The sequence below is a fragment of the Aquila chrysaetos genome, chromosome 9 (genome assembly GCF_900496995.4).
Source record: "Aquila chrysaetos chrysaetos chromosome 9, bAquChr1.4, whole genome shotgun sequence".
In the NCBI taxonomy this organism is placed as follows: domain Eukaryota; kingdom Metazoa; phylum Chordata; class Aves; order Accipitriformes; family Accipitridae; genus Aquila; species Aquila chrysaetos.
This window is the reverse complement of record NC_044012.1, coordinates 30,520,210-30,589,568: the sequence shown is the minus strand read 5'-3', so window position 1 is coordinate 30,589,568 and position 69,359 is coordinate 30,520,210. Positions and strand designations below refer to the sequence as shown.

The 69,359-nt window shown below is 52.4% G+C and overlaps 1 protein-coding gene across 4 annotated transcripts; it reads left to right on the top strand.

Annotated features, from left to right (window-relative positions):
- The first annotated feature begins 21,212 nt into the window (after nt 1–21,212).
- Nucleotides 21,213–68,887, top strand: RPH3A (rabphilin 3A). 4 transcript variants are annotated; one of them, XM_030025711.2, is made up of 21 exons: nt 21,213–21,337; nt 41,468–41,713; nt 42,253–42,267; nt 43,093–43,236; nt 51,373–51,502; nt 51,813–51,899; nt 52,408–52,573; nt 53,021–53,062; nt 55,550–55,702; nt 57,167–57,259; nt 57,424–57,483; nt 57,554–57,775; nt 58,847–58,926; nt 59,301–59,375; nt 60,564–60,673; nt 61,290–61,416; nt 62,025–62,081; nt 62,284–62,435; nt 64,184–64,265; nt 64,826–64,922; nt 65,734–68,887. In XM_030025711.2, exons 2-21 carry the CDS (start codon nt 41,637–41,639, stop codon nt 65,862–65,864), a joined length of 2,100 nt encoding a protein of 699 aa, XP_029881571.1. In that variant the 5' UTR covers nt 21,213–21,337; nt 41,468–41,636; the 3' UTR covers nt 65,865–68,887. The 4 variants fall into 4 exon arrangements, with proteins under 4 accessions (XP_029881571.1, XP_029881573.1, XP_029881574.1 ...); XM_030025713.2 differs by lacking the exon at nt 21,213–21,337 and adding an exon at nt 31,948–32,158 and having other exon boundaries at nt 42,256–42,267; XM_030025712.2 differs by lacking the exon at nt 21,213–21,337 and adding an exon at nt 31,950–32,158.
- The last annotated feature ends 472 nt before the right edge of the window (nt 68,888–69,359 follow it).

The window sequence follows — 69,359 nt, the reverse complement described above, 5'->3', positions numbered from 1 at the left end:
CCGGTGTGTTGTGTCCGTGTGCGATCTGCTCCCCTTCCTTCAGTCTCCTGGAGTCCTCTTGTTAATCACAGATGTTTGCAGTGACTTGCATTATTGTAATGAACGGCCTTTGTCAATTCACATTCCTCATGGTTCATGAGCTCCGGGAAATGCAGTGCTTCCAGAGCATCTACTCTGGATTGCTCTAGGTGTCCTGCACTAACCTCTGTGTAGCCTTCAGCCTTCTTGTTTCTGTGATTCGGCAACTGCTGTTGTCCCCTAATAAAGAGATTTGACTAAATACTGTATGAAATTTGAAATCAATCTCTAAGGGTTCTCCCACAAGGATCTGTCTGAAAGTTAACCTTTTGATTCATAGCAGCTCATAATTGTACAAATCATCAGTGGCTATGCTGAATTTCTATTAGCTTTGGTCCATTTCCCAGGCCTAGATCTGCATAGTAATATCAGCGTCTGGACAATCTGCTCCTAAAATTCAGTTGAATCAATCAAAAGGCTTTGAGCGGTGACTTCCATTGCAGAGATGCATTTCTGCATAATGTGGAAAAGCAGTAGACTCTCTTACTCAAATTGCTCTTCCCAGGCACAGGTCACTGGCTGGACTCAGTCTAGATCATGATGCTTTTATCAGAGGCACGAGAAAAATAAGAAGCTGCTCTCCCCAAAACTTGGTGCCTGCCATTGATGAAAACCAAAGGATGGAACCAGCATGTTGCTGTCACCCTGCAGAACAAGTAAGTGTGTCCTCAGGGTGGTTAGCTGTGGCAGGCTGTGCCTCCATCCTTCCCAAAGGAATGGTTGGGGTCCTGCTTCCCGTAGCTATGTCTTGCCCCTTCGATCATGAAGCTCTTTAGGATTAATTACACGGTCTTAATGGTAACATAGCCTGGGAAATGAAATCGGGGATGGAGCCCTTGTCTTGCCCACAAACCTGGACTTGCGTCACTTTTGCTGTCCTTCCTCCCGGTCAGCATCACTGTCCCTTAAGCTGTAGGACAGGAGGGTCACAGGAGGACTGACATTGGGAAGGATCTCCCTCCCAGGGGCTTGGAGCCTTTTTTTTCCCCTCTGTTTCATGAAGGGTGTAGGAAGAAGGGCTGTGGTGGTGGTGGGATTCCTTCCGCAAGGCTTGTTCTCCTTTCTTCAGCCAGTCGCTGAGCGTTTCTGACACGCAGCGTGCTCGGCTTTCTGGCACGGGATCAGGAACGCAGGGGAGAGGCTTTGTTCCAGTCTCTGCTGCAAACGGGCTGATTGCTGGTGCGTAAGAGCCCGGAGGCTCTTGCATGTGAGTGCTTGTAGCTCGACTGCAGGAGTGTCTTTGTGCTTAACACGTTCGGCTCTTGTGTGCTTTGGGGCAATAGGTTGAGTTAAAACAATTCACCGGCAGGCTCTGGCTCTGCTGAGTTTGACCCTCAGAGATGCGGGGAATAATAGACTGTGCTGACCTGTCAGGTATATTGTGAAAGTAAACACCACAGAGATCTTGGGCCTCGCGAATATTACCCTGGCGGCTACCATAAGTACCTAGCGTGAGACATTTATGTATGGTTCACCTGGCTGGATTGCCGGCTCCGCTCCCCTGGAAGCCCCTTCGCTGGAGTGAGAAGGTCATTTCATACTCTGGTGCTACCAGACCCAGCGAGGACTTGCTGCAAGCCCTGAGCATCGCCTGCCAGCTTTCCAGGAGGCTGTGAGCAGCGTTTGCTACAGCATCCTTGTGCCACCGCAGCAGCGTGGTTACCCCGGTCCCTTTGCATCACAAAGTCTCGCTCTTACAGGCTCTTGTTTTAATTATTTGCGTGTTAAACGTGCAAAAAAAAAAAAAAAATTGAGTGTGTTTGTGTTTTCCATTACTGAGCCTTACTGACCCTGCCTGCCTTCCCTTTTGCTGGAGGGTGTGTTTTGCTCGTGTTGTCCTCAGTGTTTAGCAGTGATGTGCAGGCACAAAACGTGCCCCGTGTGCCATCGGTCTGGGGCTAATACGTGCTGTAGCTGTTTTATCTCTATTAATAGTTATTTCCTCACGGAGGATTTTTATGCTTCCGTGCACTTAGGGAAGGTTGCTTTCAGATTCTCTTCCTATCACTCACGATAAATGGTGTGTCAGTTCCAGGATAAATAGGCAGGATGGGAAAGGTGTTGCCATAGTAACAGAGGGATTTCAGTGATTGGTATCCATGGCAATTGTTGCTAAATTCTGAGAGATTTTAAAAATGCTTTATTTAAAACATAATGAGTGCGCTGCTGCCTATGGTGCCGGCGCAGTGGGGAGCGAGCGTGTGTGTGTACGCACACGTGCATGCAGAGGCACACGCGCTTTCGGGAGGAAGCTTACCCATGCATAAGAAAGGAGGGGAAGTTTATTTTAAGGCCATTCGGATGCTGTGTCATGTGGCAGAGGGACAGCAGTCAACAGCCCTATTCAACCTGCCTGCACAGGGTCCTCTGGGGCTCCTTTGCTGCCCGGCCCAGCTGCAGCCGGGGGATGCTGGGGCTCCTGCGTGGTGGCTGTGGGTGACCCTCGGGGCCAGCCGGCCTTTGGGATGGGGGGGGATGCATGTTTGGGAGGAGGGTGCGAAGGATAACCAGGTCCATCTCACTAGGGTTGTGATGATGGGAGCACTTCTGGAGGTCTGTAGATGGCCAAAAGGCTTGGGGTATGGTGGTAAAACCTGCTGAGAAAACTGGCTTATGCCATGGGGGTGCCTGTCCCCGTGTGGAACGGGGCTTTGAAAGCACAACTACCTTGCCCCTGTTTTGTCAGAGAGGTGATAACTCTCTTACCTCTCCGTACCTTGCTGCGGTGTCTTTGCTTTTACTTCTCCTAGAGGAACAGTCTGGGTGGAAGTCACTCTGCGAAGCAGGAGGGATGCTCCTGGCCCTGTCAGGCGGAGCAGCGGTGGGAAGGGCACCCTGTGCCATCTGGGCTCTGCTTCTGCTCCAGCGAGCCCCGAGCCGGGAGCAGACAGCGTGGGCTCCCGGGGATGCGGCTTTACCATCCTGCATGGCCTTCGCGAGGGAAGCACAGCCATGTTTTGGCATGGGCTGGGAACAAACGGGAAAAAAAATGCCTTCGCTGGAAGCCCTGTGACTGCCTGGGAGCAGCGGGCGAGCTGGGTGGGTGTCCGCGTGTGCAGGCGGCGATGGCCGATGAGCTGGTGGCTTGGTGCTGCCTCCTACAACCCTGTTGTTATTGCAAGCGGAGCAGGAGCAGCTGCTGCCTGCTTCATTAACTGGCCCATCCTGGCAGGGGGCTGGAGCGCTACCACAATAAGCGCCAATTAAACACCTCTCCAAAATGATCCTGGACCAGCCAGGAATTATATTTTATTAGCAGGCATGGAAAGTGTCAGAAACCTCTTCCTTGGGGACCCGGCCGGTGGAGGCTTGGTTTTTCTTTTGCATCTCCGGGATGCAAATATTTAACCTCACTTGGGAAAGGTCCACGTAAGGCAAACAAGAGCCAGGCAAAGGTCCACCTGTCTCCGTCTGCCCGTGCATCTCCAACCTGGCCGGGAAGGGCTCCTGGGTGCAGGCAGAGCTCCGAGCCCCCGTGGCGGTCACTGGTTCCCTGCCCTGGCACAGAGGGGGGTCCTGAGCACACCTCTGGGGTTTTTTTTCGGGGGAGGGAGGGAAGCCCCCACATTTTGGGAAGAGCAGCTGGTGAGAGTGCCAGAGTCCTAGTGGTTTGGTTTAATATGTGGAATTTGTCTTTCCTCCTCTTGGTCCAAAGACCCTTTTTCTGAGCCAGAAAAATTCTGCTGTTTTTCACCTCAGGCTTTTCCTTCTGTTGGACAGAGGTAGCACTGGGCTGCAGGGCTGGGTGTTTTGTTAATCTGCCTTAGTTTATGTAGCGATTGTTCATCCATCTTTACTGGCAGAGATGTCACTGCCTCCTTCCTTTCTGCGCTTCAGGACATTGAAGTATGAAGTGCTTTGTAGGTCCTACAAAATAACAAGTTCATGTGGTTACACTTCGAGCAGTGATCTTGCAAACACTTCTATGCAAGACAAATACTTCCAGTGCAGGAAGCTTTTTCCTTCCTGAGGTTTTTCCTTTGCTTTTCAGTGTGGTTGTGCCAGGGATTAAAAATTATGCTGACATTTTTGTTGGGTTTTAATGGCTTGACTCCCTGCATGCTGTTTTGCACTGAATGCTGTATTTTGTACATCAAACCTTGGTATCTAGAGGGTTTTTTGAGGGCGTCCTGCATTGCAGCCTGACCTGGAGGCTGCATGCGTTTTATGCTGCGATCTCCTGCGTTGGTCTCAGTGCGGTGGTTTCCCATCAGGCTGACACCTCCTGCCACCACCTGATGAGACACCAGGGGTAAATGTTGGGTATAAACAAAACACATTCGGCCTCGATAGACTGTATTAGTGCTGCTTTGCCTGCTGCTGCTTCTGGCCGTAGTGCCTGGCTGATCCCCCACTGCATCACATCAGCTGATGTAATTTTGGGGGGCAGTCACCACCAAGGGCAATGTTTCGTACCTGGTTGAGATGTTCAATTACTTCGTATTTCTAATGGAGATGTAACCTCGGTTTTACGTCTCGGTGCCCACAGCAAGTAGCGCTGAAGCACGTCAGCAGTTGAAAATGAAAAGATCCATAGTGTTTTTAGGATGGATGGCTGAGCCCTGCCCATGCTGGTGGGAGAAGGGAGAGATCTCAAGCACCGGAGCGGATGGGGCAGAGGGGAGAGCAAAGCACCTGGAGCTTTTACCCGGCAGAGGTGCTTTTTCTTGGGAATACATCAGCTCTGGCACACGCTGAGAGCTGGGGTTTCTTTTTTTTGTCATTTGGGGCTGAAAAATGAAGTGTGTGTTAGTGATCATTACAACGTCCACCGAGTTTGTTAAAGGATCTTTTTATGAGCCGATTTGCACAACTCCCTTTCCAGGCTGCTGGGCTTGATAAAATACTGCCGTTCGGCCTGTCACGGGGATAATTGGTTGGCATTATGAATCATAAAAGTATGTTCCCCCCTGGAATTTTATCCTGACATTTGATTTAATTTTTCTTGACATCATATCCATTATATTGCATCGCCTTGCCCTCGATAGCTGAATTTGCATGCTGGGAGTAAGGACCAACAGGTTACTTAAAGAGCAAAGCGGCTGTTAGTGGGAGCGTTTGCTCTGTCTGGAGGAACTTCTTTCTGAATGAGCTAAAACGTTATAAAAGTGCCAGTGAGGAAGCAGGATCCTCCCTCCTGCTTAAACCTGCCGGCAAGAGGAGAGGCGGCTCTGCTTTCTGATGGGGATGTGATGGGGCTGTGTCTGAAATGGGCTCGTAGGGTGGGAAGGAAAAGGCACTGGGTTTTTGTTTTACCCAGCCTTACTCAATATTTCTGTGCTTTCAACATTCCTAAAACAAGGAGTTGGGGTAACTTCCACGCTGGCCACCGGAGATGTGGAGTAGATGCGGTGTCCTCCATGCACCACGCTTTCCCCAGGATCCTCCTGGCATACAGTGACACCCTTGGCATGGTCGTGGTGTGGTCTGCAGCCCACCATAACTGGGGAGGATCATGCCGGGGGGGAGCCTGGGTACAGGATCAACTCTTTTCCCAGTTTAAAGCCTGTGCGATTGCAGGTGTGGGGACACGCAGTATGCCACTGCGAGCGGGTTTGGCTTGCTGGCGGTTTAACGAGCTTTGTGCAAGGCCCTGAGCGCCCTGGCGTAGCTTTGAAGGCAGTCACCTCCTCGAGGACCCTCGAGCCCTCCAGTCACCCCCTGCCACTTCCATTTTGGCACGACTCTAGATGGGGACCCCCCCCCGTAATCATCCCCAGTTGGGGCTGGGATCAGCCGCTCCGGCGGGTCTGCAGGCACCCTCCCTCCCTCCTGGCACAGCCGCTTCTCGTGCAGACTGGTAATTAGCGCAAATGTAGGATCCTATTAATTGCAGCAATTGTGATGTTTAGATTTCTGGGTTAATTGGTAATATCTGGTGTAACATTTTTTCCCTCTGGATATTTTTGATCACAGTAATTAACCTCCCCCGTTCGGAGGAGCAGACATTTATCACTGTGCTCTCCGGCAGCCCGCAGCCAGGGTCCTGGTGGGATCCTTCTCCACGGGTGCCGTGGTGGGCTCTGTGCTTCAGGGTAGAGACTCACTGCAATGCGTCCCCTCCACACATTTATCTGACGTATCCTCGGGAAGCTTGGGAAAGCAGAGGCCCTGCTGGCTTGCCTTTAAACCAGCAGCAATAAAGCCGCTGTTAATGATGCGTATTTTTAGGAAGAGGCTGGATCGTTACAGCTGGCTTTGCTTTCTTATTATTTCTGCAATGACAAATGGGAAGCGGAGATGGGACTATGAGTGCCAAACATGGCTGCCTAATCACGGTGCCCTTTCGATGCCCGCCCCCGCCCCCGTCCCCCCATCCCCTCCTGCAGTCCTGATGGTAAACGATGATGAATGTCCCGCTCCGGCTGCAGCTGCTGGGACCAGAGAGCGGGAGGTTGGGGGGGAAAAATCAAGTTTGTAAAGGTCGGAGTGGTGTTCCAGCATGGCTTTCTGCCTGCCCTATGGCACTATGATGAGATCTGTAAAAGCAGATTTGCTCTCAGATTTTATGTTTAGTTCACAAACTTCTCCCTGCCAGCTGGGGAGCTCTGGATAAGCAGAGCTGTGTTGAGTTGTGTCTCTTGCTCTCCTCCAGCTCACGGCGTGGAGATACTGCTGACAACAGCCTTGAGCTTTACCCATCAGTCATATAGTGAAACGCTTGGCTCTTCTGAAACCCATCTCAAACAGCAGCTTGCAGGCAGTGCAGGTGTCAGGTTAGGACTAGCTGGGAGTAGGGCAGGTTCCCCAGTTGTGTTTGTCGAGAGCTCTGTGCTGCTCAAGTCCACCTCTTCAAAAAAGATCATCTGCTCTTGGAAACATGCTGACTCGGATCGGGTTTTACTTTAAGGGAACAGCTCTCCTGGGCGAGGTGCAGGGTACGTACCTGCCCTGAGCAGCCCGTCAAGCCAACGCTCCTCCATCACACGCATAGTCATTGCCAAGATAACAGCCCTGGAGGGAAGAGCGAGGGTCCTTCTTGCACATAGCATGGGTCAAACTCATCAGAAACTTGATGGCTTCTGGAATATTGTCTTTATGAGCTCCTCTGTTGAGAATGGTCTTTATTTAGAAAGATGGAAAGATGCTGTCAGCACTGCGCTGTGGTTGTCGCCTACGGTCGCGTGTGTGTACAGCAGCACATCTGGAGGGCTTTCACAGAGAACCACTGCTGGCAGCGAGACATCCAAAATAATAACGCTCTTTTTTTTTCAGGAATACCCACTTTCTAATCCCATTTCTAGACCTTATCTCTAAACCCCACCCCTCTCTCCCAAGCATGGGGTACATCTCTGAGCAGGGCAGGCTCAGCAGCTGGAGAGCTGACTCTTTGGCCAGCAGGTCTACCCAGGTGATTTTTCTATCCTGCTGATGGGCATTTGGATCTTAATAAATTTTCTCCTACTGGGCACAACCCGGGAGCTGTAAGTACGGCAGGGGGACGGAGAAGCTGGGATGCTGCCCTGCCAGCATGTGTGGCCCTGTTTGAGCAGGCAGCATGACAGTGGGGGCATTCCTCATGCTTTCAGCTCAAACCTGGATGAAAGGCTGCGATTTTCAAAGGCATTGAATAGAGACTGCTGCAGAGTTTCATTGCTCTTGATTTCCAACAGACTGGGGCAACATCCTTTGAAAACCCCAGCTTAACCCAAGACAAACCCCAGCTTGCTTTATTTTTTTAATTGGTGCTTTATCCATTTCCTATTTTAAATTGGAGGAAAAGTGAAAAATCTAAGGAGCAGCTGTGATGGCGTGGGCTGGGCGGGGGGGAGGGGAGGCCAGCACCCCACTGACCTGGGCGGCTGGAGGGATGCACGCCTTCCCCATGGCATCGGACCGACAGGGACCCTTGAACAGGTGAATGAAGAACAGGTTTAATGGAAATCCACCAACTAATTTTTCAGAGGATTATCCTTCATAATCACCTCTTAAAATAATTTGGGTGAAAGCAATGCTGCTTTGTGGTTGTTTTAATTTTTTTTTTTTTTTTTTTTTAACCTTCCCTGCTCTTGGAAAATAACAAAAGGTGCCGATCTTCTCTACGAAGGCGAATCTAATTAATTGCCTTTAGCAGGGCCTGGAGAGCTTTTGATGAAAGACGAAGCGTGAATACGAGGGACATGGGTTTGATCTGTGGCTGCTGCTGGGTTGTCTTTAGATACTCACCTGGATTTCAAATCAGCTTTATCCTCTGTAGCAGGTTCAGTTTTCCATCATGGCAGCAGCCCATCCCTGCATCATATCTGTGCAGTATATATGAAAATTGCTCCTTTGCAGAGATTTAGCAGCTCATGATGACGAGAAAAGGGAAGACAGCACCATCCTGGCACCCTGCATCCTCGGGTGCCGCTGGTGATGAAATGGGATAATTTCCGTGCTCCCACAGGGCTCTCGGGGCCAGGGTTTGTCCATGAAGAGCCAGAAGGTTTGTACCTCACTGAGCAAGACGCACTTCACCCAGTGATGAAAGCTCTCACTGGTCACAGTTACCCGTGAACTCATCTGGTTGGGAAAACAATTGCTCTACGGTCTGCTGCTGCCACGTCAAGTTCTTCCCCCAAAGGAAAGATGAGGACAAAATACTTTTTTTTTTCTACCCAGAGAATACTCTCAGCTTGCTTTCAGCAGGGATAAGTGGTGACGAAGCAAGTGGAAGTAATTCTCAACTGTCTTAAAGTTATTGACTTTGCAATGATGCTGTGATGATGATTATTTTTTAGTTAGAGATGAGAGGTGTGATCTGAGCTGACTGCAGATCTGTGCCTTCTAAGGACCTGTTCGCCAGCCTGTCTTTAATCATTTCCATCATTAGGGCTTTACTTGCCTTTTTTTTTTTTTTTTTTTTTTTTTTACAGGAAATCTTCCCCCCACCTACAACTAAACTGAAATGTTTAAAATTTAATTTGCAAATGCCTAATTAATTGCACAGATTAATACAGCAAGCTGGAGGAGTCTTTATGTATAGAAGACAACTTGGAATAATTTACATTGAAGGAAACTGTTGGTGTGAGTTTATTGTTCAGGGTCTGTGATAAATCTCCAGGAGGAGAGAAGGGGGTGTGAGAGGTCACTGGGAAGCACTGGAGGTTTCCAAAAGGGATTGGTGGACAGAGATGTGGCTCATCTGGTCTCTGCCTTGTGTCCCACCGGGTCTAAACCCAGTGGGATGAGGGCTAATGGGAAGGATGCTCCTGCTTTGGGGAATTGAGACAGTCCACTTCACGGGGTGGTCGGGCACTGGGCGCATCCCATGTGCTGCTGCCTCTCTGTTCCCAAGAGCAGCCTGTTTCTGGCCAGTCTCACGTGGCTTTCTGCTCCAGTGCCACATCCTTTGCTTGGACTTGCTGTATTGCAGCGTTCCGGTCAGCTTCTCCTCAGGAGCATCCCTCCGGTGAAAGCAGAGCACGTAAGTGCAGCAGTGAGCTGGGGGCAGAGCTAACAGCATATTCATGGGTCACTGCAGCGAGAGCGCTTGGATGGAGACCCATAATATGCCTCCTTCAGTGTCCTCCCTTGGGTTTGAGTCATCTCTGGAGGCTTCATCTAACCAGGTCCTTCTCACACCTTTGCTCTGGACCCTCAGTGTCTCTGAGCATCAGACCAGGCACCTGATGTGACACGTGTCCTTCATGTTCCTCTCTCCTGGTTTTGCCTGGAGAAGGAGGAGGGGGAAGCAGGGGAGGACCACCGACAGCTGTAGCCCAGAGATGAACCAGAAGATCATGTCTGAGTATAAAACTCTCCAGGGAGGAGTGATGAGAGCGTTTTTGGGCTTCGTGAGCTGGCTGGCCATGGCCATAGCGGTTCGGGAGCACGGTGGGGAGGAGATGTGCTCCTGAGCCATCAGGAGGTACTGGCCTCAGGCTGTCACTAATAGACTTGTTGATGTGCAGAAATCAATCCCAGTTTGTGACAGGTCTCTGGGACAGGAATCGGCATCTTGGCAGACCTGTGGAGGGACGATGCGAGAACGGGGGTGCATTGCCATAGGGGTGCTCATGGGTCCCTGCTGCTCCCCGGCCCTTGCACAGCGCAGGGGGCGGCGGATGCTCCGGGGCCCCAAAATCAAAGGTACCAGCTGAGCTTTCAGGATTAATTCCTCCTTCTCTCACAACTCCTTCCAGACAAGAACACTGATGAGCTGCGGCACGGCGGCCACCCACCGTCCTCCTCTCCAAAGAGGTGACATTTGCAGCAGCCGCCTGGCTCAGGCTGTCCTATTATCCCTGCCCAAAGGTAAAGGAGCGCGCAGGCTGGGTACAAAAGGGCTCATCAGCGTCGGGAGGAGTGTTTGCTTCTCTGCCTGTGCCTGTTCAGAGACGTGAAGGTTTTGCAGAGGAGGGGAGGCTGGGGAGGAAGGTGCCTCCGCATGCCCAGAAGCGCAGACCTGCTTTTTTTCTTTTCGCTCCCTGCGATGCTGCTTGCAGGCTTGCAGAGGCAAACGTGGAGCAGGAGCTGGTTGCCCAGCTATGCTGGTGCCTTTGGGAGAAAACCTTCTCCCTGGGTGGTATAAAGGCACCAGATTTCGAACGGATGCTGGGGCTCAGCCGGGTGCTCACCCCTCTGTGCTAACACCTGACTGCTGCCTGGCTGCTTCCTTGCAGCTCCCTGCTCCCGTCCTTCCTTCCACCATCCCCAGATGTCCCTGTCACCTTCACCCACCATAAGGCCAGGCAGGACAGTGGCCTTTCTGTCCACCCCCTGCCACCCGGGTCCTCTCGGCAGCCCCTGCACATGGCTTGTGTGGCTGTTACCCTGGGGCTGATGTGAAATGCCCCTGCATCTCCCCCCCCAGCTCTGGGGCTCTGGCTGTGCTTTTTTCCCTATCCTGCTGTTTTTCACCCCAAAGATGTACTCAAGCCAGCCCTAGAGCCACCGTTCTCCTCCTCCCCGCTCCGTGGCTGAGGTCAGCAGCTGGAGCTTTTTGTGCATCGGCTGCGCTGAGCAGAGCGGTGACTTCCCCTACCCCCAGGCCCGGTGAAGGTTGTAAAGTGTCAAAGGGACTTTGCAAGGAGATGTGGGTGGCAGCCGGCCAGTACGGTGGCTCTAGGCTTTGGCATGTCCTTCCCTTGGAGATGCTGTTGGAGGGGAACGTGTGTGCGTGCAGAAGGCTCCCTGCAGTAATTAGCAATGACGGAGAGTGACCTAAGGCAGGGTATCTTCTACGTAGGGCAGCGCGACCGCTTTGGGCTGTGGTGGGTCTGTAGCTTGGGCTGGGACATGGTCATTGTATCTCCAGGGAGTGGTGTCCCCACGCCTGGAGCCTGGTGGCCCTGAGGAACCTCCACGCACAGGAAGGAGGCTTCCTAACCCCTGTAATTTAGGTAAAAAAGAAGAGCGAGCTGGCCCCGGTGGGGCTTGGTGAGCCCTGTGCCCTCTCCAGGAGGGGAAATGTGTCGGGACCAAAATGTCTGGAACCAAACCCAGCAGCGCCCAGACACAGGCAGCACAGCTCTGCCACGTCCTGCCTTGCTCCCGCTGCTGCAGGGCGAGAAATACCCCGTTCCAGTGCAGGTTTTATATGTAACCCGTGTGTTGTCCAACCAGCGTGTGTCAACTACCAAAAAACCACCCCCAAAAGCCCAGGTCTGTTGATGGCCTCTTGCTTTGCTGCAGTTTAACCTCTATTTCCCACACTGGGTGGCATTAGGAGCGTCTCTGCCACCCCATGTCTGTGCTGCCCTAGCTCAAAGCCTCATGTGCATTTAGCTTTTGGATGAGGTGGGCAGCCCAATTTCCAGCACTTTCCTTTTCTGATTGTCCTAATAAGTGATTTTTTTTTTTATTTTATTTTTTTGTTGTTGCCTGTTGCAGAGCTTGCTACTGATTTCCCGGGAGAGGAATAAAAGCTGGAGCACAAATACAGCATGGAAAATAACCGTCAGTGGGCATATTCCTTGCGCTGAGGATGGAGCCCTGTTTGAAGCCGCAGCAACACAATGATGTGTGTGTGCGCATCCAGATAGGGTGGGAGGAGAGAGAAACCCCTGTGCTATTTTCACCAGATGTTTCCCCTTTCCCCAGCACTCTGTATTAATGGCTTTTAAGGCCAGAAGGAATCTTTTAGCCTGAGCTTTGGTATTGCCCCAGCTGTACAACTGCTTTCCCAGCATTCATTATTAGCCCTCGTTATTTAGTGACTTGTCAGCCGACAGAGCATCCCTGTCAGTGGTGATTCCTTCCTTCGCCTGACATTTGGGCAGCTGTGTGTTAACCAACTGCTTAGAGATTTAACAGGTTGTGGTGTTTATTTTTATATTGTTCCACCTTCTTCATCAAAATGTCACCCGCAGCTGAATCAAATGCCCTGTTGTGTTGGTAAACTCATTTTGGAATCTCATAAAAAAGCTCAGGTTGGTTTAATGAAATCTGCTTTTCATAAATGTGTGCTTCCTGGCACTAATTAAATTTCACTTCTTCATTAAGTGAGTCCTGTTTCAGATCTTCCTTTTGTTTGCCCGGCTTCAATGTCAGCCCAACAATTTGGAAGACGACATGGATTGTTTTAACATACAAGGAAATAAATAACACGGCTGTGATTTAATGTAGCCTTTTAAAAAGGACTTAAAAACAAAACCCAAAATAAATCTAGAGAGAAGTCCTTGGCCAGCTCTTTAAAACCTCTTGGATTCCATTGCTCCATATCTGGCTGATTTTTAACAAAGTTTGGCATTAATAATCCCTATTTATTGGTTTATTTTAGTTCGTGTTACAATACAAAATGTCTTGGCATACTATGGCATGAAAACATCATCTCATTCTTCCTCTTCCATATTAAATACGCTCAGTTTCTCTGCATTATCGTCAGCACTTCCACCCCATCTGTTGATTACAGGGCTGACACCCCTGCTTGGATTTCTCCATACCTAACCTGATCGGGCTCGAGGAGGGAGACCATGGATTTCTTCCAAGCGCTGCATGCTCTCGTTGCTTTTGCTCACTTTCTAATTTAGCTGCTAGCAACTATCTAGTTCTATATATTGTATTTTTTAAAAAAAGCTTTTAAAGCCTGATTATGCTTGCCTTCTGAGTGAGGCTTTTATGAATTTCTTTCTCTGCAGCTTTTTAAATAATTAAGTAAACATCCCTAGCAGTGTCCAGTTCTCTCTTTTTTTCATTAAGTTCTTTCTCCTAGCTGACTGGGCCCACCAGTGTCTCCAGCTTTTGTTTTACTAGCCCTTTTAGAGCAGAGAGAGGATGCGTGTGTGTGAGACTTTGCCAGTTCAGACTTTATTGTGCCTGAGTACAACTTGAAAAGCTGATGCACCAACCAGCACCCTTACAGACAGCTGCGGGGAGAGGCCTCGGCTACCCGTCTGCTGCTTTATTTGCCTTGAGAGAGATGAGAAAGCCGAGCGATCGTTAGCTTAACTTGCTCTTAAAACCTAAACGATGCCTCTTTGCAGCTCCTTGATTCTCTCTTTGCTTTCCTCGGTTTAAATCTGCTTTTTGGATCTATTTTATTTTTCAGGGGCTGCTGAGAGCAGCCCTGGGGGCTCGCGGTGCTGGACCGAGGGCTGGACCCCGTGGTCCCTTTGGACTTTTCGGAAAGCTGATGGCTGTGCAGATTTTGGGAGGGGGAACAGCACAAGAATCTGACCTCATGTCCAGAGGTTTTGGGGGGGCAGCTGGATCCCCAGCCCTGAGCCCCCCCCCCCCGTGGGCAACTTCCAGGGTGCAAGCATGCAAATGGGTGCGAGCACCCAGGTGTGTGGGCACAGCAGGGGAGCTGTTGACAAACACATCCTACAGAATCTGCCTCTGGCAAGTGTTTTTATGCCTTTAGATTATTCTCAGGCAGTGCATTTGGAAAGCCGTTAGTGGATCATTTTATGGGGGGGGAAAACCCATCTCCTTTGAGAGGACACGTTACATTTCTTAAACTGCGCCGAGAGAGTTTTAAGTGTGCTTTTAAAGTGATTTGCTCTGAAATATGCACTTGGTTTGTTCCCCTCTTATTTTTCTTTTCTCTTGGGGTGGAAGAAGGAAGAAGAGGAGGAAGAAATGCTTCAGCCTCGTGGGGCAGTTTAGCTGGGAGAAAGGTGCATAGTCCGTGTGAAATGTGTTCATCTGATTCGTGTCAATATAAACAATGTTAGGGCTGCATAATAAAATGTGACCCTCACTGTAACCATTTTGTCGGTCCTTGTATAACCGCAGGCCGGGAGGAAACAGATGATATGTATATAGTTCTTTTTTGCCAGCCCAAAACCGGTTTTGTTGTTAACTGCGCAGTGTTAAACAAGAGATCCTAGGGGAGAACTGAGGCATTTATCATAGTATTAAGCGAGGTTACGAACGGGGTGATCTTTAGTACGTACGAATAGAGGGTGTATTGAAGTGGCAGCGTGTAAGCAATTTGTTACGTGCATTTGTCGGGGGGGAGGTGTCTGTTGCGAACTTGCTCGGGTTTTGATGGCCACAGCTGGTGCTGTGCAGGGTGTCGCCTGTTGCACAGGATGTCTGCTGGCATGCCCGAGCAGTGAGGAGCTTGGTCGGAGATACATTGTACAGAAGAAACCCTCAGCCAATGAGGAGAGTTCGAGAAGTCTCTAGGAGAACTACTGCACCTGCACAACCAGGAGGTGGAGAGTCTTTTGGAAGGACACGATGTAACTAATGTTAGACTATAAAAGAAGCTGGGTTGTTTTTCACAGTGTGCACCTTGGTAGAGCAGAGACTCCTGACGCGCCCAGAGCTGTTTGCTTGCCTTTATTCATTTAATAAATTGTAAACTTTGATTGGAATCCTGTTTGAGACTAAATTCATTTATCACAGTCAGTGACAGTCCTTCAGGCTTTTAACATCCTTTTAATTTCTTTTTCTGTCCTCTCACCCACCTCTGCTACAACCTTTAAGCCCCCGTTTGATGGCTGTATGGCATGAGAGGTGTCCTGGCTCACTGGGAGATGAGACTTCTGCTCCCTGCGGGCTGGGGACAGGCTGCCCCATTAGTTTGCAAAGCGCCGGTGCCTGACGCCTGTCCCCAAAATAACACCGACACAGCGCGGTGGCGAAGGAGAGCCATCCCCCGTGACGTCCCGTTCAAAGGGAGCCGACTCTATCCGGCATTAATAGTTGAGGAATATTTTTCCTTGTCCTCAGGTTGATGAGGCAATAAATAACTGCATCTGCTGTGTTCAGCTTCTTTACGGGAGCTGCTAGTCGCTGAGTACTGGGAGGCAAGGTGGGTGGTAGCATAGGCTAGGAAAAAAGAAAGGGGAAAAAAGAAAAATCAAACAGTGGAAGAACCCAGTTTGCTTTCCCCTCTTGCTTGTTGTTTTGTCTTTCTTGATTCTGGAATATTTAGCAGCTTCTGGAACGTGTTTTTGGACTCAGTGGGAATTAGGGGAGAAAAAGAGAGGAAAATCCCCAGGATCTCTCCTTCCACCACATGTTTTAACTGGATAATGTGCAGCTCCAGTGGGTGCCTATTCTGTATTGATCAGCAAGTCAAGAATGAGCACTTTGCTGATCTCACCACCCGCCTGCGATGAATCCTATGGAGAGCAGGACAGGAAGGGTTTTGTTGCAATGAGGTATCCGAAAGGATAGATGCTGAAAGCAATAGTGCCGAAAGAAAACACGGCCAGATGCTTTGCTGCACCGGGACTTATTTCTCTCTCTCCCACCTCCGAGCAGGCCCAGCTAGGTGAGGGCATGGGGCGGCCGGTTCCAATCGTGGCATGAGAAGTGTGTCCTTGCTGCCATGTCCCTCTCCCCATCCCAGCAGTGCAGGACCCGGGGAGCAGCTGGTTGAGCTCAGCTCCATGCACAGCGGCTTGGCCAGCTGTAGCTTCTGGCTGGGTGATGGGGAAGGTCCATCCCACCCAGCGGAGCAGTCCCTGCTCTGACAGCTTCATCTCAAAGCGCAGCCCTGCCCAAGGGATGCTCTAGCAGACAAGTGGCTGCTTGTTCTCTCCATCTCCCTGCCTTTAATCGGGGCAGTGTCCACCCCTGCCAGCCTGGAGCTGCGGCTCTCCGCCTTTGGGGGACACCGGGAAGAAGCGCAGGGCTTTCTTCCAGCTCATGGGGGGATTTCTCCCACCCCAGGTCCACCGTCTGCGCTGGCAGGAGAGGAGCACCAGTGGCTGCCAAAGCCACTGGCGGGAGGGATCGCTGCGTCACCCCGTCTTGATTTACTACAGCCCTGTTCCCACTGCACTGAGGAACAGATGGAGACATTCGGTCCTTCTGACTTTGGGGCTTTGCAGAATTCCACAAACATGCTGCTTTTTTTTTTTTTTTTTTTTTGGGGTCTTAAATCCTTTTGAGCAGGGAAGCTTCAATGAATTTTAAATAAGCTCTCGAAGCTGTGCATTAAAACCTAACGAGCCAGAATATCAATTATGCTGATGTAAATGAGGAGTAGCTCCAGGGAAGTAAGCAGTGGCTTTGGGTTGATGCTGGTGTCGAGAGATCAGGACCTGGCTGAGCAAGGTGGGCAGAATTAAACCTGCTTTCTTCTTCCACCCATCAGGGTCATGGCTGTGCAGAGGGAGGCTGAACAGTTAAACCCTGAAGGTGAAGAGAGTGAGGAGCTGGCCCTTCAGAGGAGACTTTAAAATCTAGGGTAGCTGGAGATGCAGGAGACCTCTGGTCTCCTGGGCTGGGGAAGCCAAGGATATCACACACTGAGCATCGTCCTGCTCCGGGGCACAGGCAAAGCCGTCGTCTGGTCGGACCTTCATTGCTCAGTCTTTGCTGGCACCTTTGTGCTCTCTAGCTTGTCTCGCTGCTTCGGCTTTGGACACCTCAGTCTGCGCCAGTCCCTCTAGCTAAGAGGAGTGGATCTGGCTGGGTGTCCGTCCTGCAGGCTAATGCACCAAAATCCTGATCTTTCCTGCAAAGTCCCCGTCTCCTCTGGCTCATCCCCATCAACTCTGATTAGAAAAAAGGAGCCACCAATTTTCCTTGCAAGAATCCTGCCTCTTGCCAACTCAATGGGGATTATTGATGTTATATTTGTCCTGGCCATTTAGGAATTGAAGAGCATTTAGCCCTTCTAAATTTCATCTTTACCATTTGCATTTGAGCTCGATTTTCTCTCTATTAAGTTTAATAGTGCTTGCTGTTTTCTTTCATGTAGCAATTAAACCCCCTAAATGCAAATGTAAGTGCAGTTTGGTCAAAAGCTACATCCAGCACTGTTGGCTCCAGCGTTTGCAGGCTCTGCCCCAGGCACTGTAGCAGACCTCAGGTTTGGGGGTTACTGGTCACCGCTTTAATGAATTTTTGACAGTTCTTGAAAGGTAACCTCTTTCTTTTATAAGCCAGCTTTGATAGTGCAGAACTAAATCACTGGAAGAGATTGAATCTGGGTGGCTGATGAGTTTGTGTTTAACTTCTTGGCCTGGCTCAGCCGCCAGGAGGGAGGGCTGTGCTCTCCCAGCCTCGGTGGTGGGTCCAGTGGCAGCCCCAGGGCTGCTGAACATCGTGGGATGGTGCAAAGATAGTCCCTGGTTCAGCTGTGCTTCTCGGTCCTCCTTCAGTGCTGGATCCCTCTTGGGGAACGGGAGTCATCACCTGGGCATGATGCCGATGCAAACTCCCTGTGTCCAGGGGAAGGAGTCAAGTCTCCAAAACCATCTTTGCTTTTTGCTGGTTTGATTTATGGTGCAGAGCATCTTTGTCATGGGAAGAGCCTTCGGGAACAGCTCTGGCACTTCACAGCAGCACCCACCCCAGGTGTCATCGTGCTTTTGGCTTTCTGTGAGCGTCCTTCAGAGCTGTCCTCTAGGGATATGTCCTGGCACAGTCCTGCCACCCTCTCCAGGGGACTCCCAGGGATGGGGACCGCATGTGCGAACACCTTAAAGCCTTTCTCCCCAGGATCTTGCTGCACCCTGGCTGGCTGTGGAGTCTGCTGTGACGTGGGCTACATCTCGCCCTGTCCGTGGTGACATTTCTCCAAAAATCTGAATGCTGCGAGGAAGCCACCAAGACTCGTGGTGTGCATCCTACAGAGCACTGTGGGAATGAGCAGAGAGATCAAATTCCACAGAGAAAGCCTGGGAGGAGGGGAGAAGATCTAAATAACTGGCATTAATCCCGAGGCTGACACATGACGTGCATCCATGTTATAGAGGAACACACCGTATGCAGGGAGGAGACGGGAGCTTTTATCTTCTCCATTTAAACCTTCTTCCTTCGCTTTCAAAGCATGCAAGAATTTTCCCTGGGTGCCCAATTTGGCGAGCACAGGGCTGGGTTTTGACTTCACAATGAGACTCTGAGGAGCCCAGAAAATCCTCTTTTTTAGTTGAAATCACTGCTTATTGGCATTGGGTGGATGGTAACTTTGCATCACCATTGTCTGCTCCTTGGCACGTGGGTTTGGAATGCTCTTGGGGAAGGATGGCCAAAATTTTTTGGTGATGAGCTGGGCTCCAGGGAGAGAGCTGGGTCGTGGTGGTGATGAAAAGCATTGCTAGGAGTCCCCAGGATGCTCCTGGGACAGTGGGATGTGGGGCGAGCTAGAACTGCTTGCCACAGCCTCGCTGGGTGCAAAGTCTCCAGCTCCAGCTTCGCTCCTGCAAGCCAAACCGAGCAGGGATTAGCTGATACCTGACAACGGACAAAGTGTGCCCGTCTGGGATTCACTGTGGTCTGGCAGGGCTGGGGTTGGTTAATTAAACCATCAGTGTCTGCAGCGCTGGTGTGGCATCGCTACAGGAATGGCCGCCGGGATGCTTAACCCTCCTGAGTGTCAGCCCCAGGCATCTGCAGAGCATCTTTCCTGAGCCTGCTTTCCCCAAAAACGCAGGCTCACGTGACTGCACTGCTGCCTTGTCCCCATCCTCCAGCACGACATGAACTGTCGAGCCACTTGATAAAGCATTAAAGGTTTCAAAGGTAATTAAGTTCTTACAAGTTGGTGTGCTTAAACAGCAAGGCAGAGGAAAAAAACACGTCTGCCGGAGAGCTGTTGAAGCAGGTGCTCAGCCTTTATTAGACATCAGAGAATCTACTCGGGACCCCACAGAAGTGGCCTGTGGCAGGGGGGCGAGTCTGCGGTGCCACGTGGTCTCTGGGGGAACCCCAAGATTAGGAGAGCTCTGGGGGCCCTGACCCACAGGGAAATGCTCCTGGAGCTGTTGCATGGGGTCTGCACGGGGCAAACCCAGCTGGGAGGGAGGAAAGAAAAGCAAAACGTGTATTTAATCCATTTTGGGGGAAACTGAAGCCGACTGATGCTGTAAGGAGGAATGAATCAAGGCAGGAGAAGCGGGATGTGGGTGGGAGAGGGCCGGTGCGCATCTTGGGTGTTATAGAATTGCCATTTCCAAAACATCCCGAACTTTTGTATTCATTAATTTAGTGGCCGATGCTGCAGCAGATAAATCCAGGGCAGGTTTGTAAATGCTGCATTGCTGGCAGCCAAAACACAAATACAACCTGAACGGCTGCCAAACAGTAAAAAGCAGGAAAAAAAAGCTCTGTGTCAGGATTTACAGCCCTAGAAAAGAAAAGGCTACAGCAGCCTGCTCAGGTGGGCTGGGAAGGGGCTGGCCTGGCCCCAGACTTCCCTCCCTGGGGGCAGATATTGGGAGGACAGAAAGAAAAGCCATTTTCAGGCTATCCACAGCACTGGGGGGCGTCCTGGAAAGGGATTTGGGTGTTTCTCAGGGCTCTGTGATGCTGTAGGCTGAGAGAAAGCCACATTTCAGCAAGTGGATGGATGCAAAAATGTGTAAAAAATCTGTTTGTGGTTGCAGGTTTGGTGGGTCCCGTCCTGGCCAGAGCAACGCTGCCGCTCGCCTGGCCGTGGGCATCCCGTTCAGCCATCACCACCGCTTCTGCCCAACTTGAAACACACTCAGAGCCCAATTTTTCTTGCAGTCAGGGCTGGTTGTGCTGCTCATCGCTTGAGGTGCCTGGCGTTTCCTATGATAGGACTTTGGTTTTCAGCTGCTTGTCGCTTTTTTGCCAAAAATATTGAGGCTGAAATCGTAGAGCTCTTTCCAAGAATAAAGGGAAAGAGGAAGGCGAGCTCTCCCTTTGCAGGTCATTGCAAGCAGGCAGCAAGTCATCAGCACCAGCCCCTGCCTTTCGTTCCCCTTCTGCAGAAATGGGAAAACGGCTTTGTGTTTAATTAATGCTGCCTATCGCAAAATACCACTGCTTGTTTGTGCCAACCTCCCTGCCCGCAGCTGGGTTAACACAGAAACATGGTATTGCTGCTGCAGTGGTTCTTTGCCCACAGTCATGCACTATTTTCCCTTTTTTCCTTCCCTTTTTTCCTTCCCTTTTTTCCTTCTTTTTTCCCTCTTTTTCCTTCCATTTTTCCTTCAATTTTTTTCCTTCCTTTTCCCTTCCCTTTTCCTTCCCTTTTCCTTCCCTTTTCCTTCCCTTTTCCTTCCTTTTTCCTTCCTTTTTCCTTCCCTTTTCCTTCCTTTTTCCTTCCTTTTTCCTTCCATTTTTTCCTTGCTTTTTCCTTGCTTTTTTCCTTGCTTTTTCCTTGCTTTTCCTTCTTTCTTTTCTTGTTTTTTCCTTTTTTCCCCTTCTTTTTTCCTTTTTTCTTTCCTTCCATTTTTTCCTAGCAGGTAGGTTTTACATTCCTTGAGCAGCTGCTGCCTGTTCGGAGTGGGGATCTGCCCGGTGCCTCCCATCCATCTCCAACAGCTCAGATGACCCCATGGGTATCTCATGCCTGAGTTAACATCCAAGGATGGGCTGGGGAGGACCTTTCCCCAGCCAGCAGCAGGACGGAATTTCTCCATCTGCCCCATGGGGAAAGCTCCCCTGGCATATTTCATACTGGGCTCCAGAAGTCAGAGAAACCAAAGGACACAAAGAAATTCAAAAAAAGCAGAGGACCATGCAGGACCAAGTTGACTTCCAGTCCTGGGCGTGTGTTGTCTTCTGCTGGCTTGGATTCATGCCTTGACTTGTTGGGATGTATAAGGAGGTGTTTTGTCCCACGGCGCAAGACTCGACGTTGGCTGGTTGGTGTTCTGCATGTCTAATTTATTTCACTGCAAAGGCATATAATGATGCAGATAAAAGTTATTGATCTGGCGGCGCTGGCAGCAGCCGCCGAGCGCAGCCGTGCCACTCAGTCCTGCCTGTCGCCGGTGCCACCCCAGGGTGCTGGGACACGGTGATAGGAGGTGGCACAGGGTGCCGGGGCCCCGCTGAGCCTGAAGGAGAGGACAAGGAAAAGCGATGCTGCCAAAGCAAAGGTTGAATTCATCAAGACACCCAGATCTGATCCTCTGAACTGCAAATCACGGTCAGGTTTTGCATGGAAATTCAGGTGAGGTTTTGCAGGTACGTTTGTGGGTGCAGTCCCGTGGACTCAGGCTGCGGCGGGGGGTGTCCGGGGGCATAAGCTCATCCTGGGTTATTTTAAGGTCTTTTTTCCTGCTGTCTTAAAAGGAGGCAGCTCTGGGACAGACTGGTTCTGTTCATGTGTGGTCTCTGCCCAAGGGATGCTGGCCGGAGCTGTGATCCCAGCGGCATTGTGGCATGTGCCATGGTGATGCGGTTACGGTCACCCTTCCTACCCTCACTTGGACCTCGGGGGCAGCCAGGCATGGGCACAGGACCTGGCACCAGGGATGCTTTTGCCAAAGCTCCGAGGCTCTGGGGAATGTGTGTGTCCCCAACTGGGTCACCTCCTGCCCACGGCCAGGGATGCGCTGGAGCCAGAGCGGGACGTGGCGAGAGATTTAGGCCACTCATCAGGATGCACCATCCGCCGTGTGTCGAAGCTGTGGCTGAGCTGTCCCTGAGATGTCATTGGGACACCAGGGCTGCGGCATGGCCACAGATTTACCGCTTTTGGCTGAAGACAGATTAAGGAGGATACGTAACTCCCTTTGCTTCCTAAGCAGGGAAGAGGCCGCTCAGCTTTTGCTCCGGTGATTGCAGGCAAGAGGTGGCCGCATCCAGCCATAACCAGGAATCCTGCTCTTCCTTCTGCAAACGCTTTCAGACTGGCTGTGGGGACAAGCAGAGGAGAGGAGGGGGCTGCAGGGCAGCAGGACGTGGCCAGCAGCAGCCGTGCAGACCACAGTTGTGTGGACGAGGAGCTCAGGAAATAATTAATAACAGAGTCCGTTCCATGGATGCAGGTGTGTCTGAGCAGTCTTGGAAATCAGGTCACTTTAATCTGTTCCTGGAAGAAAAAATAGATTTAACAAATGTTTCTGAGATTAGTAGCTGTGAGGGCGTTCAGAGCAGTCAGAAGCAGCTCCCGGCTGGCACCCAAGGGAGCTGAAGCTGCAGATGTAGACAGGCCGTATTTTGGGTGGGCTTTGCAGGAGGATGGGACAAATGATGGAGCATGTTGCAATGTGCACATTTGCCTCTGTTAATTTAGTGAGGGGCTGGTCCTGACTGTCACTTCTCCAGTGGCGGTGTGGGGAGGCACTTCAGAAGACCCTCCTGGCCTTGGCGATGCTTCTGGGGGTAGTCCGGGCATGGGGACTGGGGCCAGCCAGCCCCACAGCTGCACCCAGCTCCCCTGCCCCAGTTCCTGAGCTCTCGGCAGTGCTGGCATTCCTGACCAGAGGAGATGCCTTCTCCATCCTGCTCCGTGCAAGCCTGGATGGTATCTTGCTGTGCTCAAGGCTGACTTCCTGTAAGGAGAAAATAACCAGGATGGAGGTAGTTTTTCTTGCAATAAGGCCAATCCATGCCATCCTTTCACTGGTGCCAACCTTTGGTGTGTTGGCACCGAGGTTCTCGCTGGAAGCGCTGCATGCTAAACCCCAGGCAGCTGCTCCTCACAGCTGAATTTCTTCCTTCCTGCCCTATCTCCCACTTCTCGTGCAGGGATGCAGAGATGGGTCAGCTTCTTACCTGGAAGCACTGACTCATGAATGTCCACTGGCCTCCGTGGATGTGCAGAGATTTATAGCCGCAGGGCTCTGGGCTGTCATTCCTAATCCGTCAGCCGGTGCGGTGCTGGCACTAACAGGGTGCCTCCTCCCAGCTCCAGGGACCTTGTGCTGCCTCTGGCCAAATCTCCGTGGCTGGATGTGGGCTGTAGCTATTGGCAAGTCACTTGCTCTTCTTTAGTTATCTCTTGGTCCAAATAGAATGTATTTATTTTATCTTAAAATTTCCCAATGCAATAGTTTGAGGGGAGCATCCGTCTCTGACTTTGGCTGCGTCTGCTGAAGCAAAGTTCGAATACTCCCAAACACCCAGATCTGATCCTCTGGGAAAGAACTGCAAATTGCGGTCAGGTTTTGCATGGAAATTCAGGTCAGGCTTTGCAGGTGCATTTGTGGGCCCATCGGAGCGTAGGGTGGAAAGGTGCTGCCCATGACCCTGAGGCCAATGACCAGCCCAGCACCACCAGTGGCATCATACTAGAGCATCCTTTGGGGACTGGGATCGAATGAGATATGTCAAACCAAGCACTGAGCTCAAGCTGTCTGCGTCCTGCCTTAACCCTTTTGCCTGCAATCGTCCCCACTGCCGGGGAGCCAGGAAAATCTGCGTTTGCAGCATTATAGCAGGAGTAGCCACTCAGTTGAGGAGATGCTGCCCAGAGTCAGGGTGAAGCCTGGAAATCCCCACACGGGAGGTGGTTCTTGGGCAGCAATGCAAAAGTTAATCACTTGCTGTTATGTCCAGGAGCGATGTTGGCCGTGTGTGTCTGTCCGTCAGGCGAATGCCCAGCAATACATTTTATGATGTGGCTTCTATGCTGTGCACCTTTCTTGGGTCACAAGTGCAGTCACAGCATTTTATCTTCAGCAGGAAACCTCAGAGCTATAGATCTCCACTAACCGACTGCAGTTTGCCCAGCGATGGGTAACTTGTATTTATTGGTCTGATCTGAGTGACTTTCTCTGACCTTCTGCACGTTTCTCCTGGAAGAAGAATCGTACAAGTACCCTCCCGTGAGGATGCTCAGGTTGGACCTGTTTTTTTTCACTAGGGGCCTCTTTATCCAGGTTAACGGAATTGAGCATGAATACACGTTAACTACTAAGGAGCGTTTCTCAGCCTGCTGTTTTTTTCAAGTGTTTGTGTATTCAAGACTATCAAAGCACTCAGAGGCTGTTTTTCCTTTAAGCAGCAGCAATAAGACTCCACAGCACTAAAGATCAAAGCATCTAGCTCTGGCATATCTCAAAAACTCTCCTCTCCCTTCCATGCAGATGAGATGCAGGTGTTGGTGAGAATATTCATGCAAAGATATTCCAGGTTTAACCCTTCCCAGGTGCTGGGAGATTTGCAGAGGCTCCAGCTTGCTCCGAGGCCGGCTGCGAGGAGCTGTTTGTCCTCGCTGGGTGAGTGGAGCATCTCAGCAGGCTGCTCTTAGCACAGTTTGCTGTCTGGCTTGTGCATGGGATGAGGGATATCTCCTGGGTTTCTTCCCAAAACAAGGCATGCTGGTAGCACGGACAGCTGTAAATACACCATCCGCACGTCCTGGGAGCTCCAACCAGCCAGTTTTCAGCTCCGGAGTTAAAGCCTTGAGCTACCGGCCAAGAAACCTTTCCATTTGCAGCCCCGTCTCCCAGTCGCGTGAGAAACTCAGCTGCTGCTGCTTTAATTTTTCAAAGCAAATCGTTACCCTCAAGGCAGCGGCCTGAGCAGCAATCGATATCCTGCAGGCTTTGCTGGGAAATAAAACAAGCTGGAAATCAGCCCTTCGTATAAGACGGTTGCTGGTGGCTTTGGGCTAGGCGTGGCCCGTGGGCGCGAGGGGATGCTGAGCTGGTGCTCCCCGGGGACACAAATCGCAGCCCCTGCACCCTCCGCCTCCCCCGGGGCTGCCTGTCTGGCCTGGGATTTGCCCCTGGGATCGGCCCTAGCAAATCATTCCATGCAGGGAAGACTCAATAGCCAAATCCCTTTGTAGCGGTGTCTCACTCATGCTGTCATTTGGGTAGGACTTGATGACAGTATTGATTTCTAAGCTTGTTAAACAAGCTGCATGTGCTGGAAAAAGTCCCCTCTTGCTCAGTCCCCATGTGAGTATAACGCGTGCTGATTTAACCTCTTGATCACCATGTGAAGAATAGAGATTTGGGGGTGATCAGACTTGTCAAGACTTTTGCTGTGGATTCATATGGAAAAGGGAGCATGTACGGCACGGAGATGGGTCCCCACAAAAACCTGCTGTCCTACAGCCCTGCACAGCCACATCCCCAGTGCCAGCGCCGGGAAGGGACCTCAGCCCCCAGGCACGGCGGGTCCGGTGGGGCAGGGGCTGATGCTCAGTCCTGGAGCATTATAGGAATGTCTCCCTGAGGCTCCTTGTGGGTTTTAAATATTATTGGTTTCCTTTCTTGTAAGAGGGAACCTTCTGCCTGGGTTGACATCTTGAATCAAGGGGCAGAGCAGCATACCCAGGGTGCAGGAAAAGGATCCCACTAAAAATCAGAGAGAGGAGAAATAATAACAAATGAACGCTAAAGGGTAGGACCCATCATGCCCTGCCAGGGAGTCCTTGGACAGGATAACGACCAGTGGTCATGGTCACTGCTACTTGAAAAGACCAAGAAATTATTCCGTTGGTCTGGCTCAGGGACAGCCATGGTGTCTCTGGTGTCTCGGTGAGAAGTGCCGTGGTGACCCAGCGCTGCCATCCCTGCCACCTGAGCAGCCTTTCTGCTTCCATCCTGCAGATCTGTGTGCGATTCCCGGGCTGGGGAGGGATGGGGGAGCCGCCAGCTGAAATCTGCCTGCGTGTTTTGGCAGAATGGGAAGATATTCTGGGAGTCGGGCTGGGGAGCGAGTGGACACCTGCGTGCTGCCACTTGCTGCTGGGCTGGGCTTTTCTCTCCTGGTGTAAAATTTCCATTTGGAAGCTGCTGGAGAGTGAGATAAGAGCAGGGTGATGCTTCTCTGCTTCAAAGCGGAGCAGCCCACCTCTCTACGGGAGAGTGTTTCCAGGTTTCTGTGCCTGGCTGGGAATGTGGCCGCCTGCCTGGATGTCGCTATTCGCTGTGAGTTAATTATTGCAGATTGAACAAAAATCGCTGCTGGAGGCTACACCTCCCAGGCTGAGCTGGGGTTTGGTGTCCGTTATCTCTTCATATAAAATCTGGTGTGGGGCCGTTATCCTCGGTCACCAGCTGGAGGTAAGACCCAGTGCCACTGAGCTGGGCCAGCCACCGGGTCCCTGTTGGTCCCTGTTGGTCCCTGTTCAGGCTTCCCGACCCATGCATGGGCACATCTTGCTGCAGCCACCCCAAATGCCCTTGGAGTTGCTTATTTTGGGGGTGCAGCATTGCCTCCCCCAGCCCGCCCCGTGCGTTGCTGCGGGTGCCCGAAGGAGCGAGTACGGGGCATGCACAGACCCCCGGGTTTGCAGCCACCCTCTCGCACCTCTTCCCCTTTGGCTGGCGGCTGCGACAGCCCAGGCATCTCAGCCTACGGCCGTGGGGAATGGGAAGTGGAGAGACTCTATTTTAATATGCCGCTGTGGGTTGGTGACCTAGAAAAGCAGCTCGGAGAGCAAGAGTGTGAAGTCCAACCTCCCCCGCTGCAAGCGTGGCTGCTGTGCCGCCGAGCACAGGGTGACCTATATAAAGCGATGGAAAAGGTGTCGGGGGGTACTTGTCACCCAGCCCCAGGGCTGCAGCTCGGGACCCTTCTGTGGGCACCCCGTGCACCGTTGCCCTGGGCTTCAGAGGGGATGAGAGATGGATAAATGAATAAAACCCCTAGTTTGGCAAGGATGCGGCATAGCCAGGCATGCAGGGATGCAGTGGGTGGGATGCAGGCAGGTCCCTCCAACTGCCGTGGGATGGAGTGGGTCCGTCCCAGTGCTGGAGGGTGTTACCAGCAGTGACAACTGTTGTTATCGAATATATATTGGCAGTGGTGTAGTACAGCTGAAGCTCTGCGTTCATGGGTGGAAGGGGAGATAAAGCTCCTTCCTGCCCTCTTTTTAATGCGCCCTATCGGAAATAATTTAAATAATTTAAAGCTTACAGGCACATGCTCTTTGCAGTCTCTAAAATGAAATGAAGCCCAGTCATTTTCAGTCCAAACCAGTAAGTTTCTGAAACGCTGTATTCAGCTGAGTGGAAGACATGCCAATTAATTAAATCAGTAAATAAGTTACACTAATCCCATTAACAAAAGAGGAGCTGGAGATTAAATCTTTTATGGCACTTACTGAAAAATTAATGCAGGCAGTCTTTTAGGAAATATATTCTTTCCCTCACCTCACCAAGGATAATAGTGCAGTTATATAGGACAGAATGTTATCAGAAATGAAAAATGAATGTAAAACTAGCACATATCATATTAAAAGAGTGTAATGAGCTGCCTACAAGATTGAGCTAGGCCTGCTGAGCTTGGGGCTGTGCATCGCTGCTGGGACCATGGGCTGAGCCCCTGGGCTGGGCTGGGGGTCTGTGTCCTCCCCATGCCACCGCGGGGGCTGCAGGCAGGAGAGATGAGGGTGCTGGCAAGGGATTTGGGGTCCCTGTGGGTTTCCTTGGGACTTGGTAGTTCCAGGGTGAGGTGGTAAGTGGGCTGGGGAGGGGGATTTTTCTCCAGGGGTTGCCAGCACCTGGGATGGGTGGGATGCTGAAGTCCCCTCACTACAGACACTTTCCTGTGTCCCCAGTAGGGATGGGACCGGCGAGGGCTGACGTGCTGTGGAGATGCGCAGGGGATGGTAAAGGGCATGCCAGCATCCGCACAAGGTGCTTTTCCTCCTCTGTTTCTCCAGCCACTGCTTCTGCAGAAGATTAGAATCCCTTGTTACCAGTTCTCAGTGCAGCTGGGTGTCCCTGTGACACCCTGGCATCCAAATCAAGTGGCAAGGGGGAAAACTTGCTTTCCTTTCCCTTTTAATTTTTATTTTTTATTTATTTTTATTATGGTACTTTAATCAAGGGGAAGAGCATCCCCAGGGGCTTGGCAGACCCAAAAGCTCTGCTTTCTCAGGCTGCCCCAGACCAGCTTTCGGGAGCCCTAAAACACATCCTCTCCTCCCCAGCAGAGACTTGGTGGGAGCGTGACCCATGGAGGTGTCATCACTGTGGCACAATGATCCCCTCGTGAGGGATTCGGTGCTCCTGGAGCTGCCTGAAGGTTTTATAACATTGTCACGATGTGTTGATGGTGTTAGGGGTGGCGATGCCCTTCCCTGGGTCTGCGGCATGTGGCTGTAACAACCATCACCTCTCTGCATGGAAAGCTGCTGAGAACCGGGATGCACCCACGGGTGCATGGGGAGAGGGGCTTGGCTGTGGCACACACTGTTCTTTGAGAGCTGAGCCTGCACCTCCCAGATGCCTTGACCTGCTGTTACGGTTGTTTTTTGTGTTTATGTATTTAGCGTAAACATCCCACCCAGTGCTGAGTTTAATGAGAAGAGAAGCTGCCTCACGCTTTGTTTGGTGGGATTTTATCTCCTCTGGCTTGTGCCTTGCTCATTATTTTCTGAGCCAGCAGGAGCTTGGGCTGGAGGGGGACAAGGTGTTAATTAAATAGCATGGATCCGGCTGCATACTGTGGAGGTCCCGAGGGAGAATCTGATGGCTGGTTTTCTCCTGCTCTGGCCTAAGTCTTGGCTTGGCATTTTGTCCTCTTGAAAAAGTAGGCGCAAACTCTCTGGTCTGCAAAGTGCTGGGCACAACTGCCCTGGTTTTGGCTGCCAGTGTCTGTCCTGCTGCTCAGAGAGCTCTCGCTGGTGCCCATCACCCCCTTCTCCATCCTCCTCTCCCTCTTTTCTCCTCCACCTCTTTCTCCAAAACATAATTTACCAGTGAGGAGCTGCGCCGGGCAGCTGGTTATGGATTTCAGGTGTCGGGCAGTGGGTCCTTTCCCATCTCTCTTGCATGTCAAATAATTAAGTCAGCACTAAAGCACTTGGGTTGAGTGCGGTGGAGAGCACGTGCTAAGGTGGTTGGCGGTGAGTTACGATGCAGCCGGCACGTGTTTCTTGCTGTCGTGTCCCAGGGAGCTCCCGGGGGCATCCTTTGGGATCTGCGGCCAGGCAGGCTTGCGGGGGGAGTAGCTCGGCTTTTAGTGATTTACAGAAGCGAAAAATGCTCTCTTGGGCACCCGAGCTGCCATCAATCATTTTAATTTAACTCATGCAACCGTGCTTGGAGCTGTGGCTGCAAGGGGAGGGCTTGACATGCTCCTAGTTTATTTTTCCTGGTATTAGAGTCAGCAACAGCAGCTGTTACTCAGCCCTGAGCTTTTGTGTGCTTGAGCTCTGAGAGTTTATAGATTTCCACTGGAATGCTTTTAATCCCAATTAAAAACATTGAAGAAAAATTGTTTTATAAAGCTCGTATTCCTTTTTCCATGGTACTGCCCGACTCTGCAGATACCGGAGGGATAACCCCGGTGCTGGCTCATCGCTGCCTATCTTCTGTCCAGCACTTCAATTAGGTGCAACTAATTGGGCTATAAAACAAGGGGAGAGACTTCTTCCCAGAGCATCCGAGCAGTGGTGCAAGGGTGGCAACAGCTGAGTCAGCAGCATGGCACGTGCAGTGCTTTTGATGCTTTAATTTGCCTGCGCGGCTGTGTTTTCAGTGCACTGCCATCAGGCTGTGCTTGTGCAGCCACGCTGCCCTGGGGGAAAGCGATCCATCCCCAGCTCCATCCCTGGCTCCATCCCTGGCACCGGCTGCAGCCAAGGACAGGAGACAGCTGAGGTGAAGCCTCTCCACCACCTCCAGGTCTGGTTCTGGTGCTGATTTGATGCCTGGAGCTGTCTGTAGCCATGAACTTGGTTTTATTCCTCAATTATTCCCATTGAAATCAGTGGGGTTGCCGATGGTAATAAACCCAAGACTGTACGTAGTGCAGGATGGAGGCTCGCTTGATGCAGCGGTGCCCCGGACGCATCCAGCCTGAGCTTCTCTGACCTTAAGCAGGGAAACGCTGCGCTGCCCTAATAACCTCTGCGATTTTTGCCTCTGCACTTGAACTTGAGCGTGTGGGCAGGAGCTGCCGGTGCACGGTGCTGTGGCCGAGCGCTGCGGACGGGCTCCATCCGAGCCTCGGGGCAGGATGGCTCTGGGGTTGAACCGAGCATTTTGCTGCGTGCTGAGTTGGATCACAAGGGGAAATATAACAAATCCTTGAGAATTAGAGGGCTGGCAAATGTAAAAATAAACCTGAGAGGAAATAAATAAATAAAACTCCTGTGCTTTGATCTGCTGCAGATGTCAGACTGCCAAAATGTATTTATAATTCAACAAAAATCAAACTGCCTCTTTTATTTTAGAAGATGGGGTTAAAAAGGGGAGTGAGTGCCAGGTATTCAGAACAGAGAATTGCAGGTATTGCTTTTTTCCTTTCTGGAAAGCAAGTTTTAGATCTGATTTTCAAATTTCTGCACTCGCTGCTTCTTTTTGTGAATCTCCAAGGAAGGTGTCAAGACATATCAGCTTGAAAGTACTGTGCTCATCTCTCCAACTACTTTGCATAAGCGAGGCATTCTTTCACTAAATAAAAATACATAGTTGAGCCTGGAAGAGAAGATGATATCCATCAAGCATCTAGATGAATGCCAATCAACATTCAACCTTGAGTGGTGGAACACTTTCCTTGCTGAAGGCAGGAACACAATCCATCCTTCAAGGATTTCTGTCTCTTCAGGGATTTCTTTTTAAATCAGAAAAAAAAGTAGGATTTTCATGAAAGACTTACTTGCAACTGGTTAAAATCTTTTATATAAAGAAATCCAGCTACAGGAATGAGAAACTTTCCTTCCCCCCTGACTCAGGCATCACATCCTTGGCTATGGCTGAGTGTTGCTCAAAGCCTGTTTGTCTCCTGCTCGCAGAGGCAGCCCAGAGCCATGTCTCACCCCCTGGGCTTCATCTCACAGCATCCTTTTATCAAACTTTTTAATTAACTTTCTCTCCTTGGCCGCTCGTGCCAAGGTGTCAGGCCAGCTCTGATTTCCATCCCTTCCATCCACCTCACTTCACCTGGTGAGAGATGATGGAGGAACAACTGGTAGGAGAACTTCTGGAAAGTCACGAAAGCCCGAGGGTGCTGTGGTTCCCTACTGGAATATTGAGAGTGGGTAAAACGGGGCTGCTGGACTGAGGAACTTGGCATGAAAGCACATTGGTGAGCTGGGCTCCATCCCAGCCTGGCTCTAGCTCGCTCCCGGCTGTGAGCCGAGTACCCTACCCTCTGCACAGTCCCCGCCGCAGGGGAAGGGAGGTTGGAGATGTCTGGCCAGGGGGTGGGTTCAGGCTCCTGCCCCTTTCAGTTTATGAAGCCATAGGTTCCTCAGCTCAGGAACGGGGTTTCCCCTGTGCTCTAAATCACCTGCTTTCCCAATTCCCTGCAGTAACTGTCCCTGAGAGACCTGTGCTGAGCTGTGCTAAAGTCACCGTAGAGCTCGGCCGGAGGCAGCATGTTCCCCGCTTGTGCAGGGGCCTCAGGTTGGTCTTGAGGCTTAATCTGGGCAAGAGCTAGCAGGTTGTGGGATCCCCTGTGCTGCTTAAACCTGAGTGCAGGGGGCTGAAACCCCAGTGATGGGGAGCCTGGACGGGCAGGCAGCTCCCACAGCTTTTGGCTGATGCTGCAGGCGCTGCGTGGGGGAAGCGCCTGCCCCACTTCGGCCCCCCAAGCTGAAGGTGGGGAGATACTGGTGCAGGCAGCTGGAGGGGATGCGGGCAGGGCTGGGGGAGATGTCCAAAGCCCAGTATCACCCAGGTGATGTGTGTGTGTGTACAAAAACCTGCCGTGTCCCCCAGGGATGGGATGGGAGAGGGGGTGGGAGATGAGGATGGGAGAGGGTTGGGGAGGAGGAAGAATGGGAGAGGGGAAGGGATGGGATAGGGGAGAGGATGGGCAGAGAGGGAGTACCGCTGCCTCTAACCGCCCCCCTCCCCGAAGCTCGCTGCGGGAGCCGGGGGGGGACCCGCCCCGCTTTGCAAAAGGGCTGCGCCCCGGGGCGGGGGCGGCTCCCCGGGGCGGGCAAGGGAGCGGGGCCGGTCCCGGCCGTGTCCCCTCCCCGCGCCGCCCCCGCACCGCTCCGCAGTGCTGCCGGCGGAGCCGCGCTGCGCCGAGCCCAGCCCAGCCCAGCCCAGCTGAGCCCAGCCTAGCCTAGCCCGGGGGGAGAGGCCGGCGGTGCCGCGGCCCCCGGCCCGGCGGGACCACGGCCCAGGTAAGGGCGGGGGGGGGTCGGGGTCTCCCACGGCGCTGGAGCCGGGCGTGGGAGCGGGGAGAGCGGCAGTCGGGGGGTGGGGGTGTCTCGTCGCTCCTCTCCCCCGGGCTAGAGCCCCGGGGTGGGCAGGGGGGGAGCGGGGGCTGTGCTGGGGGTCCCCGCTCCGGGTGGGCAAGGGTCGGGGTGGAGATCCGTGGATGCTCGGCTCAGCCAAAGGTAATTCCCCTGCTCGCCTTCCTGCGGGGAGAAGCCGGCCGGGGAAAGTTGCAGCGTCCCGGAGCTGTGCGGGTGGTGGGTGACCTCCCCACGGCCGCGTGTCCCGTGGGAAGCCGGTGGCAGTGGCCGGAGTTGGCACCCGGCTCGGGTATGGAGCTGGCATCTCCCCTTCGGTGCGTTGTGGCGGGCGGAAGGTTGCTCTGGTCGTTGCTTTTGGACTTTGCTATGTATGGGCAACTTTGGAGCGCATTGGGCATTTGGGGGGGGGGGTGTTAAACCCCTAAAGTTGGCTCTTGACCCTTTTCCCAGAGTGTGAACAGGGAGAGCTGCGATGCCAGTGGGAGCTGAGCCCCTTCCCTGGGCATCTGGCAGCGGTGGGATGCAGAGACAGTCCTGGCCCCGGAGCGGAGAGTGTGCTGCAAGGGTGCTTTGGGTTTTCTGCTCCCTGTTAGGGCTCTGAAAAGGCATCGCTGCCCAGCTCAGGGGCTTGAGCAGGTGCCTTCTCCGCTCCTTTCCCAGGACAGACTAAAGTGTTGCAAATGGCATTTAAAGCTATTCAGAGTCATAGCCTGAAACCTCCTGGAAGCAAAACCAGTCACCTCAGAAAATAGGCTGAGTCTGCTAATGCTGCTGTTCCCAGGGACAGGTTGTTTCAGAGAGGGGACCTGATTATCTTTCTTGCTGGTGTCTTTCTATTAATTCTGATTTTGGGTATAAACTGGAGCAGCAATTTGTCTTTGAGTGATAAACACTTCTTCATCTCGCTGCTAAAAAGCTTTAAGCAAGGTGGCTGCCCTGAACGTGGCTCTGCTTTGGGCTTTGTCCACGCTACACGTCTCCTGGGATCTAAAAAGTGTGTGTGGATCAGCCTGATACTCCCCCCTTCTCGGGAGGCTGCAATAAAAAAAAAGATAATACAGGGCTTCAAAACGTGGACAGTTGGCTCCAGGGATGCAAAGATGATAACAGATGAACCATTTGCTTTAATTACTGGTATCAAAAGCCCAGGCTGCAGCTTAGCCTGAAAATAAATATTGTTAATGTTGTGATACTGGGCTTTATTTGATGATGCATCGTTCGTGTGGTAGGGATTTAGCGAGCTGCTCGCTTTTGCTGTAGGGGCTGACTCAGGAGATCTGCATTCAGCCCTTCTGTGGGAATCAGCCTGGGGTCCGTGGAGCCGTGGGTCTGAGCCCCGCATGCTGAACTGGGGATTGCCCTAGAATCCTGTGGACACTTTGCTGGGCATCCCCCTGGAGAGTAGTGTTGGGTGGGCGATGCTCGACCGCAGAAGTCCTGCAGCCGAGCGGGCGCCAGCCGCCTCCGGCAGAGCTGTGCTGTATCCAGGCGATGCGGTGGGAGCTGTTTGCCACCACCTGCGTGCATGGTTTGCGGGATGGGCTTCCAGTGAAGCCCCCCCTGCATCAGACCCACCAACCCTGTTAGGAGCAACCCACCTAGGTGCAAATACCATCCCCTGCTTGGCCCTGGCTCCAGCCTGCTGATCTGCTTTCTCCTCCTTCATGGTCTTGCTTTTGCACTGCCCTGGCTCCCAAGGAGAGCCGAAAAGCATGCTGAATGTAGAAAAAGCACATCTTTTTTGTGTGGAGCACTCCTTGCAGTAAGGGTGAAACCCGGGAGCGCATTGTGGGACTCTGTTGTGTCTCTGTGGCCGCGTGGGTACATGTGTGCTAGTGTTAAATGCTCCCTGGTATTGGAAAGGGCAAGGGGAGGAAAACTGCTGAGGAAGGGTGAGGGGACTTGCAGCTCCGGAATCTCTCTTTGCGCTTAAGTTTTGAGGGACTTTCTCTGGGATCTGAAAACGAGATGGCCCTCTTTATCTGCCGCAGGTCTTGGGGGCTGTGCTGGCAGTGGTGACCCCTCTGCCTGCTTGCCAGTGCTGCTGGTGGCCCTGGCCCCATGCCCTCCTCCTGCCCACAGACAGGTGACCATGTCACTGCAGTCATTGCCAATTAGTGATAATAGGTAATGAATCACTCCAGGTGGTCCCAGGTGAGCACTCAAGGTCTGGGTAGGGTGGAAGGCTCTGCTCCCCAAGGCAGTGGCCACAAGGCCAGCCTGATTAATTCCCCCATCCTCGTTAAGCTGGAGACTGGGGAGTGGCTGAGGGTAACGACCGTGATGGTTTATAACATTCATGTGCTGGAAGATGCCCTGGCTCTGTCCCTGTCCGTACCTGCACAGGTCTGAGCAGCATCGCTCTCCTCTGGCCCTGGGAGGTGGGTATGGGCTCTTCTGTTTGGGTCTGATGTGTCGGTGATGGGGGGGCAGGTCCAGCTGCATGAAACCAGATGCTTCATGTGGGGGTGTGGGGAGAGAAAGGAGCTGCATATGGTGACTGGGGAAGCTGGGAGCCCAGCATCTCCCAGGGTGGTGCAGATGCCGAGCTGGGCGGCTGCGTGCTCCTCTCTGCTGGTGGCTGGGCTTCCCGTGGCTCTCAGGCTGCGGTGCCAGGGGGACCCCCTCTGCACAGACCTGTCGTGGGGTGCCTGGCTCCGTGTGGCTCCTCTGCTCCAGCCTGTCCCTGGCTGGGCATCCCTGCTGCCCCCTGAGGAGGGTGGATTTGCAGCCCTGAGCATCCTTCACCCAGAGTCGTGGTCTGGGGATGGGGTATGTGCCCACCTCCGGCTATCGCTCCCACAGCACAGCGCGACACCGTGGTCCTTGACCGCCACTGGCGCATCTTGTGGGGACTGTCACTGCCTTTGGGAAACCAACCCTGGGCAGTGAGCAGGACCTGCACCTCTGAGCACGCTTTCCATCGCCGGACCGGCAGCTACTTCCCAGCCTTTTCACATCGCTAAACTTCCTTCAGCTGCTGCTGCTCTTGTTGCATGGGGGTCCCTGCGCTGGCATCCCCGATGAGGCTGGTTCATCCTGGCAGCTCCAGCCACGTGCCCCATCCCTGGCAGTGCCCGAATCGAGGGTGGTGTGCCGGATCGGTGTGCCGGAGCGGTGCAGCGATCTGTTGCTAAGCAGCCTTTGGAGCAGCTCTGCCGCGGCAAGAGGAGCGATGGCAACGCCGGCACTGCATTTAATAGCACCGGGTAGGTTTGGGGTGCGCTTGGGCATCGCCTGGCTGGAGACCCCCAACTCCAGCAGCCATGGGTAAGTCATATAAACCCAGAAGTGATTTTTCTTTTTTCCACCATTGTCTTTCCGGCAATTAATCAATGGGAGTAAATCCTCGTGACAGCATCATAACAGTGTTTGGTTTGTGAAGGAGCTGCTGGAGGAAATGTCAAGGTGCTGCTTAAATAAAATTGACTGTGCGCTGCTGCTCAGCTGCCTTGGGATGGATCTTTGTCTGGAGGATGACAGCGAGCTGGGAATTAAGGGGGAGGGGAAAAAAGGCATCTCTTGACACCTTACATGAATTTAAAGGCAGCAGAGGCATTGGCCAAACGAAAGGCATTGGCATTCGGGAGGTCTGCTGGCCCTCTTGCTCTGGGCTGGGCTGCGGTGGGCTCCTGCGTGCCATGTGGGTGAATGCCCCATGCCGTCAAGCAGCGTGCCAGGTCATGGCGGTCCCGTCCCGGTGTGCCATGGGGCTGGGTGGTGGGTGCTGCGGGCAGGGTGCTGCTGGGTGGGCTCATAGGAGCAGCCATGGGATTGGGGCACCAGAGGATAGCCAGGACTTTCATTGCATTTCTTGTATGCCTCTGATCTGTGGATCACTGTCACCCATGGACTGCAGCAATGACCATCGGTTACCTGCGGGGCCACATTTAGCCTTAATTAACCAACTAGTGCCAAGGTGGCCCGGGAAGTTGCGGGGCCTCGCTTCCCTGTAAGGGTCTGGTGTGGGGCCGAAGGATGCAATGACCTTGGGTTTAGGACTCGCTGGTTCTGGGTCTTTCCTGAAAGCTGAATTTCCAGGACTCCTGGCCCTCGCTTTGCTGCAGCGTGGGTCAGAGGGCTCTGCACCCCAGGATCTGATCCCATCTCACACCGGAGCAGCATTGCCGGGTGGCTGGGTTGCGGGGGTCCCCATGGAAGCACGGGCAGCTCGTGCTGCTGCGGCTGTGGGTCGCTCGGTGCTTTGCCTGGAGTCACAGGGTGACTGTCCTGCTGTCCTGTGCCCCAGTGCCAGACCTGTCCAGGTGTCCGTGGGCGGCTCCAGGCCAAGCAGCTTCAGTTTGCCACTTATGCGTGTTTCTGCCAGCTGAGACCTGCCTCTCTTCTTTCTTTTTTTAAAGGAAGGTCTCAAACATAGGCTGTTTCCTGAAGCGCTATCCATAAAGCAGCTTGCTCAATTTTGCCTGAACTTTCTAAACCGATTTGTATTTGAGATGAGACAAAGCACGGACGCTGGCTGCCCGGGGATGATGGGATTCAAGGGAGTTTTGGTGTGTGGGACCCTACGGGGCTGGGCTGCCCTCCTGCCCCTCCATCTGGTCTGCTGATTATTTTGCAGCATTGCACAGCTGGTTCAGCAGCTGTTTTGGGGCTATTTACACCTTCCCCCCCCCCCCCCCCCCCCCGCAGGTAAATCCAGTAGTACCAAATCCTGCCTGACCCTGGGAGGGTAGTGAGCACACCGCTGTCTACTCAGGCAGCTCTCTGTGGCCCCTATAGCTGTGCACATATGCCATAGGGGATGCCATGGGGTATGCATGGCTCCTGCATTGGGCAAACTCTTTTTCCTGGGAAAGGAAGAGCCCAGGTGTTGCGAGATGCTCGGGGCACAGCCGGATTCAGGGTGCACAGTATCTGTACCAGGTCTCCGGTTGGGATCTGGGATCCCCTGTGGTTTGCACAGCTCTTCTGGGTGCCAGGCACCGGCCGCGGTACTGGGGCATGGAGAAGGGCAGGATCTGGCCCTGATGGACTTGTGGGATGGCGGTAAATGTCACTGCTAACTGGGAGAGAGCTCCAGCTAAAAACAGTGTTTGGGGACACGTGTGAGCTGAGCAGCGGGGAGGCATGATTCCCGTCCTGGGGCTGCCGGTGCATCCCAGCTTCTGCATTTTCTCTTCTGACCGCTCGGCTTGGGGGGTTCCCAGTGGGTCCTTGTCACCCCAAAATACTCACCCCTTCTACCTGGGCATGGGGCTGGGGAGCCCCATCAGGCAATTGCATGTCATACCCTATTTTTCCCTCCCAATGCCCAGCTCCACCATCCAGCTGGGGAGCATAAATCAGCTCCCGTGCCCGGGCTCGCCTCAGAGCTGGCGTGAAAACCCTGTCAGCCTGACGGAGGATGGTGTTTGGATCCGTTCAAGTTCAAAACCTCCTGTTTGGCGATGACACGCAGAAATAATCTCTCACTTGGCATCCGAGCAGCAGTTTGGGTTATTTGTTTGGGGTCTGACTGCTGGCGGTGAATAACAAGCCGCTGCTGATGCTCTGTCTGCAAGTGTGTTTCACCGAGTGAATGGACCGGCTCTAAAACCTGCCCTTTCAAACCAGATTAATCGCATTAGGCTTTGTCAATGCAAAAATTACCTCATCATTGGCACTGGCAGGTGGTGTAGAGCAGCAGACTTATTCAATATTTAAGAAAGCTGCATTGCAGAGCTGAGAAGGCTGGAGAAATAGGTTGCCTGTGTCAGTGTCTTTGCTGGTGGAGATGATCGCTGCAGGCACTGCCAAGTGTGAAATGTTGAGCTCACTGTAAAAACCTGATTATTGCACTAGGAGTCTTTAAAATACTGAATTTTCTGTTTTCTACCCCAGTACGTTATTTCCAGATGGCTAAACCAGTGTGTTTGGGCAGCCCTGTAATGGTCTCTCTTTGCAGATGCCCGGTTGGTGGTGGCAGTGTGGGTACCTCCGCTGGCTTCGGGTCCTTCCCAGGGCACCAGCAGCCCCGTGTCCCTCCTGGTGCCCACGGAGCACCCATGGGGCTCCTGCTGCCTTTCCCTGCCTGCCCAGGGCTGCTGGAGGGTGAGGGGGACCTGCCGGTTGCTGACACTGCATCTGCTGGATTTTGGGTGCTGGCGGTGGACCCATGAACAGGCACCTCTTGGCTCAGAGCGAGCAGCGTCTGCGCGCGGGACAACAGCGCTGGCGGCTTGGGGAGAGGCAGAGTGATTCACGGAAGGCGTTCAATCCCTTTTTATTAAGGCATGATCAAATTCATGGGCTCCATCATACAGAAGTAATGGAGCGGCGTGATTAGAGTCATGTGGCTCTTCCTTAAGGCCAGAAATTAAGACCTCGCTTCTATTCCTGGCTCTGCCTAGGATGTGCCACGTTTGTGCCGGCGGGCGATGCCGCCTTGCTCCTCCCGACCTCTGCCTGCAATCGGGGAATCTCGAGCAGCTGGCGCCACATGGGGACGAGGGGGCTCCTCACATCCCCCTTGATGGCAGACATGGGGGGAGTAGGTCCCAGGACCCTTTGGGGACAGCCAAACCCTGGAAGGTCTTGGCATCATCCTAGGATGGGATATTTCCATTTCATTAACTAAATGCTGCTGCATCCTATTGATCACGACTTGGATTGCCACATCCTTTTGTTTGTGAGCAAGGATTTGGTGGGAGGAAAAAGCCACCGTAAGCTGTTATTTTGTTCTTTACTGCGCGCTAAAAATGCAGAACCAAGCATTAGGACAAGCAAGAGTAGTTGCTGGAAGTAATGCAAAGTAGATCTTCAAAATCTATTATTTATAGGCGGAGGGAAAGGCTTGTGTATTCCTCCAGGAGCCGTCCCCTGGCTCTTCTCCATCCTCAACAAAGCGAAACACCCGTGGCCTCTCTATTATTAGCAGAAAGTTCTAGTTGGGGGAAGGAGTTCTCCCTCCTTGCCAGCTGAAGTGCTGGTTCTTGCTCTACCCTCTTTGCTAGGAAAAAACAGAGATTTTCCCCTATTCTTTGTGGAGCCGGGGCGGCTGCTCCTGCTCCGTGTGACCTTGGGCAAATCCCTTACCCACCCACCTCTCCCCCAAAATGGGTGCCAGCAGCATGGTGCTGCCCTTCCTCCCGGGGCACCCCATTAAATCTGTGTCCAGCCCTGCGAGAACCCCCACCCTGCTCCCGGCTGTGACGGGACCCTACGTCCCTGGCAGGAGTTTGCTGCTGCAGTGCAGATTGTGGAGCTGACAGTGGGGACTTAAATGAACAATTTGCTTATTTAACTGACCTTGTCAATCAGAGCCTTCTGGTTTGGCACAGGAATGGTCGCTGTATGAAACCAGCGGAGCACTAATTACCCCACGTGCTTAATTTCTTTTTTTTTTTATGTATGTGTGTATTTTTGGAAGTTATCAGTGAAGCAAAGGTAAGCCTCAAATCTCTGCTGACTCTTCAGGGAGTGAGGGAGAAATCCCTGTAATATTGCAGAGCAGAAAGTGGAGGATAGGAATTATATTTGTCCCCCTTTCTGGGAAAGTTGCACATTTTTTCGTGGCTCAGAGTTTGTGATTTTAGTAGGGCAGTTTTGCAAGCTCCTGTTTTCCACCTTCTCCTTGGGGCAACCTCCCCAGTGCCTCTGTTGGAGTTTGGCTGAGAACTGGAGTTGCTTTGTGCCCTGCAAAGGTGCATTTGCTGGGTTTGGGCTGAGCTCTGGTGCTGCTGGGACCCCCAGGCAGCTCTGGGATGCTGGCTTCCGTGCTGGGACCCTGCGGGATATGGGCGGTTGAGCGGTCCCTTCCAGCCAGGGAGGAATCTGGGACAGCATCTTCCCAGGGCAGCAGGTTTGGGAGGTTGAACAGCCCATGGGCTGGGAGTAGTCTCGTTGCGTGTGGGCCGGGCTCTGCAGAGGGGTTTGGGGTTTTGTAGGGTTTTTTTTGGTTTTTTTTTTTTGTTGTTGTTGTTCTGCTGCAGACAGGAGGAAGCAAATTCAAATGCAGGTGCTGCGAGCAATGCAGGTGGGAGGCTGCTGCCGTGGGGGGATCCCAGTGGGTACCCCATGCCGGCTCTGCTTCCAGAGAGGAGATGGGCAGTGGGGAAAAACCTGCGGATAGGAAATAGTTAAGCTAACAAAAACTTTCCCCATTGGCAGGGGGTCCTAACGAAGGGGGGATTTGTATCCTCCTCGGTGCCTTGTGTTCTCATTAGCGCTGCAGCAAAGCCAAGCCCTTCGTGGATGGATTGCCTTCTCTTTTATTTCCACCTTAGTGACTATAAAGGGAGGCTCAACCCGAGTTTTTCCCTTTGCAAGCGATATCTCGTGGTTGATGCCGTCCGCAGACCCGTGAGCTGCACCCTTTGCTCTTGGGGGCCATCCTAAGAGTGGTCCAGGTGTGGCAGCGGCTCCCAGTGTAATCACAGCATCCCCCAGCATCTCGCAGGCTGGGCAGGGGGATGGATCCTGCCCTTCCCTTGGTTGGGGGACACTGCTCTGCCTGCGGTGTTCATCCTGTGTAAAAGCACTGGTTTTCCCCCAGAAGAGACAATGGGATGGATGGGTCTGTCCCTGTGCCGTGGATGATGCGGGCTGGCATCAGCTTGGGCTTTGCCATCTGGTCCCCATCACCACGCAGTGAGTAGGGGCAGTGGGTGGAGGGGTAAAACACCCCCAGAAAATGGCAATAAACTAGCACTCAGGCTCTGAATTTTACATCAAATTGTTTTTTGATAAAGCTGTCAGTTTTGCTGAAAGGAGAAGGGTTTGAAGAGGTCCCTTTCATGATGAATCTTTTGGAGATGAGTAGACAGAATATTGTGTTCAGGTCCTGCTGCCACATCCCCCTTCAGTGCCTCTCCCGGTTTCATTTGGCAAAAACTTTAGTAAATAAAAAAGCAAAAGGAGGAGTTTTGTCCAGGGGGAATGTGGTTTGGGGGAGGACAGCGAGACATGCTGAGCATTGGGGAGAATATTTCCTAGTTTGTAGATTTTTCTCTGAAACGGAAACATCCTCTTCCCTCCCAGCTCTGAAGCCTCATAATTAATGTGAGGTCGGGTATCTCATTAATTACATCCGTGCCGAGCGTGGCTGCATTGCCCTCCTGGGAGGGTGGTGGTTATAGGCTCCTGCGTCTCGTGCATGATATCGAGGCAGTGACTAAAGTGACATTCCTGTTCGTCTCCCTGCTCTCACTCCTCTTAATGCCAAAAATAAAGCCCTGCCTGGCGTGATTTTGTGGTTTTTGTTTTTCTGTCGTTCCCCCCCCCCATCCCCCCCAGCCTGGCTGAAAGCACCAGGTTACCTTTTTTGACATCGCTGCTACCTGAGAGCACGGGCAGACGAGCAAAGTGATTGACTTCCCTGGCGTGCCGCATCGGCGCTCATCGGCGGAGTACTGGTGTGCCCAAACTCGCTCCGCTTGTCCTCGCGTCCCCTCGGCAGCCAGCAATGACTGACGCGGTGGTGGGCGGCAGCTCTGACCGGTGGATGTGCCCCGGCGACAGGACCATGTCTCTCCGGGCCAGGTAAGAGAAGGGGTCTGGGGTCCCTGGGGGGTGGGAGGTGATGCGGGTGCAGCCGCCCCAGTTCTTTCTCTGGGGGATATTGGGAATGGGGTTTGCGCCGGTTGGCTGGGGACGTTTTGCCACGTTGCCTCCTAAACCCCCTGAGAAAGGTGGTGGGGACAGACCCATGGGTGTGCACTCACCCCGGTGCCAAGGAGGAGCCCCATCTGTCTGTCCTGACGCCCTCCAACGCAACTGCCGTGTAAGGTGATGCTGTGTCCCACCGCATGGCAGATCTCCATCCCGGCTGGATGGTTGGTGGCAGCACCTGTGGATGGGTGCTGGTTTTGGGTGCCCAGATGATGTAGGGGCTGGGCAAAGCTTGTGTTCAGAGCTTCTCCACATTGCTTTGGAGGAGCAGCGGGGGTCCATGGAGAGGGACACGCTGTCAGGGACCGTCACCCCCAAGGCAGGGAGAGCGCTGGCTGTGCCTGCGCTGAGCTGTCCTCATCCCTTCTCTCACCTAATCCTTGTTCCCTCTCTTTCTCTGTCCCTCCCAGCAGCGAGAAGGAGCAGTAAGTATCTCACTTGCTTTTTTTGGCCTATTGCTCTTTACCTGCTACTCTGATGGTCTTGAGAGAACAGGAAGAACTTTAGTCTGATGCAAGAAACAAAGCAAATAATTTTGGGAAGCACTGCAGAGGGTTTTAATGAATTTAAGGTTTAAGACTGTGTGGGTCTGCTCAGCCCAGGGGGAAAAGACCCAAGATGAGCAGGAAGATGAGGGGAGGAGGGGCATTTGCCTTTTGCATCCTTCGTTAGCGTTACCCCTCTGCCGCCTGCTAATTTGCAAGGCTGAGTGGCAGATGTTACTGTGTCACCAGGTTAGAACTGCCTGATGCCCAGGCTATGCTTGCTGTGCGAAAGGATCTTTGGAAATGAGGATAGGAGAGGAGAAACTCCCATGTTTGATAAAATGTACCCAAAAAAACACCCGCTCCTGCAGCCATCACCCCGGTACCACAGCTTGCTTGCAAACTCGGTGTTACACAGCAGAGAGCAGGGTGCAAAATTAACTGTGTCGGTTGATGCTTAATGTGGAAATAATGAGAATATTTTTGAAAAGGAAATCAGTTTTCTCCCTATGAAACAAATGTTTCCATATGACCTCCCCCCCCCCCCCAAATGGAAATAAGAGCTTCCACCTGGAGGGTGGGTGCTATTTGCAGGCTTTCTGCTAGAAGAGAGCTTGGAGGATGGGGAGGTATCGTACTCCTCCTTCCTCTGTTTGGGAATTGGTGCCTGGCTGTTGCCTACACACACGTGTGGTTGCACACACGCATGTGCATGCATGTGCATGATCTGTGGACGAAGGCCTGGCCCCCCCCCTCTCCCCACAGGCTCCCCGCCGGCTGGGCAGCACGGGGAGGCCAGCCCGACCGGCAGCGCAAGAGCGAGGAGCTGACAGACGAGGAGAAGGAGATCATCAACCGAGTCATCGCCCGGGCTGAGAAGATGGAGGAGATGGAGCAGGAGCGCATCGGGTAAGGCAGTAGTGGCGGCGGCATGGGCACCACCGCACCAGCGGGACGGGAGGGACCCCGAGCCTTGCCAGTGCCCGTGGTGGGAAAGCGCTCGCTTGGCTGCTTTCCTGGCCAGCAGCTACTGCACTGCAGTGTTTCTCCTGAAAGGGAGCCTGCGGGGGATCTTTTTGAGCTGGCGTTGGTCCTTGGCCAGGAGGAACCTGTAAGCAGGGGAGGGAGCTGCTCGGTGTGTTGTTGTCGCTCAGCGTGCTGCTGCTGTGTTCTGGAACAAGAATTTATAGTCTCATCAATTTTATTTTATTTCTTTTTTTCCATCCAGAAGGGATTATTAATAACATCTCATTTTGGGGGAGTGAAGCTGCTGCTGCTGCTTGCCCAGTCCTGAGCCCGAGCACCCGTGAGCGCGGGCAAAGCCACGGTTCACCAAAAGGTGTTTTGTCTTGTTTCGGGAACACAGATGGATCCATCACCCCCTCCAGCTGCGTGTCCCGGCAGTTAATCCCTCCTTCTACCCAGAAATGAGATGTCTGTGAAGCTGAATAGGTCTGAGTGATGCCCAGCCATGGGGCTGGCCATGTGTTGGGACCAGCTCCTGGGGGGCTGGGGGGACTGGTGCTGCCCTGACTGAATCCGTGGTGGGGTCCCCACAATCACTGGTGGGTGCTGGGAGCATCCCTGGTGCCAATGCACCTGATGTGGAGCAGAGGGCCAGAAGTGCCTGTGTTGGCTTTTACTGCATCTCCACCCTGCCTGGGCAAAGGTGCCAGGTGAAATAATTCTTATAATTAGGTATCGACTTGCTCCCCTGGGGATGGTTTTCCAGAGGGGATCTCCATAATCCTGTTTGTCAGGCGTCATGCCTTTTTTCATTACAGAGAAGTATTTTATTCTTGCTAAGCTTAAGCATCGACTGTCCTTTTTTTTTTTTTTTTTTTTTCCTCTTGCAGGGAAACGACTCAGGCCCAGGCAGGAACTGTGCTCTCCACTGCCTCGGAGAGTGTCAAAGCCCCACTCGCAGCTCGGGGACAGCTTTGCTCAGCAAACAGGCGCATGGCTCTGCGGGGCAGCTGCTTGGTGAAATGCAGAGAGAACCTGCCTGTGCCCGCAGAGCCTCATGCTGCAACCGGAGCTTTAATCCATCACCCCAGCTGCTTAATAATGCTTAAATATTGAGTGTGCATTTGCGATGCAGTCATGGGGGCTCCAGCTGCAGCACGCAGCCTTCCTTGGTTGCTGCAGTCCGTGGCCTCCGAAGTGGTGGATTTATTTACTCGTTTTTAGAAATACTTTGTTAGGAGCTGGTCTGTGAACAGTTTAGGCAGGTATTGCCTCTCCCTGGCTGGCGTTGCCTGGTGTTACAACATGCAACGCTTTCCTCTCCCTGCTTTCTGGCAGAAACCAGGTGAAAGTAGCTATGAATGGTGGGGGATTCATTCCCCAAAATTGCTTGCAAACAGCGTTTCCCCAGCTTTGCCCATTTGCAGCCCAGTAAGAATTACCCTCAAACATGATGCTCTTTGGTTTATGCTTAAATCAACTTTAGCAGTGGGGGAGGATTTTTGTTTGTTTGGTTTTTTGTGTTTGTTTGGTTTGTTTTTTTTTTTATTGTGCATTCCTGCAGCTGTTTGCAACCCTGCAGAAACTCTCCCTTTTACCTTCATTAGTCGAGCCAGAGGAGGTTTTCTCATCCTCATTCATGAAAAAGCCCGGCGGAGGACTTTGTGCCGTACTCGGAGTAGAGCAGGAGAAGGCTGGCGGATGTGCAGTCACAGCTGATTTGCCTCCTGCATGTAGGCGTAGCAGGAGCCTTGCCAGCTCCTTTGTGTTTGTTGGCTTGCACAACAAGAGCTGTAGGATGTGCAGCTACAGAAATATGGGACAGTGTCTATATCAGTCTCGTACACAATCACCCGTTCAGGAGCTGCTCGGACGTTATCCAGAATAGCTCCTTATATTACAAAATAATCCGGGTTTGCCAGGCTGGCCTCTGGCAGGGATGCAGCGGTTGTGACTGTGTCCCTCGGTCAGACAAGCTGCTCTAGGGAGATGCCCCTGGAAAGCCTGATTTTTCTGTGGTTTTCCGGGATTCTCTATTCCTGGAACGGGCAAAAAAAAGGAAGATCCATTAGAAACCTGGCTTTGGTTAAATAAGGAATAGCTTACATGAATGAATGTGCCTTCCAAAGGGGAAACATGTAGTAAATACTTGGAGCTGTTTTCATGAGCAGATGTGTTTGAGGGTGTGCGTTTGAACTTCATATACAATACCTGAGCAATCATGACATCTGGGTGCTGGCTGCAAACGAACCTCCTTGTGCCTTGAAGTCCCTCCTGATTTAGTGCCATCCATCTCCTCCATCTCCTGCCCTCTTGTGTCCCCTCTCCTGTATCTGCCAACCCATGAGCCCCTTACCTTGGCCGGCCAGGGCAGGGTGGGAAAAAATCGATGCTGCTTGTTGAGAAGATGTTTGTGGAATTGGACTTCATGTCAAACCCAGCTCAAATTAATCTAGTGAAAGAGTATTTTTAGCACCGGGGGTGGATGGAGGCCCGCAAGATACGTGATCTGGATGCTGAAGAGGATTGTAGGACAGGGACACTTTGGTGTGTGGCTTTTTTTGGCTGGGTCATTGTCTCATAGCACAGAGAAGGACAATAGGAGCTGAAATCATCTTAAACAGCAATACAGTGAGAGCGCGTCAAGCGTGAGTTGATGAAGGACTTTACAACTGCCTGGGGATTAGGATAATCCTTTGGGCCAGTTTAGGGGCACACGGGCTGAAAGCCAGTGGAGCAGAGGGATCAGAGGGCAAAGCGGACCTGCGGCAGGGACGGATCTGTTCCCGTCCCTTCTCCCTCCCTGCTTGGCCTGGGCTCGTGCTTGGGGAGTCCCTGCAGTGGCTCTGTGCCGCAGTGGTGGTGGTGGTGGTGATGATGCTCCAGCTGCAGTCCATGAGGAGCCTGTTCCTCCTAGCTGATGTGGGAGCACCTGCAGGCACTAATTGGCTCTGTTATGCACCTATAATTGGGTGCCATCAATAACCCACTGAGTCTGCTCCGCTGCTTAATGAGGTCCATCATGCTCTCAGCATCGAAGAAAATATCTTAAACTGTACAAAGTTAGAAACTGCTGTTTCTGGAGAGCACCTCACGGCATGGAGCCGGTTCTCCCAGGGGTAATGTGACACATCGCTCCTGGATCAGGCCGTGCCCCTGCCTGGGAGCAGCTATTCCCTTCCCTCTAAAAGTGCAATGGTTTGACTCTCTCGCTGTGGGTCACAGCCTCTCACCTTCCCTCTGAGAGGACCAGCTATCAAGCAGAATTGCATTTTAATTTGGCTGCTTATTGCTGGGATAACACATGCATAACGCTGGAGCAGATGGCTGAAGTCACAGGGGATTAAGTCATTAACCACGGTGGCCAGCAGCAGAGATGCTCTCTGGGGACCACACTCTCATATTTTCTTCCTCATGTTCAGACAACACAAAAATAAAAATAGGGGCCAGGAAGGGCAGGGTAGTTGCTGGAGGCATGCAGAAATGTCTCCTGAGATGCCAGCTTCTAGAAGAGATGAGGTTAATTCGTGGCCAGAAGACAGCTCACACGCTTCTTGAATTTTTGTTCAGGTTATTTCTGAGACTGGGATGAGCCTGGGAAATAACAACCCTTCTGTAACACATCACAGGAGGCAGCAAGGACCTGGAGTGATGCACTAGCATGAAATGGGACCCTCTGAAATGCATGAATTCCCCTGGCCTCCTTGGGCATCTTCCCTCCATAGTGAGGGCTCTCAGCACAGGATAAGCTTTGAAAGTCGACCTGTAAAAGCTCAAATGATGATTTACCTTTAGTTACCTGTGCACTTGTAAGGGAAGAAAATTGCTTCTCATTTTTTATCCTGATTTTAATTATGTTTTCTTTAATTTGTAGCTTGGCTTCTTTTCTTGTCTCTCTTATACCATTAAAATTAGACTTAATTTAATATTCAGCCCTTTAAGGCACATGATTTCCCCATGGAGGAAAGTCAGTGCTTAATTCTGGAGGCACTTTGTGACCTCCTTTGTGTTTTACTTGAATTTCTTTTTGCCACGTAAGTGGTGACTAAGTCCAGCCCTGCACGGGGCTGGGGAGCACCCAGCTCGTGGTGCCCTGGATCAGGTCCTTCCTCGCAGGTCCGGTCGTTCTCCCACCCCCGTGCAGCAATTTGTTGTCTGCTGCATTAAGTGTCCTCCCTGACATGATTTAAAACCCATTAGACACGTCTTTAGCCATTCATTTCTGCAGAGTGGCAATGAATATTTAAACGCAACAAACTCTTGCGTGCCTGCCCCGCTGTTAAGTCTTGTTTCCTGAGATCATCAGCACTTAATGCCAGAGACTCTCTGTCCCTCTCCGGATCGCTTTGGTCCTAGCGCAAGAGATGAAACCCGCAGTGCTATGGCATTTTATCTTATCTAGGATTCAGCCTAGCCTGAGATGGTCCTCAGCCTGGTGAGCAGCCTTTGCTGCATCCCTGTGGGACCCTCCATCCGCCTGAAAATGGTGGGAGATGTTTGAAGGTCTTGCTGAGAATGCAAACCCTTCCCCTGCCTGCGCCGGGGCTCCTGGGTCTCTCCTGGGCAGGGGAGGTCTCCCACCAGCCCTTGCTGCCCCGGGGCTGCTCACCTTTCTCTTCCAAACCGGATTTATGGGGCCAGGTGACTATTTTATTATCAGAGGACTGTTCTATTGCTATTGTCGTCTCAGGTGCATGTTAAGCATTTCAGATATAGCATATTGCCCAGTTCTTATATCTTGCTCCCATCAGTGACTAATACGTATTTCTTTAGCAGATGATGGATGCTCTCCCTCTCTGCAGGGCTGTCTCCCGGAGAGGTGAGGCTCCTGGATGCCGGCCTTAGCCAGCTCCCTGCCACTGCCTTCAATTACTCCTCTCTTGGGTTTCCCCCCCCCCCCCATTTTAACAATTTGAAGCATATTTTCTGCTCTTTGAAGTTAGTCTTACGGAGGCCAGAGGGATGGGCACTTTGAAGTGCACATAATGGTAAGGAAGATGTTGCTGTAGTCCTAGAGACATGCAAGGGAAAGTGATGAACTGGATGGCTGTTTTATGTGCAATAAAAAAGAGAAACAAATGATATCTAGGGGAGAGGGAGAGAAAAGTTTTTGGGAAGGCAGAAAGCTTGCTCCTAGCTGCTGCCTGGGCAAGAGCAGAGCATCCCTCCAGTTATCAGTGGGAGAACAGCACATGCATGGGGCTCTGGCATGCGTGTAGGGTGGTGCTGGATGGAGTCGAAGAGAAACCTGGGCTTTTTCTTCCCAGTTATCACCTTAACCAGGAGCTTCCCTGGTCTCGGTGCAATACTCCCTTTCCCAGGTCCTGCCCTCTTTCTGCCAGGTTCATGCCAGGACTTAAAATTTAACTTTTTATACAGTCCTCTTATGGCCATGTTTGAACTGGGGGAAAAAAAGCCTAATTTCTCTGGCTTGAATGGATGTTTTAATTAGGCAAATGTGCTTCATATGAAAGCGGTGCCACAGGTGTGTGTACTGGCTGCTGAAGCTCTTCCACTGGTTAAAAAAACCCCAATGTCTTAAAGAGCTGCTTCTGGTAAATGAGAGACTGGGAAAGATTTTACAGCTAAATAATGAATCTCTTGAAATGCAAAGGCTTGCTTTTTTTTTCTTTTCTTTGATTGTGCCATTTGTTCTAGTTTCTATAATAAGTTTGTTTGGGCTTGCAGATTTCCAACTGGAAGCTGCTTCTCTTGGAGCAGAGCTCCTGCAGCATAGTGGGGGGGGGGGGGGGGGTGGAGGTGTGGAATTGCAGAAGATACGGGGCTTGTACATGTGCTTTGCTGCTAGGAAGAGAAAGGTTTTGCCCCAGAAATGTTTCCCCTGTCGAGGTGGGAGCAATGTGCTGTGACAGAAGTTGGACGCTGTCGGTTATTTGCTTTTGGGGGCTCTTCATGGGGACCCTGTGTTGCATGGGGTGGGATGTGGGCTGGGAACAACTGTGGTGTGATTCATTTCATTTAAATGTTTGGGGAACAGCCAGTTTCTAGGTTTTAATTAGAAATACTGCTCGTCGCTGGCCGGGTGTTTATGGGATGATGTAGCTCTCTTGAAATCACTGGGACCTCCGTGTTTGCAGCAGGGTGTATCGGCCGTGGAGCTTGGGAGGACGCCAAGGGCGGATGGTGGCTCTAGGAGCTGACTTGTTCTGGAGGAAGAAATCACCTATGGATCACCTGCAAAACAGATGCTGAAGGACAGGGATAGAGAGCCGCATCTTTTGGGAAGAACGCCGGAGCAAGGAGTTAGGCTAGCAGATAGCTTTCACATTAAGAGCAAAGTGGAAAGGCATTAAAGCACCTCGCTGTGGTCTGAGGATGTTATTTTTTTAACAAAAGGATGAGAAGCAGAATTGCTCTATTTAGAGAGCCACAGTCATGTCGCTGCCGAAACTTGAGGCGATGAAGTCTGAAGGAACTTGCAAGCTCGCCCATCTGCTGTCTGGTGACACCGTAGCTCTGAAAATAGCGATTTCTCCTGACTGCTGGCTCCGTCTGGCTCCACTGGCTGCCCAGCCCAGCTTTCCTGTCTCCTCACTGGGAGTGGGCTGCAGGTTCATTAATAACTGTCAGGAGGCACCTCCACATCAGCAGCCCTGAGCACACTCGAGTCCAGGGAGATCAGCCCCTGCGTGGGGAGGAGTGAGAAATTCTCCAGTGGGTTTTAGCATAGCCGATGTCTTCCATCTAAACGAGATGTCATAATAACCTGGCTTTGGTCGGATAATGTACGCTGAGTCACAGAGCCGCATCCCTGCTTTGGGCTTGACTCAGTGGCTGATGCTTCAAGATGCTCCCATTGACTGCAGCGAGATTCCAGTGGGGCATTTTATGAACTGTAATAGGTTACGCATTCCATGATGCTTTATTTTTTCCGTTCTTGCTGCTATTCCTTTATCAAGCACCCATGTACAATAATGCCATTCCTTTTCTATGTGCAGTCCACAGGATGCTGGCTGTCCTGCGAGTGGCTGGAGACCAACAGCAGAAGCACCAGATGTAGAGGGGAGCTCATATATTGTTTATGAGCGATTCAGAGGTGTTGGCAGCCGAGCTGCCATAAATCTGAAGCTGTCATCAGACATGTGGGAAAATGTCTTTTAAACGTTGGGTGTTTTACACGGCATGCCGTGTTAGTGGCTTTGTCAGATTTGGGTCAGGCTGCCATGGGAGAGGATGGAAGCCCCGCGGGCAAGGGGGCCTGCCGCTTTCTCCAGTGGGCTTGGGTCTCCTCCTCCCATTCTTCATTCCTTCTCCTTCCTTGCTGAATGGCATAAATAATGCATCCTTTTTCCCTTCTAGTGCTATTTTTAGGGCCAGGATTCTGGGTTAACTGAGCGTACAACTCGCCGCCAGCTCTCGGGTGCTCGGCAGGCAGCTCGTTCCTGCTCCTGCGTTGCAAACTGCTTTTGCCAGTGCTGGTTTGGTTTTTGTTTTTTTTTTTTCAGAAGTTGCTTAACTGCGTTTTTTTTACCTTTGCAGTAAACAGATGTGTTTTTATAGCCTGTTCTCCAGTGGGCTTTTTGCATTTTACTCAAAGGGCTAAGAATTTCCATAAAGTAAATCACACGCAATTTTTTCCTTAGAAAATGAGAAAGCTAATGCATTCATTCAGTCCTCCTGCCAGAGCCCTTCCAAGATCTCCTCTCGCAGCTCTTCTGTGGGTAGTCACTGGGACTGGGTGGAGAGGTTTCCATTTGGGGGAAGAAGCTGCTTCACTGATGCCAAACCGCTTTGTGCAAAGGTGCTGATTTGGATGGATTTTATGCACGTGTGTGTATGTGGGAGCTGGGGCCAGTATCTGCTTTCTGGCAGTGTCAGTGGAAGTTAATAGTCATGCAATATAAAGCTGTAGGGGAATATAATACTCCGACATGTCCCCTGGGATGTGTCTTTTCCCCCGGTTGCATTCCTGTAGCTGGAAGAGGAGAGGCTCTGCTGGAACCAGCACCAGGAAAAGGAGCAGATGGACCAAAGGCAGCAGCCGCCCCTTGGGAGCGGGACCTCCGCATCCCGGCCGCATGGTGCCTTTCCCGACAGTCCCTGTCCCCTTTCTGCCAGGCGACTCATGACCCGGCTGGAGGACATGCGCCGGAGCGTGCTGGGGGACGGAGTGAACCGCTGCATCCTTTGCGGGGAGCAGCTGGGGCCGCGGGGATCCGCCTGCGTTGTCTGCGAGGACTGCAAGAAGGTGAGGCATCTCCCTGCACCTTGCTGCTGGCTGCAGCCCCCCAGATCCAAACAGCACCCACCACCCTCCCCTGGTGCAAAAATGGGCACCTTGGTCTTTCGATGCGTGTTTTGATTGCCCAGCATCTCTCTGCACGTGGCACAAGGGGACATCCCCGGGGGTTTCTGCAATCACCAGTGTTCGGGCTGGGAGAGCTCTCGTTAACCATCTCTCATAAACCTCGCGCTCCCGAGGGGTGGTGCTGGTGCGGTAGGACCTTTGGGTGGCCGCGGCGTCCCCGCTGCCACCCGGTGCTTTGCTTTCTCTGCAGAACGTCTGCACCAAGTGTGGGGTGGAGACCACCAACAGCCGGCCCCATGCCATCTGGCTCTGCAAGATCTGCAGTGAGCAGCGGGAGGTGAGCGTGGCAGCCCGGGTGCTTCCCCTGCTCCAGGTGTTTTCACCAGAGCGGGGACACCGTCTCTGCCCTTGGTTTCATCCTGTGCTCTGTTCCCACCCCAAACCTCTGAGACGGCACCAGGTCCAGACTGGGGGATGCTCCCAGGGACTTTCAGCCTGTCCCCCAGCACCACTAAACCTTGCCAAGCTACTTGAGTCTGGTTCTTATAGGATGATCTTGTTTTCTATATAAAATACCTTTTTTTTTTCTTTCTTGAAAACAAAGTCTTGGGGCTGCAGAGGCTATTGTGGCCAGAGATCGGCCCCCCTGCCACCTACAGTGTGCAAAAGCTGAAGACTTAATTAGCAGGAGGGGATGTGGGATCGCTGCAGGGTACTGGGGTGCACGTCCTCGGTGTTGCCTGCTGGAGGCAAGACCCTGGTGATGCAGGGGGTTGAAGACTGCCAGGTCTGCACCCAGTATCCCCCTGAGACGTGGGTGCCACCCTGCTGTCTGCACCCCCCAGGTGTGGAAACGCTCCGGTGCCTGGTTCTTCAAGGGTTTGCCCAAGCAAGTGCTGCCCCAGCCGATGCCTGTCAGCAAGAACAAGGGACCCCAAGCCCCGAGTGAGCCCAGCCCGTTGGAGCCACCCACCGAGGACCCAAAACTCCTCTCCCATGGGCCCACCCGAGGTAGGTGACAGCGGGTGCTGACTCCATCCCTCATTGCAAGGGGCAGGGGTCCTGCCAGCAAGGTGTTGGGTGTCCTCCCTATCGTTTCCAAGGGTGAGCCCTAGCAAAAAGCATCCAGAGCAGTTGTGTAGCTGCTGCCTGTTTTCAAAAGGGTGCAGAAATTGCCCTGCTGCCCTCCCTGCCTGCTGAGGCTTTCTCCGGGCTGTCCAAGTCGGGATGGCCGGGTTTGCAGGAACATCCTCAAGCCAAGCAGCCCTGGATGGGGATCTGGGGTGCCCAGCTGGGGGTTTGGGCATCACCTGGGTATGAATATGGCAATGCAGAAGCCTAGAAAAGATAAGAATAAAAGAGGAAAAGTGGGAAAGAGCAGCAGAACATCCCGGGTTGGTGTTGGCGGGGCGGGCAGGCTGCAGCTTCACCGCTTCTTGCTCTGTTTGTGCTCTCAAGGCCAGGCGGACGCCAGGCCCCCGGCCGAGCAGGACTCCGATGGTAAGCACCGGTGTTTGCACCCTCCCCTGTGCCGTGCCGCCTGTGCTGAGCCCCCTCTTTCCCTCCCTCCTTGCCCTGCGGTGTTTTCCCGCAGGGTTTCCCGTGGGAGGCTGCAGTGGCAGCAGCAGGACCTCTCCTTGCTGCTGCCACCCACGGCACAGGGACTGAGTTATTCTGGGGCTTTCCCCACCTACTGCACACGCCTGGGCTGAAACACTGCAAGTGAAAGCGCTGAGCAGAATTGCCTCTGTAGGTGTCATTTCCTGCTGATGATTGGCAGGTGTTTTTCTGGTTATTTAATGACAGTCCTTAGAAAACCTCCTGTGGAAACTTTAGGAGGCTTGTGGGGGGCTTGTGCATGTCTGCGAGGGATGGAGCAGCCGAGCTGCTCTGCTCTGGCCGCACCAGGTTTCCTCCACCGAAGCTCTTGGAGCTGGTGCCTTGCGCTCAGGCTTGTGCTGTGCATGGGTACCCAAGCAAGGTAAGGATGCAGCAGTCTTTTTCTTATGGTTATACCTTGCTCCCTCCAGCACTCGCAGCCCCCCAGGACTATGCCTGCATCATTGTGTTTAATAGCAATGCCGGCTGAGGGGGTTGCTTTAAGCGGCCACAATCGGTGCCTCCTGCTTACAGGCATGAAGCTGTGTTCCTCACCAGGGCTCACCAATTTCTAACCTCATATGTGCCCTGTGCTGCTGTGGACCCGCATTCCGCAGATGCTGCTGCTGGCACTGGCAGGAGCTGGGGTTGGGGGTCCCACTGCTCCCTGGCTGGCCATGCTGCTGGGAGACAATTTTGAATAATAGCCCCCCATTTTCAGAGTTTGGCATCGGAGTGCCGAGGCGATGAGATTACCTGACCCTTCCTGCAGCACCGGCTGGTTCTGGATGGGTGATGATTAGGCTGGAAACAGCCCAGTGGCTGCAAACCCTCCTCTTCCTCTCCCCTTTCTCAGCTGTGTGGAGGAGGCAGCGGGGGGGGGGGCTGAGGACACAACCCCCCACCGGAGTGGTCCCCTCCATCCCACCCTTCCTTTAGCCCACGGTCTGTTTTGGCAGCCATAACCCAGCTGGCAGATGGCCTTCGATGTGCAGGAGGTTTTAACGGCTGGTTCCCGGGGCCGTGTTGTGTTTCCCACTTGTGGCTGCCTGCGGCTTCGCTCCGTGTTGGGTGTGCTGCAGGCAGGCAGCATCTCAGTGGGCAGGGTGGGTGGCACAGTCTTGTGCCGAGATGTGCTCCCTCCACCCTGCAGCATCGCTTGCAATGGGGACGCGTCCTGCGTGTCTGGGTGGTGGTCTCGGGGCGAGCTCCAGGTAGGGGGTACCGATGGAGGGGTACCGGGGCTCAGCCGCAGCCCACGCTATCCCTCCCAGTGCCGGCGGGAGGCTCCAGCTGAGCCTCGGCAAGGCTGTGCCCAGCCTGGTTGTGCCGAGTGATGATCTTCATCTTCCCACGCAGCAGCAGTTGGGGAAACCACTTAATTAAGGCTATTTAATTGCAACGGTAACTGGTGCTGTTAAGTTTCCCGGCCCAACAACAGGCTGCTTTTATTAAGCCGCTGGCTCGCCTGCGAGTCGGGGGGGGTTTGTCAGTCTCCGTAGCTCCCTCCTGATGATCAGCATGCTCATGACATGCCCATGATTTTCCTAAAGCTCCCTGGGAAAATTATTTATTGCATTGCTATTTCTGCACCGTGGGGCTCCTGGTTGTGGATGCTCATTTCCCCTCCTCCCTCCTCTTCAGCATCACGGCAGTTTTACCCCCCCCCCCCCCCCCCCACTCCTGCAATCTGTTGCGTTTTGCTTTCTCCTTGTGCCTGGCGACCATGACAGCCCAGCCAAGGATAAACATCCCATTTATGTCACAGCAAAGATTTATACCTGGCATCTGCAGCACAAGCCAGGTGAGTGCCGAGAACTTTTCCATCACATCCGTGGGTTGCAATTTATCACCACAAAGAGGTCTCGGCACCCTGGTGCGTGCGGCTGGGATTTATCCGCTGGGACAGCTGCTGCTGGGTGGATGGAAGTGAGAGGCAAAGGCAGCTGTCACCTTTGTCTTGCTAATAAATGGAAGATGATCAGCAAAAAGAAAATATGATCCCCCTGTACTGGGGACCGTGGACCTGTAACGCCATTAGGGGTTTGATGGGTGCTGAGGACCAGCTGATGGATGCCTCTGGTCTTGTTTTCCCATGGGGCTCTCGTCCCGTGGTGTCCCCATGGTTTGCCGTGTCCTTTGGGCTTTCCCAACCACTGTGTGCCAGTTTGATGGTGCAGAGCCCTCGTGCCACCCCGCAGGTGCCGGATGGCTGGCAGTCCCCAATGCTCTGGGGGTGATGCCGCAGCAACCATACCCATCCTCCTCCTCCTCCTGCTTGTGCCCAGGCTGGGCATCACCCAAGCGGCTCCTCTCGGGGCTGGCTTTGGGGATAGATGGGTGGTCGGGGTGCGAGTCTCACTGCTGCCTTTATCCCTGTCCCTGCAGGCAGCGACGCGACGGCGGCTGCCCGGGGGAACTACATGGCGCCCGGCCGCAAGCCAGCCGAGGCCAGGCTGGGCCCGGGTAGCAGTGAGTACACCGGCGGGGACGCCGACAGCCGCGACCATGCTGCTGAGAGCGGAGTCAGCAGGAGCCCTGGTGAGAGCTGCGCTTCCACGTGCTCGTGCACGCTTCCGCATGCTCGTGCACGCTTCTGCGTGCGTGGAAGGAGAGGGTTGGGGGGCACAAAGCCGGCAGCCGTACGAGGGTTATCTCTGCTTGGCGTGCAGGGCTAAATGATGCTGAGAGATTTCGTGCCGCAGAGCACCGGTGCCTGCTTCCCGTGCCGCTCATCTGCTGTTTTATACTGCTTTGTGGGGTTTGCTGATAGGGAGGTCCAGGGTGTTAGTGGGATCTGGGGGAGGCGTGGAGGGGGATCCCTGTCCCTTCCCCTGCGTGCAGGGAGGAGAGGCAGGATCCTGCCGTGCTTTTCCCTGCAAAGGGGCATCTTATGGCCCATGGAAGGATGTGAATTTGAAAAGCCCCATGCATGATGCAAGAGCTGTAAGTGGAGAGGAGTGGGCTTGGCGCTTACCAGGCTAATTTTAAGCAGAGATGCAATTCAGCTGAGTTGGGACCCTAAGCAGAAGCATTTTTCATGCTGCTACGCCCCCTGCCCCCCCCGCCAGTGCCGGGGCAGGCACGTGCCCTGCAAGGTGCTGCTGAAAGGAGCAGGCATGGGCCAGCCCTGCCTGTGGGAGCCTGTGTTTCGCTGGTGGGGGATATTGTTTCTTGTTTCACGAAAATCTGATGTGCTCCAAGCTATTGTAAATGGCCGTGATACAAACGGGTGGCTGACAGTGTTCGGCGGCACCTGGATATTCCCGAGGTGCCTCCAGAAGGGGAAAGGTACTCGCAGAGACCACTTTTCATCTAGGAGCTGAGCTTGCAAATTTAACTGGTGAAGCTAAAAATGGCTGGAAAATGTCCAAGTCCTTTGTAATTCCTTGGGAAAGAAAGGAATATTTAATGGCAGGATAGTCGGGTAGTAACTACAGAGAGGGCTGCCTGTGCTTCTGCTGTAGGGAGCCGGTGTTTTAATTCACGTTTGGGTGGATAACCCTTGTGAGGGTGTACCCGTGCCCCATCACTGCCTCTGGATGTGCGTGCACTCCGGGGGGACGCTGTGCAGTGGTGGTCCTGGGGCATTGCTGCTGGTCGGGCATGCAGGGGGATGGGGCTGTGATGGGCATCGCAGCGATCCTCATGGGTTTGTTCACCTTCCAGCTCAGACCAGTGCCTGGCCGCAACCACATCCATCCTCCTTGTTACACCTTTCCTGCATGTCCCTCTTCTGCAGACAGATCGGTACAGCATGGGGTCCCCACTAGTGAAGTGTTCCCTGCTCCAGCCCGGGCTGCACCTGCTCCCCACAGCACTGGCCCCAAAATCGTGTGGGGCTGAGCCGTCATCCCACCACCTCCATCCATCAGTCAAAACTCTCTCTTCTCTACTGACTCTGGCTGCCCTTCCCTGGCCAGTTCCAGCTGTAACCCCCTCTGCAATACAGGCAAAGCCCCTGGGGCCTGAAACGCCGTTGTTGATCCTCCCCTTTCCTTGCAGGCGTGAAGCGGACCAACTCCCTGCAAGCCCCACGGCCACCCCCGCCAGCCGCTGCTGGCCCCACTCCTGCTCCTGGTCCAGCAGCACCCCCAGGTAGGATGTGATGGGGATACAGCCAGGATGCTTGGTCCCTGGGGGGAGTCCCCCAGTGCCCTGCCATGGGGTGGGACCCCCCTCCTTGGGCCAGCGCTGGGGTGGGAGAGGGATGGAGAGCATCACCCAGGTGAACGCCCCAGTAATGGTGCATCTGTCCCCAGCGCCGCCAGCAGCGGGAAGACCGGGTCCCGGGGCGGCTGGCCGGTTCCCGGAGAGACAAGGTAAAATTCGGCTGCCTGAGAGGGGCTGGGGGGCAGAGCGTGCCAGGGGATAACAGGGTCCCTCCCGCAGCGAGCCCACCACTGGGAGCCCCGGAGCCAGCCCGTGCTGCCACCAGGGAGGAGCGAGGAGGGGGCTACACCGTGCCCCCCGCCAGAGAGGAGAGGCCAGCCCGTCAGCCCCCCACCTTCCCACAGCCCCCTGCCATCCCCCCAGTGCCTGCTGCACCGCTGCGGCAGCCGCCCCAGGAGGAGGAGGAGGAGGATGCCAACAGCTACGACTCTGATGAAGGCAGTACGTACGTGGGGTGCCCGGCCAGAGGGGAGGGAGCGGTTTCTTTGGGAAACTGGGGATTTTGAGGAGGTCGTTGCTGCAGGACTGGGACTCGCACTGTAAGGTCATGGGCCTCTGGCAGGGAGAATCCTCAGGGAACGCTGCTTCCCCGTGGGGCTCGGAGCTGGGGCAGGGTCTCACAGGCTGTTCCTGCTTGGTTAGTTCAGCACAGCTCGTGGGATCTTCAGTTGGTTTTGCACCAAATTACTTGAGCTCTGATGAGTGCTGGTTTAGGCTCTGTGCTCACATGACCTTCCCATTTCCAAATTTGAGCCCTGAAGGCAGCTGCCTCTTTCCTTCAGAGCATCCTTCACTGTGAGAAATGCCACCGGACCTGTCTGTAGGAAAGGCTTGGTGGCTTCAGTACCTTTATGCCATGACATCTCGGTGTTCAGTCATTTGCTCCCCTAAAAGAGAATTTGCTGCATGAGGGTGAGCGTCTGTGGCAGGGCAGTGCTTTGCCTGTCCAGCCTGTTCCCACCCAGCATGGGAAGAGCTGCTCTGGATGTCTATGCTGGGATAGGAGCAGATGGACCCAGCTGAGGTTCTGTGCTAACCCTTCCTCCCTGTGGTCTTCTCCCAGAGAGCACGTGAAGACAAGCATGAGCTGGTTTCCAACAAGTCAAAACAGGGGCCAAATGCCGAGCCCCAAGCCTTAGGAGGACATGCTGGCCACCCGAGCTGAAACACCTTCTCAGGGTAGTCCTGGGGTGGCATTGTCCTGAGAAGGGTTTGTAGGGTTACACTGTCCTTTGCTTGGTGAATATTAAAGATGGCTCAAAAGCTTCAAACCAGCTTCCCTGGGAAGTTCCAGCTTTGTAAATCTTTGATGACCAGAGCTCGTGAATCTGGCTGGATTTGTGTGTGGCAGTTTGGCTGATGCCAGCAGAGTCTCACATGCATTAATTGGCTTTTACATTTGAACCGCAAACCTTTCTAATTATTACTAATCAGGGCTGATTAAACACAGTTATTGGCTGGGGTTTTAATGAGGTCCTGTTTCCAACTCTTCCTCCTCTCTCTCGCTGTCAGCTACGCTGGGAGCACTGGAGTTCAGCCTGCTCTATGACCAGGAGAACAGCTCCCTGCACTGCACCCTCATCAAGGCCAAAGTAAGTGGTCCCCTTCTTTCACCAGTTTAAGTCTGTCTGGCTCCCAGCTCCCCCAGTACGATGGGTGGCCGCTGGCTGGGGCTGTTCCCCCGGGAGAGCCAGCCCAGCCCTGCTGGCACCGCTGCTCCTGGCTGGGAAGGAGAGGTCTGTAGGGCTTTTCCTTGGATGGATCCAAGATGTCTGTGGGGCTTTTCCTTGAGTGGGTCTAATTTTCAGCACATCGTGGCACCCACGCCTGCTCGGGGCAGAGAATGAGGCTCTTGGCTTGCTGAACACATTTTCTCTGTACTGAGTTACTTGATGGGTAGCTTTTTCTCTTCTCTGGCTGTGCTTAAGGAGGATTCATGCACCATGTTTTCTTTATTATCTTTTAGGGTTTAAAACCAATGGACTCAAATGGGCTGGCAGATCCCTATGTCAAACTGCACCTCTTGCCTGGAGCCAGCAAGGTGAGGCTTTGCCTGGTTTGGTTGTGCTTTTGGGCTGGAGATACAGCAGAGGTTTCTCAAAGCCCCCTGAAGTCCCTTCCTCGCGTCAGACATCCTCCCTTTGATTTCTCTGCGCAGTTGCTCACTGCTGCTATTTTACCCCGGAGGTATCTCTGAAAAGTGATGATGCTTGCAGATGCTCTCCCATACCCAAGGAACAGTTCTTCCTGCAGACAGGCTTCTGCTTAGGGATGGAGGGGAGCTCCAGAGGAGGTGACACTGTTAATGCATCGCAAAACATCTGACACAAAATCTAATTATTACCTGAGTTTGAACAATCCATTTGCTTTGAAGCTGCAGCATGTTCTCAGAGCTGTGAAGAAATAACCATTGAGTAAACTCTGACTCCCTCCCATCAAAGAAAGCCCTGGAAATCTCACTCCCTAGCCCAGCTAAGCTGATCTTGGTGGGGAAACCTTTGAGGAAGGGATGACTACCGCTGACCCAGTGCCCAAGGGGTGCTGGAGCCTTGCTTGAGGGCTGCAAAGCTTTTTCCTGCAGCTGAATTTTGCTCAGAGAAGCTAAGTGTAAAACAAGGGGAAAAACTGATAATAAAACCTGGATTGATATTTACAGGTTTACTTTATGTGCAGGGACTTTCTGGTCTTGTGCAGAGTAAATCAAGGTGTCATGATTGGGAATTGCTTTGATTTCTATTGCTCTCTTGTTTGCTGATCTTTCTTTTAATTTTTTTTATTTTGCATGTCTGTTTGTGAAAGACCCATGAACAAGTGACAGGGCTCCTTGTTTCCCAAGCTGTCATCTCCTTTAGACCACAAGAGCCATTACCCAAGCCCTACACAGCCGGCCCTGCGCAACTTTTTCTTGTACAAGGGTCCTTGAGGGAGTAGAGCCCAGACAATTCAAAAACCTGGGCAGTGAATGCTGCCCTGGCCACTGCGGGCAACTGGGTCCCTGGTGCTGGCATAAAGGTCCACCTTGTAAGGTTGGTGATGCTCACCTGGAGTTGATGGCTCACCGGTGCGACAGCCTCAACAGGCAGCGATGACATCCTGCATAGCCCAGTCAAACCACCTCTTGTGAGCCAGAGGTGATGGAGCATCTAATTTACACTTCTCTGCCAGGAACCGAAATTTAGGTGAGGAGTTCAGGGGTGTCATTATGCCGTGTTTTGTTTTGATGCTGTAGTCAAATAAGCTGAGGACGAAGACATTGCGCAACACCCGTAACCCTGTGTGGAATGAGACCCTGGTGTACCACGGCATCACAGATGAGGACATGCAAAGGAAAACCCTCAGGCAAGCAGAGGAGCTGGGGTATCCTGGGCTGTGGTGGGATGGGGACTGTGGGTCTCCTTGCATGGAGCATCGCAAGCCAGCCTTCCTCAGGAGGGCACTGGCAGCGAAGTGCAGGTGTTGGTAGAGCACCTGGAAATGCAGAGGTTTTGGTCAAAATCAACATGCTTCACATGAACATGCTGATTTTGATGGTCCTTTTTTAAAAGAGAAAGAAAGGCATTTTGACCCTGTCATTTAATGTTAAATTATTGGCATTACTATTATTCTTATCAGCATAGAGATTGCTATATTGCATATCTGTGCATGATTTGACAGTGTCCCAGCAAAATATTTAGATGTCTCTAAAAAATTTTTGGCATTTCCTTCCTAAAGGAAATTTCCACCTTTTGATTTCTTGCCCCATCGCAGAGCACATATTACAAATGTTGATTTTTCTGGCCGAACAGAAGTTTGGTTTTCTGACTGCTTTTGGTCAGAGGAGAGCCAGATGGATGGAGGCTTTGGTGGTGCTTTGCTTTGTCCACCCCCGAGCAGTGCCCTTGCAGGAGTGGTTTTGTGCTCCGGAGTCAGTTTCTGCTCCAGCCTGGTTGATGTTCACCTTTCCTGTTCCCTTCAGGATCTCTGTGTGTGATGAAGACAAATTTGGCCACAATGAGTTTATTGGAGAAACTAGAGTTTCCTTGAAAAAACTCAAAGCCAATCAGAAAAAGAACTTCAACATCTGCTTGGAGAGAGTAATACCAGTGAGTTTCTAGGAAATTTCTTTCTGCTACCGTTAATGTTGAGGTTGCTAATAAATGGCATTTGAGGGAGTTAGCAGTGAGCTTGGAGCTGGAACCAGCCAAGACCTGTAGGTGCCTGACTTCACTGGCATCTTTAGGAGTTGGATTCCCACCCACGTCTGGGCTGATATGACACGTCAAGGCCAGGAGATAAGAGCGTGGTGGGAATCCAGGGGAAGTGACTCCAGGGACCTCTCCAGTGGCTGCAGATCTGCTGGCGTTGCCAGCCTATGCTGTTGTATGTCACTGTGGAGGAGAGGGCAGGTTGCTTCATCCCTGAGCTCTGCTACCCAGAGCTGTGTCTGCTGAGGTGGAGTTTGATGGAGCAGGTCATAGAATCATTTAGGTTGGAAAAGACCTTTAAGATCATAGAGTCCAACCATTAACCTAACACTGCCAAGTCTACCACTAAACCATGTCCCTAAGATGCATGTACCTGAGCTCTCTTCCACTTCGGAGGCCAGCAAAAGGGCTGGGCTGGGCTCCTGGGGATGTGTTTGCTGTAGGACGGTGCCTCTCCCAGCTGCGGTCCCTCACGGCAGTCTCTCTTTTTCCCTTCCCCATCCAAGATGAAGCGTGCTGGAACGACTGGCTCATCCCGTGGGATGGCACTGTATGAAGAGGAGGTAAGAGTCCTTGGGGGACGACATGCTCTGTGCATGTTTCACCCATTGTCTTTCATGTACGGGCCCCTCTTTTCCACTCCCCCCGCCCCCCACCATGGGGATACAAGTTTCCCTTGTGTCCATCTTGTCTCATCTGCTCTGTAGTTGACCAGCTTCCTCGCTCAGCCCCTGTGTCCCCATCTCTGGTCGCTTCCTTTTGCAGGTAGATCGTGGCGGGGATGTGGAGGAGCGTGGGAAGATCCTCGTCTCCCTTATGTACAGCACCCAGCAGGGTGGCCTGATTGTCGGCATCGTACGCTGTGTGCATTTAGCAGCCATGGACGCCAACGGATACTCAGACCCTTTTGTTAAACTGTAAGTGGGAGCTGGGGCTGGTGTAGTGCGGTAACACGTGGTCATGGAGCCTGATGGGCTGAGAGCTCCTTCCAAAACCACTGGAGAGAGTAAAGTGTTTCCCAAGCACTTTGAGACCTCATGCAGGAGTAAGCTGCCCACCAGCGATGCCTGTGCAAGGTGGTAATGCCCCTGCCATGGCTGAAGCTAAGTGAGACTGACCCAGCCTTTAGGTCCATCCACTCCCTGTAGGTTCCCAAACTCACAGACCCAACAGCCACCTCATAGCTGCAAAGCTGGAGGACTAGTGGTCCTTCTCCCCAGCTCTGACCCACCAGGCCTGCAGGGCAGGGGTGGCTTGATGTCCCTCCGTGCATGATGGGAAGCACGTGCCCCACTTGCTGCCCCATAAGCCCACGTGCTCGTTGTAGCCGGGAGTCCAGGGATGGCCCTGCCATGGCTGTCTCTCTCCTGTGCCATGTCTCTGCTGCAAACAAATCGGCTTAATACAGACAGTGGCGTTTGCTGTGGTTCATGCTGGTGTTGCCTTGCTGTGACACGGAGCAGATCTCCTTGAGCAGCAGTGCACCCATCGGTGCTCTCGGCTGCGGAGGCAGGTGATGGGGGAGCAGCGCTTGTCGAGTGGCTCCTGTGAACATGGGGGAATAATATAATTTTAACTCAAACCTCATAAACTGCAACACAGAGAGGACCCTGCAGTCATTCCTGCCTGTGGTTTTCATTGCTGTTTTCTCTTTGCCTTCAGAGAAAACCTCTGTTCTCCCTAAAACTCATCCAATAACTTGTGTTGAACACTTTGCACATCTTTTTGTAGCTGAGTGGAACTGAGTAGTTTTCCTTCTTAGCCTGACTCTTGTTTTTTTATATTTTCCATTCCCATAAACAGAAGATGGTACCTTTCCATTTTTAAATCAACTTCCAACACAGGTCTAATTAACACCAACTCTACAATTTAATTCTGGGTCTGCAGCCAGGCTGCAAAGCCCGAGCCCTACTTTTCCTCTGCGTTCTCTAGGTGAACCTACCTTGGCTGAGTATACCAGCCTGCGTGGTATTAAACACTAATGGGCTATTTTTAGCCTTTTTTTTTCTTTTTTTTTTTTTTCATATTTCTTCCCACCTCTGTATGTCTTCACACTTTTCCAGTGGTCAGGCTCGGTGACCGGCCTTGCGATTGCCCTTGTCTGCTGGTGACCAACCTGGCTGCTCATTTTCCATGTTCCCTGACTGTTTCAGCCACTCCCCCCTGTCAGCCTCGGCAGGTTCCTCCCCAGTGAAATGCAGAGTTCATCCACTTGTGCTCCATAAAACACCTACAACCATTTCTTTTAGCATGGCTTGGAGGAAAAAAAGACTTGGGACCAATGCGTGGTTTGGAAGGACATCAAGAGTGTGTGTGCAGGCTCACTGCTTTCTAGTGTCTGAATGTTACCCAGCTGCTCTGAGCAAGAGATGCTCCCCCGGAAAGGTTTCTGCTGAGCTCTGTGCAAAGCAGGTCTTTATGGTTTCCCATGTCTCATCTGGCAATCCAGGGGGGGAAAAAAAAAAAAGTAATTGGGATTTTACTCATCTTACATTTATTTTAGATAATTTTAGAAGGTGGGAAGGGAGACTGGCTAACCTATTTCTTTGCCTTAAATAAATATCTTCAGTTGCTTTTTTTTCTAGCCCCAAACCTCACTTTTTTTAGCTTATGAGCTCACACTGTTCTTGCACTTGAGTTTTGAACTGTTTTCTGTTGCCCCCAGTTGGCTGAAACCTGACATGGGAAAAAAGGCCAAGCACAAGACACAGATTAAGAAGAAGACATTGAATCCTGAGTTTAATGAGGTAAGGACAGATGTAATTCTTTATATTATTAAATCAACTTAGCTAATTACTATGTTGTGCGGAGGAAGTAGAAGACAAGCTCACCGAGGTTTGGTTCCTCGCTTGGGCTCCTTTCCCCCTTTTGCACCCAGGAGTATTTTAGGAAGGACTTTGCCACTGGAGATCTCACCAGTTCAGTGCTGGGCAGCACCGGTTCACTGAAACTTCCCTGCTGCCGGCGCTGCCAATTCTGTGTCACCCTGGCTGGGGGCGTGGGTGGGACAAGCATCCCTGGGGGTCCTGTGGCTGGTGCTGCTTTGATGGGACACCTGCAAAGTGCTCACTTAGATACGTGGGGTGAGCTCAGCTTCTGGGTTTGTGCGGCATGTTGTGATCCTGGGAGGAGAGATGCCACAGGGAAGGAACGTTTGCTCTTCATTAGTGTATTCTAAATACTCTCTCGCTGGATTTTGAATTCAGGCTGTACAGAGAGATCACTTGCAATTCCTTAACTGCAGTTTTCTGGGTGTGTTTTCCTGGGATGCTTGGGGTGACGTGGCTGTTCTCCTTCCCTTCTGCAGGAGTTCTTCTATGATATAAAACACAGTGATCTGGCCAAGAAGTCACTGGACATTTCTGTCTGGGATTATGACATTGGAAAATCAAATGATTACATTGGTGAGCTGCAAGTCTCTGCGCTCTGGGGTGCGGTTTTGAAGCCTGATATACTGCTCGCTGTACAGGAGGGATGCATAGGTCATCTGAGGGCTGAGCTTTGAGGTGGGACCATGCATGGTGGTTGGGCACTTGTATCAGGCCATCAAATACAGCACATAGAATCATAGGATCATTTAGGTTGGAAAAGACCTTCAAGATCATTGAGTCCAACCATCATCCATGCCCACTAAACCATGTTCTGGAGTGCCTTGTCTACGTGCTTTTTGAATATCTCCAGGGATGGTGACTCCACCACTTCCCTGGGCAGCCTATTCCAATGTCTGACAACCCTCTCAGTAATGAAATTTTTCCTAATATCCAACCTAAACCTCCCTTGCCTCAACTTGAGGCCATTTCCTCTCGTCCTATCTCCAGCCACTTGACAGAAGAGACCAGCACCCACCCCACTACAGCCCTCCTTTAGGTAGTTGTAGAGAGTGGTAAGGTCTCCCCTCAGCCTCCTTTTCTCCAGACTAAACAGTCCCAGTTCCCTCAGCCGCTCCTCATAAGACTTGTGCTGCAGGCCCCTCACCAACTTGGTGCCCTTCTCTGGACATGTTCCAGCACCTCAATGTCCACTGTACTGCCCCATCTCCAGCATGCCACGGGGTCTTCTGCACAGGCAGAGCATCTCTAGTTGTTTCCATGAGATTTGAAATCCAGGAGTTGGAAAGAAATGCTACAAATGTGGGTTCTGTCCTCATGGAAGTGATTTACTGGAACATCAGCATCATCTCCGAATATGATGTCTCTTCTCCTTTCTTTCTTCCAGGAGGCTGTCAGCTCGGCATTACGGCTAAGGGGGAGCGCTTGAAACACTGGTATGAGTGTTTGAAGAACAAGGACAAGAAGATTGAACGCTGGCACACCCTCCAAAATGAGAATCACGTTGCCAGTGATTAAAGGGAGCCGCTGCCCAAACCTTCCCAAACGGCCCATCCTCTGCCAAGCCCCCTGTAGATCTCTGATGTCCGTCTTCCAGCACAGTCATGCCTTGCTACACGCCTCTGGTCCCAGGGCAACAACACTCTTCTGCCTCCTCCAAGCACCCTGTGTGCCCTGTCCTCACTTCCACCTGAAAACTAACCCAGATCTTTTATATTCACTTCCTTTTTTTTTTTTTTTTTTTTTTGGTGGGGGGTGTGGGGTGTGTCATTGACTTATCCTGGTGTGTAATTCTGTCAAGCAATAGTTACCCTCTGACTGTTCCTCTTTCTCACTAGTCTCACGCACGCCGTGATTGCTTTCCTGTTGTGTGTGTGATGCTCTGTGTTCCTCCAACCTCCGCTCGCGTGCCTCGTCCCATCGTCACCGGCTCATGGCTCCTTTATCTCTCAGTGGGATGTGTGGCCACCAGGCCGGCCGTGCTCTCCTCCAGTGTGGTGGTGGGGGGCTGAGCGCTGGTGTCGGAGCATCGGCCTGTTCCGCTTGTGTGATATCGATACCTCAGTTGCAATAATGAAAAAGCTGTTTGGCTTTGGTGTGGGTCGTAACCGTAGCCTGATATTTGTGTTGTCGTGATTAGGCTAAAGCCTGTGTCACTGATGTAATCCTGCGAGTCCTGCTTGAGCTTTAGTTCTGATTTGGTACACTTGAGTAATATTGTGGTACATCCTTTGCTGAGAAGATCCACCAGTAAAACAGTAACAATAACCAGAAATAAGGAGCCACTCTGTGCTCGCAGGGAAACAGAGATTTGGGTTGGTTTGTGTTTGTTTCCAGCCTCCATGTGCGGTTCCTTTTACCTGAGGAACTCGCATGCTCCATTGCTGTAGGAGCACACCTGTGTTTCAAGCTTGTGACTACCTCCTCTTCCCGTCCTACCTGTGTAGTAGTGACTAGCTGAACCCCAAGGGCAGTCCCTGGGCCTTCCTCAGACTATCCTTTCTGTTGCCAACTGTTTGCCATGCCACATGCAGGAGGGAAGCTGAGGGAGAAGATACTTCCCACCAACTAGCTGATGTGTGCAAGGATTATTGCTTTAAAATACCACAAATACTGAGATTAGCTGGAACAGTTAGAGGTCTTCCAAACTTTGGGTTTGGTGGTTTTTTTGGTGGGGGTTTTTTGGTTTGGTTTTGGGTTTTTTGGGGGGGGGTTGGGGGTTTTTTTTTTGTGTTGGTTTTTTTTTTTTTTAGGAATCTGCACAAGAACCGCTGTTTTCAACCTGAGCTTTAATGATTGTCTGGAGGTGTTTGATTTGTCCTCGATAGCAGGAGAGTCAAGAGGCTCTCAGACTGATGCTGATTGGGTTTGGTACCATTTGCTGTCTCTGGACAACCTCAAGCATAGCAATGTCGATAGCAGCACACTAAGCACTGCTGGAATATATTATCAGTCAGCTACACGCTGCGCATGTTGTATGAAACCTGAACCCCAGCACCTTCGGTTCACACTGTCGTCCCATGACTTCCCTTGCAACCCACTGCCGTAGTCTGCTGGCGTGCTGTCTTGTGGCATTTTCTCAATTCAGCTGTACCACAGAGCTGTTTCTTTTGAATTGGATGAGTTATTTTCCTGTTCTTGATTATTTATTTATTTATTTATTTATTTATTTATTTATTTATTTATTTCCTCAACCTTCCCCCAGCAGAATTTGCTCTGAGTGCTGACTTGCAACGAGCATCTCTGCAGGGCTGTGACTTCTGCAGCTGGTGGGGGCTGTGTGCTGCTAACATCTCTGCATGCCGAGCGATGCTGCTGGTGTGGAGCAGACCTTCCCCAGCTCAGGGCTTGCATGTTCAAAGAGGTCTGCTTTCCCCCCCAGCCCTGGCTGGGTGCTGCCAGCTCCTTGTAGCTAGTTCTCCACCAGGAGACACCCTTGGACCACAGATGGGGAAAGCAAACCTAAACCAGTGTGGGCATCCTCTGTGCCATTCAGCCGGAGCTGGGGTAGGTCTTCCATCACCCCAGCCTCTGTCCAGTGGCATGGCCACTGAGATGGGAGCTGCTCGGGGCATGATGCACAGAAGAGTGCAATGGGAGAGGGCACTCTGAAAATGGCTTTCCTCATCCTTTCTTGAAGTTCTTGACTCTGCACCAGTAAGTGCAACGTCCTGGAGGCCCTAAGCCACGCTGCCCTCGGTGCAGGCTGTACAGAAGACCTAGACTGAAGCGACCTGGTTCTTTTGGATTGTTTCCCTCTGTGTCCCGTGCTGCCCTGTGCAGCTGTGACTGAAAACTTGCTGCTCTGGGCAAAGGTGGTTCGGCTCTAGGATGCTGCCATCATGCCTTCCGGAATGATGGACCTGCCCAAAACCTTTGCGTGGCCCTTGCCTATACCTCTTGGAGCAGTAGATGGGCACAGTGTACTTCTGAGCTGTGCTGGGGAAATATGTGTCTGGGTATGATATTACGTTTAAGAGAAAAAAAAATAATCTGAGCAATTCCTTAATTTATTCCAGACCTGTAGCAGTCCAGCCTCCTTTGTGTGTGCAGAACAATTAAATTACAGTTGCCTTTACCCATGTCCTCTATTGACATTCTCTGCTCAGCCTGCTTTCCCTTCAGACAAATGATACTCAAATAATCTCTTTGCACCCATAAAAATAAAGTGCAACTTGCCAATCTCCCTTTTGCTATTGTGCAAACCACAGTCCTGTCTCTGTTTGCCACCCTCTTCTCAGTTTTTCTGATGGTAATTTCTGCCCTGAATGACTTCTTTTTGTTGTAAATAAAGCATGCACATATGGATTGGGAATGGTGGAAAAAAAAAAAAAGCCTCTTCTACTGCTGTTTGCATTCAAACTTGCATGCAGTGATTTTACAGCAAAATAACAGTTTACAACTATTAAGAGAAAAAGAAAATGTTACACAGGAACTAGAAATACTCCAGTCTTCCGCAGCATGCAGCACAACATCCTCTCTTGATGTGGTATCTAATAAAGTGAGACTATTGGAAAAGAAAAAAACCCAACAAAACAAAACATGATGTTTCTTGGCTTCTTTCATTCCCTGTGGGAATATGAACCCTGGTGTGGGCAGTTGTCCTGGTTGTGGGAATTTGTGGTGGCTTGGGGGTGCTGGAAGGTTATGTTGGGTGCAAGGTGTTGAGGAATTTGGGATGGTAGCCTGCAGCCCCTTCCCTGTGGGGAGAGGTCCCAGCTCTGCAGAGCTCGGCTTGGCTCTTGTGCACCTCTGGGGGTAATGGGGATGACGTGGGTATTGGGGAACAGTCTGGCTTAAAATCCTTCATGCACAGACAAGACATCCATGGGGTTCCCCTCACTTCATGCCTTGTCGAGTGCAAACACAACGGGCGCATGCCCCTGGGGAAGACTGCGGCACATGCGGAGGTGGTTGCTGCTTTGCTCTGGTGCTTCTGTGTGTCCCCTTGAAAAGCAAACCCACCCCGTGAGAAATGACCCTCTTGGTGCCCTTCTTCATGCCGCAGCCCTT

What these genes read in the sequence shown, in the direction of transcription:
- RPH3A (XM_030025711.2), top strand. Translation starts at nt 41,637, where the DNA reads ATGACTGACGCGGTGGTGGGCGGCAGCTCTGACCGGTGGATGTGCCCC. An exon ending in TGGTCCAGCAGCACCCCCAG is followed by an intron (nt 57,260 to 57,423) that starts GTAGGATGTGAT and finishes ATCTGTCCCCAG; the next exon opens with CGCCGCCAGCAGCGGGAAGA. An exon ending in CCGGTTCCCGGAGAGACAAG is followed by an intron (nt 57,484 to 57,553) that starts GTAAAATTCGGC and finishes TCCCTCCCGCAG; the next exon opens with CGAGCCCACCACTGGGAGCC.